This window comes from Trachypithecus francoisi, unplaced genomic scaffold (genome assembly GCF_009764315.1).
Source record: "Trachypithecus francoisi isolate TF-2019V2 unplaced genomic scaffold, Tfra_2.0 Lachesis_group13, whole genome shotgun sequence".
Taxonomy (NCBI): domain Eukaryota; kingdom Metazoa; phylum Chordata; class Mammalia; order Primates; family Cercopithecidae; genus Trachypithecus; species Trachypithecus francoisi.
Window position 1 is genome coordinate 7902390 of NW_022681458.1, and position 63303 is coordinate 7965692.

Consider the following 63303-nt stretch of genomic DNA (forward strand, 5'->3'; position numbering starts at 1 on the left):
AGCTATAAAATACACGTTTTCTCTTTAGGACTTTATAGACTTTGCTCTACTGACTTCAAGGGTCAATTGAGGCTGTGAAGTGCTTTGAGCCAGGCTGATATTTTCCCGTTAAGAGGTAATTTGATCTCTTGATCTACCTGACCAAAAGATTCTTTCTTTCTGTCTGACGTTCAGTAACTTCACTCAGACGAGGCTCCATATCAATGGTTCTGTAAATATTTCCCTCTAAGACACACTGTTATGATCTTTCAAGTTGAAGAGCCAAGTCTTTCTTTATTTTTAGTAACTGTACTTGGATTACATCTTTATTTTTTATTTTTTGGTCGGAAGGTTGAATTTGTTTATGTTTTAATGATAGATAAAATTTACATATTAACTGTGTATGACATATGGTTGAAGTATGTACACATTGTGGAGTGACTGACTCTGGCTAATGATTCTATGCATTACCTCACATAGTTTTATCATGTTTGTGGTGAGAACACTTGACACTCTCAGCATTTTTCAAGAATACAATATATTGTTAACTACAGTCACCATTGTATATCTAGTGTATAATACAATAGATCTCTTGAACTACTTCTCTAATGAACCAGAATTCTACATCCTTTGAACAACATCTCCCCAATTTCTACCCTTAACCTTCTTAAAATATGCAGTAACATATTTGGTTATCTTCTTTGGAGACATCAATTATGGGTGTGTTTGAACTTCTTTGTCTGTCTTGCTTATTTCTCACTTTCTCTGCAATCCTCTTATGACTCTTGGCTCATATGAATTTTATTTTTCCCATCTTTCTCCATCTTATCATCCATTACCTTTGGCATTTTCGACATCAGCTCTCTGTACTGCTTCCCATCTGGCTTTCCTTCCTATAGTTGCTTTATTTCTCATCTACCCCTTTCAAGACCTCTCCCAATTCATGCTTTATCTCGTTCTCTTATCTGACCATGTCATCCCTGAGCTCCTATCTTTGGGCTCTGGTTTTCTAAAGAATTCTGTTTTTTTTTTTTTATTAAGGCAAGATCTTGATCTGTTGCTCAGAATAGAGTGCAGTGGCGCAGTCACAGCTCACTGCAGCCTTGACCTCCTGGGCTCAAGCGATCCTCCTGCCTCAGCCTCCCAAGTAGCTAGGACTACAGGCACACACCACCACGCCTGCATATTTCTGTATTTGTTGCAGAGATGGGGTTTTGCCATTTTGCCCAGGCTAGTCTTGAACTCCTAGGCTCAAGCAATCTGCCTACCTCAGCCTCCCAAAGTGCTGGGATTACAGGTGTGAGCCACTGTGCCTGACTTATTGTTTATAAAACTCTCTATTTCTTCACTAAGATTTTAGAAAATTCGCAGTGATTGGTTTAATCACAATGTTCATCTGACCCATGGTAACGTTTCTTCTGTGAGGCTTGCCTATCTGCTATATATGTTTCCTGTTTCTTTTCTCATTGTCTATATATTGCTGTTGTATAGATTCTGTGCTGATTCCTTCTTCATTCAGACTCATTGTTAGTAAGCTAAGCTCCTGGACAAACTATAGGGAAAGGCTGCTGGGGCCTATGGACCCGGGCCTTCTCCCAGCCTAAGGGACTTTTTCCTGGTGTCCAGTGAAGTTACCCATGATGCAGGTTTATGTGTGAGATTTTTGTTTTGTTTTAGGTTTAGTTTCCAATTTCCTTAGTCAAGAGAGATCAGCAGTTGCAAAGGAGGTCTCCATTCAGTCTTTGAACACACCTGGACATACACATAGACTGATTTTTACACAGTGCCTATCTGGCCCTCTCTCAGTCCCTTGGTTCCAGACTGGCCTTAGGGAAGATCATGTTGCTTCTCTGCATATTCCTTTCCACATTTCTAAACAGAAGTTTCGGGTTTTGCCTTTTATTGATTTAAGAGCGAAGTGTGGATAGAGTGAGGATAGGAAGGCTATCCTCAAAACAAGAGGTGAAGCCAGGATTGGTGCATTTTCTCTGTGAATGAGTTAGTTCATTTATTATTCTTTTCCCTGAAACTATGAGAACAGTTATACTTGACTGATTTTTTTTTCTTTCTACATTGTAATTCCTTCTTGCTATTCAGAAGAGTTTGCCAGACCCTGATAGGTAGGAAGATGGATGGATAGAGAGATAGATAAATAGATAGATAGATAGATAGATAGATAGATAGATAGATAGATCCTGAAGTTACTGGTTTATTGGGAAAATTCAGGGAAGAGACAGGAAAGTGAAGGGTAGCCTTCTTTCCACCAGAGCTCCAGGAGGAAACTGTCAAGACAGGAAGCAGCGGCCCAGGCCCTGGCTTAGAGAGGCAGGGGAGACCTTGGAAAGTATTTGCTGCCCATCCTTGTCCCAGGAAGGGCAATGAGACTCTTGTTTCTTACTTATATTTTGGTAGATTGAATAATACCTCCCTAGCCCTACACTATGAATGTGTACTTTATATGGCCAAGGGCCCCTGCAGGCGGGATTAACTTAAAGTGGAGGAAGGTAACTCTGGACAGCAACAGAGAGAGTTGATGCTGGGATTGCGTAGACACCAAAATCAAAATCGTGCTATTTATGGAGCACAGTTTTAGAAATTCTCCCATGTGACTCTCTCAAAAACACTATGAAGTAATAAAGGCTCAGAGAAGTCAAATTTTTTGCTCAGAGAAATCCAGCTAAAAAGTAGTGTTGAACTGTAATTGAAATGTATGTCTGACTGTACACAAGGTCTCCCCTAGTAACTCAGCCATTTCACATCAGAGGTGGCTGACAGGAAGCAACCACCTGCAGTACTCTCTTTAATACAAAGGAGTCTCTGTAGTCCAGTGGTTTGGTGTGCGCAGAACTCGCCCGACCTGCTTCTCCCTCCTGGAGTCTGCAGGATGATAAGGACCTGTGCAGGGCATTGGGTACTCCTGCCTCCACCTTTCAACCTCTGTGTGACCTCCTGACACTGATATCTCCAAGTCTATGGTCCCATTCTCTCTTCTCACCCCATCCCTTGACAAGTCATGGAAAACTCCAAAGTGCAATAAACTTGGTGCCAAAAGAACCTCTTACTCTTTCCCCTACCTCCACTAAACCTTTCAAAACTTCAGAAGAAATTTGAGCTTACTCCTTCTCAGAATGGAAGGAATATTAGAAGGAAACAATAAGAATGGAAAGGGGATGGAAAAACCAGCCTTGAAGAAGGGAGAAGAGGAAGCCAACATTCGCTGAACATATCACATGTCATGGTTGGCGTGTGTTCATTGTTAATCCTCCCAACCCACTATGGTAGGTAGTAACATCCCACCCTACAGGTAGGCAACCTGAGGTTCAGTGAAGGTAAATCATACAACTGAAGTCAAAAGACTCTTAAATAGCAAAACCACTTTCAACTCTCAATCTCCTTGGCCCACGCTCTTTGCCCCAGAGCCAGCTAACAAGTGGCCCTGTCGGTGAATCAAGCAGAAGCCCCTCTCCTCAAAAATATCTCACAGAGAGCCACATCTCTGATTGGGTGTTAACCAGGAGCCAGATTGCTAACAGCCCCCTATGTTGGCCATGCCCACCGTGCCTGCTCCCTGGAGGATAAAAGGGAAGAGACTTTGAACAAGACTGTGTGTATGTGTGTGTGTGTCTGCCTTTCTCTCTTCCTCTGTCTCCCTCTTTCCCTCTGTCTCTTTCTGTCTCTGTTCCTTTCTCTTTCTGTCTGCCTGTCCCTCTGTCTCTGTCTCTGTCTCTCTGTCTCTCAGCACCCTCCCTCTACCCACAGACCACAAAGGTTTTCCCCTCCACTTTACCACGGGCAGAAGCATTCACGGGGTCTCTACCATACATCCATGGAGAAGTAGGAAGTCAATTTTGGACTTCGAATCATACTATAGTTTCTAATCCATCAGTCACAAAGCAGTTTTTATCCATACTTGATACTTAGGTTTCTAAATGACACAATTTAGAACTCTGAGAACAAGGGATTTAATTATTTATCCCTTTAAATCTTAACCACAAAACATGTCTTGTTATCTGCCTTATCTCCAGTGCCAAGCATAGTCCTTGGCATATAGAGCAGGCTCAATATATACGTAAAATGGTAGATATGTATATTAACACGCATGTTCCAGAAAAGTAATTGAATATGTAAATACAAGTATTGGGCACAAAATTTTATGTTAAATGTCAGCTGTGCTGCTGTTGCTTTTGCTTTCACCTACAGTCCCAGCATTTCAGAGGACTGAGATCTTACCACAGATTTCCCTAAAGTATCACAAAAGGAAATGATAAGAAGCCTTCATTTCTTCAATTGTCAATCTGTCTTATTTTGACATGGTCAAAAATATTACATTTCCAAAAATATATGAACCACAGAAAAGATAACAGAACATGGAGTCTTAGTTTAAGCAACAGTTTACCTACATTAAATATACTCTGCTCTTTTGTCCCTACAGATTTTTCTTTTTTTGAGACAGAGTCTCACTCTGTCACTCAGGCTGGAGTGCAGTGGTCCAGTCTTGCCTCACTGCAGCCTCTGCCTCCCAGGTTCAAGCAATTCTCCCTGCCTGAGTCTTCTGAGTACCTGGGATTACAGACACCCACCTCCATGCCCAGCTAATTTTTGTGTTTTTAGTAGAGATGGGGTTTCACCACGTTGGCCAGGCTGATCTCGAACTCCTGACCTCAGGTGATCTGCCCACCTCGTCCTCCCAAAGTTCTTGAATTACGGACGTGAGCCTCTATGCCCAGCCGTCCCTGCAGATTTTAACCTATTAGATTAAGATAAGCTATCCTTTCTCTTAGTATCTGAAGATAGATGAGCCTCTATTGCTGACTTTAAGAGCCTACCCAAGGGTCCCCTCTGTCACCTGCACACTAACTACAACTGGGACTAGACCCCACCACCAGTTTATAATAAACTGTACCCCAATTGAGCCTTCAGATGAGACACCAGCCCTGGCGAACACTTTGACTGTAGCCTATGTGAGACTTTGAAAGAGAAGATGGAAAGTTATGCTCAGGTTCCTTACCTATAGAAATTGTGAAATGGATGTTGTTTTAAGTGACTAAGTTTGTAGTGATTTGTTATATAGCAATAGATAGCTAAATACAGCACCATTTGGAAAACCTCCTTTTCTCAAACTTCTTCTATACTGTATTAGTCTCACAGAGCTTCTATAACAAAGTATCCGCAGCCCTCTATTTCTGTGGGCTCTGTATCTATGGACCTGACCAACTATGGATCAAAAATATTTGAAAGAAAAGAATGAATGCCTGCATCTGTGCTGAAGCATATACATAGTTTTTTCTTGTCATTATTCCCTGGGAAATACAGTAGAACAACTCTTTACACAGCATTTTCATTGTATTAGGTACTATTACAAGTAACCTGGAGATGATTTAAAGTATATGAGAAGATGTACCTAGGTCATATGCAAATTATACATTACTTTATATAAAAGACTTGAACATGTGTGGATGTGGGTATCCACGTGGGGTCCTGGAACCAATCCTCCAGGGATACTAAGGAATGACTCTGCCACAAACTAGGTGGCTTAAAACAACAGAGATTTATTGCTTCACAGTTTTGGAAGCTAGAAATCTGAAATGAATGTGTTGGCAGGACTGTGATTCCTCTGAAACCTGTAGAGAATACTTCCTTTTCTGTGGTTGCTTCAGTCCTCGACATCTCTTGGCTTACAGTTGCATTAACTCTAATCTTGCCCCTGTTGTCACATGGTTTTTCCCTGTGCAGCTCTGTCTTCACAGACCCTCTTTCCACAAAGACACCAGTCATATTGGATTAGGGGCCCACCTTAGTCCAGAATGACCTCATCTCAATTTAACCAGTCACATCTGCAGTGACCCTATTTCCAAACAAAATGACATTCTGAAGTACTAAAGGTTAGAAACTTACATATCTCTTTTTTTAGTGGGGCAGTGGGAGGCAGTGAAAATTGAATTCATAGCCTCTACCAAGGATGTTTTTTACTAGCATGCTACCGTAGCCTGAGTTAAACAAGCTTAATCTGTTTTGACTACAATGTTTTCACAGGGAGTAAAGGTTTGTGTTTTTCCTGATCCATGTGAGACTGATTAAATAAAAAACGAAAAGTGAGAAGTGGCAGGGACATCCATCACTTAAAATATTTAGCCAGCACTCTCAAAACCCAATGGTGCACAACTGCAGAGTCAACGCTTCACCGGATGACCTTTCTAATATTGCCGGTCGACATGGTTATTGCTCAGTGGAGGAAGGTGACAGAGCATGAAAAATATGGCATTTTGTTTTTCTCTCTAATGTGAGTAATAGAAGAGCTGGGAAGTTTATGGAGGTGGACGAGGACCAGTAGTTGAAGAAGAAATATAATGTTTTATATAGTTTCCAGATGAGTGTTTTATTAATGGTGACAAGACCTTACATTTAGATAATGCTCCACAATTTACACTGATATTTCCTCCCTAGCAATGTGCCTTTTACATAGTGGTTGCCCAACACGTGTTGGAAAACTGATCACCACAATGAGGTTGGGGTGTAGAGCAGCTCAGGTGAGAAATGTGTTGGGCAGATGTTGTTATTTTCATATTCAGATGTGTGAGTAGAACCTGGAGATATTAAGTTACTCTGTTCAAAGTCATTTCCAGATGTTATAGCAGGTTGTCTGATTTGCCATCTAGTAACCTTTGTTTTCAGTATATTGCCTGGAACAACAACAACAATAAAAGGTGTGTTAATGAGGGAAGGAGTCCGGGGAAGAATAATGTAACCACGAAGAGGAGAGAGATAAAAGTGGATTCACCCACTCTGAAAAATGTCCCAGCCTGTGGGAGGAAGGGATGTCCACCGGCTTCCCTGGTCCTCTCCTTTCCCTGAGGAGGCACAGGCTAGAGCAGGCATGTGAGGAAGATGTCCTCAGGAGGTCAAGGCCCTTTCTGAGCGTTTCAACAGCAATGGGCAGGAACATTCCAATCCAAAAGCAAGAACTAATTGGAGAACCAGACTCTCAATTAGCATGCCTGCCCCTATCAAAACGCTAAAATGTTATTGGCCAGGCACAGGCAGGCACCTTGGTGCTTCTGCAAGCCTCAAGAAAGGTGTCAGTTTGGGCGAGGGGGCTCAAGCCTGTAATCCGAGTGCTTTGGGAGGCAAAGGACGGAGGATCACTTGAGGTCAGGAGTTTGAGACCAGCCTGGGTAACATAGCAAGACCCTATCTCTACAAAAAATTTTAAAAAGTGGGTGGGCATGGTGGCAGGCACTGTAATTCCATCTACCCTGAGGCTGAGGTGGGAGGATCGTTTGAACCTAGGAGTTCCAGGCTGCGGTGAACTATGATCATGCCACAGCACCCTGGCACCCTGTCTCAAACAACAACAACAACAACAACAAACAAACAAACAAACAAAATAAAACAAATAAAAAACAGAAAAACCTCAATAAGTTGGGTTATGAAGATATCATGTCCCAAACAAATGCTGCTTCCCTGACTTTACCCATTTTCCCTGAACATTAAAGATGTCTCCGAGAAGCCTGTTTATCCACCAAAGCGTTTAGAAAGGTGTGTGGAAGACCTACTCCAGCTCGTAAGGACTGTGGACGGTGAGATGGAAAGAACTGTAGACTGTTATCAGGAGACGGGGTCCTGGTTTCCGATCTTGCTCTAAACAGCCAGTGATCTTGGACAAGTCCTTCAACTTTGGCCTGTTGGACTCTGGTTTCTTGCATAAAATGAAATGTATTGAACATGATAGTATATCATACTTATGACCCTTTTGCAATAACAGGCAGCCCAAAATGACATGCGTTGGCTCTAGAAGTGCAGGATGGGTTTGAGGCTCAGTTGAACCCTGTGGCTCTGGCTCCATGTCTCTGATTCTCTCAGCTCTGCCCTCTGCCAGGCGGCAACTTCATATTCAGCTTTGTAGAGGAAGGAGAGACCCGTAAAGCAGGAAAATGTATCCAACAGGCTCCAGCAAACTCACTCTTGCTCAACCTGGGCCTGCATGATGGACTCCTGGGCCCATTTCTGAACCAGTCACTGGAAGGAGCTGGTGTTCCCAGTGCTGGCTGAGATCCCACCACTGGCTGTGACCACATTGGCCCAGACTGTGAAAGAGACAGAAAGGATGTTGGAACAGACTTTGAGCATCTGCTGTCGAAGGTCTCTAAAGTTTCATCTAACTAAAGAGTCAACAAGTTTTGTGAAACAATTTAAAAAATTAAAACTTAGAAAAATCAAGGAAACCAAACTAGAGGCATACTATTAAAGAAACCTAATTCCAAATAATTTAGCTAAATTGTCCCAGGCCTTCTCATGATATTGTGTGCAATTTAAGGATCAACGTCTTTTAGTTTTTCATGTACTTCAAAAGGGATGTTATATCATCCTAGCCATGACGATTTTACTAAGACAGCCTCTCTTCATGCTATATGGTGGTGGTATCTCTTCCTAAAGAAGAGACACTGGGAAGAAGATGCTAGAAAGAGGAAGGCGAAGAGTTACGGTGCATCTGCTTTGTCCTTTTAGTGTGTGTGCACGTGTGCATGTGTTCATGTGCATGTGTGTGTACATGTGTGTATGAATGGGTGCGTGTGTGCTTGTGTTTCTTTCTTAGAATCAAGGAGTGTTATTTAATAGTTATTGGCCAAAGTAAGAATGATTTTCTTTTTTTTTTTTTTTTTTTCATTTTGAGAGCAGGTATGTTTATTAAGCTGAGAGACTCGAAAAATAATCATGGTAGACACCTTAGTTCATTCTTCTAATAAGCCTGTTGATCTGGTCCTCCCTGTTGCCAGCATCTCCACCTTCTACAAAATGGGTGGTCTTTTTCTTCATTCCACTCGTGGACAAGATAATTTGAAGGGCCACAGGAAGTTTTGCCTCTTTGAAGCGTTTTCCAACAGTATAGATCTCATGAATCAGATCCTCCATGCAGATGATGCCATATTTACCAGGAGATTGAGCAATCAAAGCGTTATCTGTCAAAGCAATTGGCTTTTATGATTTTGCCATAACCACGCTTGTAGATTAGCTATTTACTGATTCAGATGGGGTACCCCCATGCAATATATGGTTCTACAATCAGCAGTTATCGAAGCCTTGTTGAGCTTACAAAGGTTCCATTGAAGATTTGACGGAGGCGAAGAAGCTGCAATACCTTTCGGACCTTGGGCTCACGCCATTGAACCTGATCCTGATGACAAACGCCAATTTGGGTTCAGCAGGTACATAGAAGTTGCAAGTTTTCTTGCCATCCTCGCCATTCGAATTTCAGTTCTGTACATCTGCTATATTCCTTGTGATAGTGCTTCGCTTTTTCAAGATAAGCTTCCTCCTTGCCTTTCGAAGCTCTTTGGGCAAATTCTTTCTCAGGCGCTTGACCTTCAGCTCTGCGAAATTCCTCGCTTTTCTTAAGGGTTTCTGGCACAGCAGGAACCTTCTTCTTCTTCTCTTTGCACCCTCCATGGTTCACCGGAAAAAAGAGGTAAGAAGATTTTCTTATTTGATTGTACTAATCAACTTCTTTCTAGAAAATTTTTTTTTTTTTTTTTTTGAGATGGAGTTTCGCTCTTGTTGCCCAGGCTGGAGTGCAGTGGCACAATCTCGGCTCACTGCAACCTCGCCTTCCAGGTTCAAGCGATTCTCCTGCCTCAGCCTCCTGAGTAGCTGGGTACAGGCATGCACCACCATGCCCAGCTACTTTTGTATTTTCAGTAGAGACGGAGTTTCTCCATGTTGGTGAGGTTGGTCGCGTAACTCCCAACCTCACATGATCCGCGCGGCTCGGCCTCCCAAAGTGCTGGTATTACAGGCATGAAACACCGCGCCCGGCCTCTAGACTGAATTTTTAATGTCATTTTAAAAGTCTGTGTAATTTTGACCCTGAGTTAAAATTACACAGACTTTTTCTTTTATATAAGCTTATAAGAGATCACAGGGTGCCTATAAACTTGCAATTAGTATTTGTGCCTCAGCACAATAGCTAGTTAGGTAATAATTTTGTGATTTATTATGTTGTTTCTAATTATAACCTTGAGTATCAAGATACTTGTTTATATAACAATCAAATGTTTTATTCAACTGAGAAAAGCAACGAGCTCAGCTCCTGGTACAATTGCATCTGTTTAATGTAATTATGACCTTTATGATGGTTATTTTAGCAAGGGCTTAACTTATAAATACTGTCTTTGAGCACAGCACATGGAATGACTTGCCCAGGTGATGTGGTTCAGACACATTTGCCTCAGTACTTGGGAATGGAGGTGCAAGTGGCCTTCACATGGGCCATTTAAACGTTAGCAGGAGGATCAAATCCTGGAAGTCTTAGAGTTTACTTAGCCCACTGTCCTTGCCCAGAATATGTCACCAAGTTTAAGTGACTCGCAAACACTCCCAAGAAAAAAATAATTAAAAGTTAGCAAAATACAAGTGGAATCCCAGATCCCTTGACTTTGGATGGACACAGTTTTCAGTAGCTTTTCTAGGCCAACTTCTTCAAAACAAAGATGCTCAAAGCCTTCTTGAGCTAACTTTACTGCCGCAGCTGGTGGATTTATTTTATTAGGCATTAAAGAATAAGGACGGAGCTGACCCAAACCACTTTTGTTCGTGGTACTTAAGAATAGTTTGCTCTATTTCAGAATTTGCTTTTAGAGTTGAGACCAATAAAAGAAAAGCCACAAATAAGCACATTTTTAAATACATATCTGACACCAAATTTAAGGGATGTGAGCTAATTGTGACTAAAATATATTAAATGGGTAACCCAGACAGCCTAAGTACTGGGTTGTGCCTGGTTTTCAGATGGTCATTTTTCATGCTCACAAGGACTCATTTGAAATCATTGTTATATAAATGAATCATAGTTATTACATGTCTTGTACCAACTAGTAGAAAATAATATTTATGGAAATTATAGGCTTTGAGCAATAGGCTTCAGGCAAGAGAGGCACGTATGGTGCAAATGCAGAGGGTGTATCCCTTGACCCAGTAATTCCATCTCCAGGAAAATTTCCTAAGGAAATTGTCAGATACTCAAAATGTATGTTCAAGTGTAGTTAATTTCTTATTAGTTACTGTAGTTCAATTTTCAAATATTAAACATTTTATGATAAAGAATAGATTGGCTTCCTCATACCACAGAATAATGTTCTGCCATTAGGAAAAATGTTTGTATATTTTTTGGTGGTATTAGTTTTCTGTGACTGCCATAACAAAGTACTATGAACTGGATGGCTTAAAACAACAGACATGTATTCTCTCACAATTACGAAGGCCAGAAGTCCAAAATCAAGGTGTTGATAGGGACATGCTCCCTCCCGAGACTCTAGGAAAGGATGCTCCATGTCTTCCCCACCTTCCGGTGGCTCCAGGTGTTCCTTGGCTTGTGGTAGTATCACTGCTACCTTTGCTTTTGTGATCACGTTGCCTTCTTCTCTCTGTGTCTCTGTGCCTTCCTCTCTTATAAAGACACCTGTCTCCCAGTTAGGGCTTATCCTAAACCCAGGATGATCTCATCTCAAGATCCTTGACTGAATTATATCTGCAACGACCCTTTTCCCATCTGAGGTCACATTCACAGACTCTGTTTGAACATGTTTTTGGGGGAAGGGGAATGAAGGGACCACAAGCCAACCCACTACAATGAGTCAGAAAGGCAGTAGAAATAGATAGATATATATATATATATATATATATACACACCATATATTACTATACACGGTCCACCTCTGCTCTGGTCCCTCCATCTCCTGGTGGCAGTTGGATCCCAGGCCTCTGTCCGTTTTCTCCATCTCAGTTTTGGATTGAACACCAATATAGTATACATTACTATACACGGTCCTCCCTCCACGGCGGAAGAACATAGAAATGTAACAGGATGCTAAGATGGGCCTGGAGAACCAAAATCACCAAAAACACCCTGCTGCTAAGCCCATATGCAGATTTTTCAAAGGGAATGGAGGAGAACTTGTGGCCCATGGCATGGAGCTCTTGGCAGGACCACAGATTTGCCAAGCGGTCAAAGGGAGGGAGGCTTTGGATAACAGGCTGTGAAGAGATCTCTGGAGAGAATAGTTTCCTTGCTGTGGAAGCCCACCCTTGGGAAAAAGGAAGGGGATGCTAGTGCTAAGCCATAGCCTTGGAGGGAGCTTCAAGGGGACCATTTGAAGTTAGTGATACCTGGCGTCCAATCCAAAACTGAGATGGAGAAAATGGACAGAGGCCTGGGATCCAACTGGCACCAGGAGGTGAAGGGACCAGAGCACAGCTGTACAAGGGCTTTGGAGGAAGGGCCAGGAGAGGACTGTGCTTGGAGGACCAGCCTGGCCTCCAGGGTTTATGAGGACACACGATGCATGGGTGCTTCCTGGGACTACATGTGGGCAAGTGGGGAGCAAGCCAGTGTATTCTCTTCCGGGGGCTGCCATAACACATTATCTCAAATGCAGGCGTTTATACCAACACGTATTAATTTTTTCACAGTGCTGGAGGTCGAAAGTCTGAAATCTGGTTGCTGGCAGGGTTGCTTCCTTTGGAAGTTCTTCAGGGCAATCTCTTCCATGCCTCCCTCCTAGCTCTCGGTGGCTCCAACACCCCTCGGCATTTTCTGGCTTGTGGGCGTGCACCCCCAATCCTGCCTCCATCATCACATGGCCTTCTTTCCTCTGCCTCGGCATCTCTGTTTTCTCTTCTTATAAGGACACCCATTATTGGATTAGAAACCACTCTAATCTAGTATGATTTCATCTTAAACAAATTTAACTAATTTAAACTTCATTAATTTCATTTACAAAGACCCTATTACCAAATAATGTCACCTTCTGGGGTTCTGCATGCACATGAATTTTGGGGTGACACTATTTAACCTAGGATGAGATGGGGTCACCCTGAGTCAGTTCACATGAGGTGTGGAGGGGTAAGAGACCCAGGGAAGGAGGGCAGGTGTGTTGCAGGTTGGCCTGGGGCTGAGCGAGGAGCTGCAGGTAATATTTGGAATGGAGCTGGGTCCACTCTGAGCCCAGGGGAAAAAAACTCCAGGGAGAAGGGAACACAGAGCATTTCTTAGGAGCCCTGAGTGGAAGGACCAGATTACCAATTGCCAGGGCCAGGGCACCAAGCTACCCAGTCCCCTGCAAACTGTCCAGTCCCCAGCCTGTGCTTGCAGGGTGAGGGTGGATAACAGAACCACCTCCTTTTCCCCTTCGCAGGTTCAGCTGCAACTGCAACTGAAAGGAAGAGGCAAGAAATGTGGCAGTTGGCTTAGAATGTTGGCTGTATCGAAGACATATGCTAATACATTTGTACTGATACGCACTATGCCCATGTATCCTGCAACATGGCATCATCCTAATTAAAGACGTGGGTCTATTTTAGCACTGGAATTGACCACAGAGCTTTTAATTATCTGAGAGTAGCCACAGTCAGCCAGCATTCCCATTCTTGGTCAGGGGAGGATTTCTCCAACAGATTTTAAAGGGAGCACAAAAGACACAAAATGTATGTGGTGAGATTCTTGGTGAATTGATTTTTGTTGTTGTTGTTGTTTTTTGAATCTGAAGGATCCTTTTACAATGCAATGCATTTTCTTGGAAATCTGAGTTTTGCCCCCACAGAAGCAAACCAGTGAAGAGATGAAAATGAAATGTTCCTAATACCAGGTGTGGTTTGGAATGGAAAACAGTGACCTCACCCATCCTCTGAGACACCAGGGTGGTAGACTGGGTGATGTCCCAGCAGGCCCCAGTCCGAGCGAGGGGAAGCAGGCGAGGGGAGATGGCACGTCAGGAAGAAAGGAGAGGAAGAGCAGGTTGAGAGACGCAGGAAAACGTCAGCAGCTGCAGCAGCCTGGAGAGCTCTATTTTGGAAGAAGCTGCGGCAGCTCCTGCAATTCTGTCCACAGAAGGACATGCATGTTCCAATTTAACCGTGATAATTGACTGGAACCTGGAGAAAATACCAAGCCTTGCTCTGGTGGTCACAAGCCTGGGGCCCTGGGAGCCCACGGAGCCACGGTGCTTAGCAAACTCTGCCACCGAGTGCCCTCTAGCTCAAAACGCCCGGAGCAGCTGGGGAACCAACCTTGGAAACCCAGCTTTGTTTCTCTCTCCCTCCTCCTCCAGTTTATTCACAGAGCCATTAACTCCCCCGTATCCTACTTCAGAGAAAAATAAGTCTCAGATTTCCTGTCTGTTCATTAATTTTGTTTTCCCTTTTGAGGTAGGTTTTATTTGGCTTTTCAGGATGCCAATTTTCTGTTGAGTGGAAGCCAAGGGAGTGTCTGTTTGAATGTCAAAAGAAAGAATGCCAGGGTCACGGGCAAAGGGAAACTTGGAATGAACCCCAGCTCCTTGTCTAATTTCATGAGCTGAAAACTTCACGCCTTCGGTCTAGGATTTAGGCAAAAGTGTGAGTGTTTAACAGGGTCCTTTAGGGTAAAATAATTCCACGCTCGCATCTGCACAGTTTTTGTAGCTGCATCAGACTCAGAGAACCAAGTTCTCTGGATTTCCTTATGAAGCCACTCAATGCACATTTTTCAGAAAGGCAGGCAAGACGGCAAGGGGAGCTTGCAAGCGCTGTGTAAGAAGCAAACACTGGCAGCATCTGATAGACAGAGAGGTACGTCAGGCCTGCAGTGTGGCTGTCATCCCCTTTGCTTCATATCTATCCAGAGAACTGCAATTCCAATGTTTTTTTTTTCTTTTAATAGAAGGGAGAAGACAGAAACCAGAGAGCTCAAATGGAAGTCTTGCTTTTGCCTCTTACTAGCAATGCAACAAGTTTTCTCTAAGCTATCTTTTCCTTATTGGTAAAATTGGGATAGTGATGGTAGCTACCCAGTAGGGTTGTTTTAAGAATTAAATACTATAATACATGTAAGGTTCCTGCCTGGCCTGCAACATTCAACACGTGGCAGCCCTTTGGATGGTTTGTGGTGGTTGTGGTAGATTGAAAAATGCCCTCCCCACCCACAAAGATGTTCACATCCCCATCCCCAGAATCTGTGAATATGTTACTTCCGTTTTGTTTGGGCTGCCATAACCAAATACCACCGGCTGGGTGACTTAAACGGTAGAAAATTATTTTCTTACAGTTCTGGAGGCTGGAAGTCTGAGATCAAAGTGTCATCAAGTTTGGATTGTCCTGAGGCCTGTCTCCCTGGCTTGTCTCTGGCTGTCTTCTCTCTGTATCTTTGCATCATGTTTCCTCTGTGTGTCTGTGTCCTAATCTCATCTTCTTATAAGGACACTGCTTACGTTGACCCACCTCTGTGAACTCGTTTTATGTTAATTTCCTCTTTAAAGGCCTTCTCTCCAAATACAGCCACATTCTGAGAAACCAGAGATTAGGACTTAAACATACGGGTTTTGGGAGACACAATTCAGTCCATAACAGTTCCGTTAACATGGTAAAAGGGAAAGGTGTTATTAGGTTAAGGATCTTGAGATGAGGAGATTATTCTGGATTACCCAGGTGGACCCAATGTAACCACAAGAGCTCTTCTAAAAAGGAGAGAAGAGAGTCAGAGTCTGAGAGAAAGCTGGCCATATGATGATGGAAACCAAGGCTGGAGTTTCACATGGGGAAGACAGAGGAAGAGACCATGAGCCAAGGAATGCAGGTGGCCTCTAGAAGCTGGAAAGAATGTGGAAACATTCTCCCCTGGAGCCCCTGCAGGAACCAACCCTGCCAACACCTTGATTTTAGCCCAATGAGACCCATTGCAGATGTCTGTCTTCCAGGACTGTAAGGTAATACATTTGAATTGTGTTAATCTACTAAGTTTGTGGCAATTTGTTTAGCAGCAATAGGAAACCAATACAAGTATAACTACCAAACCCCCAACCCCAAATGTGTCACATGAATCATGACATTGGGTCAGGCTCCTTCTTTGAAAATTAATAAACTTTAATTTTCAGAGAAGTTTTAGGTTCACGGTCAAACTGAGTAGAAAGGACAGAGTTCCCGTATACTCCCTGCTACCACACATGCTCAGCCTCTCTCATGATCAACATCCCACACCACAGTGCTGCATTTGTTACAACTGATGAACATGCATTGACACATCATCACCCCAAATCTATAGTTTCATTAGGATTTACTCTTAATATTGTGCATTTTGTGGGTTTGGACAAATGTATAATGACATTTTCCCACCAATATAGTATCATACAGAATAGTTTCACTGCCCTAAAAATTCCCAGTGCTCCAACTATCCATCCCTTCCTATCCCCAACCCTTCACAACCACCAATCTTTCGACTGTCTCCATAGCTTTGCATTTTCCAAAATGTCATATAGTTGGAATTGTACAGTGTGTAGTCTTTTCAGATTAGCTTCTTTCGCTTAGTAACATACATTTAAGTTTTTTTCCATGTCTTCATGACTTAATAGTCCATTTCTTTTCAGCACTGAATAATACTCCATTGTCTGGATATGCCACAGTTTATCCATTTATCTACTGAAGGACATCTTGGTTGCTTCCAGGCTTTGGCAATTATAAATAAAGCTGTTGTAAATATCCAAGTGTACGTTTTCAAATCATTTGGGTAAACACCATGGAACATGATTGCTTGATCTTAGGGTACAAGTATGTTCAGCTTTGTAAGAAACCACCAAACTGTCTTCCAAAGTGGCTGTACCATTTTGCATTCCCACGGTAATGAATGAGTGTTCTTGTTATTACACATCCTCAGGAGCATTTGGAATTGTCTGTGTTTTGGTTTTTGGCCATTCTAGTAGATGTATAGTGGTATCACATTGTTGTTTTAATTTGCAATTCCTTAATGGCATGTGATGTTTAGCATTTTTTTATATGCGTGTTTGCCATTTGTACACCTTTGCCATTTGTATACCTTCTTTGATGAGTTCTACTTACATCTTAAAGTTGAGTAGTATCACTCTTCTGGCTTTCTTGTTGTTCTTGATTTCTGTATTTGGGGTTTTCAGCATCTTTATATACACTTTAGAATCAGTATTGATATCACAAAATACCTTCCTTGGATCTTTATTGGGATGGTTTTGAATAATTCTGATTATACATTATTATATTTGATTTGTTAATATTCTGTTGAGAATTTTTGCATCTATGATCAAGAGCGATATTGGTCTATATATTTTTTATTTTCTTGTAACCTCTTTGTTTGGTTTTGGTTTTAAGTTAATGTTGGCCTCATAGAATTAGGAAGCATTTTCTTTGCTTCTAACTTCTAGAACAGACTGTAGAGAACTGGTATAATTTCTTCCTTAAATGTTTGGTAGAATTCACCGGTGAACCCGTCTGGGCTTTGAGCATTCTCTTTGGAAGGTTATTCATTACTGATTCTATTTCTTTTTTTTTTTTTTTTTGAGGCAGAGTCTCGCTCTGTCGCCCAGGCTGGAGTGCAGTGGCCAGATCTCAGCTCACTGCAAGCTCCGCCTCCCAGGTTTACGCCATTCTCCTGCCTCAGCCTCCCGAGTAGCTGGGACTACAGGCGCCCACCACCTCGCCTGGCTAGTTTTTGTATTTTTAGTAGAGACGGGGTTTCACTGTGTTAGCCAGGATGGTCTCGATCTCCTGACCTCGTGATCCGCCTGTCTCGGCCTCCCAAAGTGCTGGGATTACAGGCTTGAGCCACCGCACCCGGCCTACTGATTCTATTTCTTTAAAGGTATAGGCTTATTCCAATTGTCTATTTTTTAATGTGTAAGTTTTGGCAAATTGTATCCTCTAAGGAATTAGTTTGTTTCATCTAGGTTATCAAATTTGTGGACTTAGATTTATTCATAGCGTTCCTTTATTGTTCTTTTAGTGTCCATGAGATCTGTAGTGATGTTCCTTCTTTTATTGTGATATTAGTAATTTGTGTTACCTCTTTTCTGTTTTTTTTCTTTTCTTTCCTTTCTTTTTTGTTTTCTTTGTTATCCTGGCTAGAGGCTGATAAATTTTATTAATCTTTTCAAAGAACCTGCTTTTGGTTTTATTGACTTTTCTCTGTTGAGTTCCTATCTTCAGTTTCACTGATTTCTGTGCCAATATTTATTATATTTCTTCTGCTTACTTTGGAATTAATTTTCTCTTCTTTTACTAGTTTCCTAAAGTGTAAACTTAGACTATTGATTTCAGATCTTCTTTCCTCTTTTTCATATGCATTCAATGCTAAAAAATTTCCCCTAAGCACTGCTTTTCTAGCACACCACAAATTAAGTTGTATTTTCATTTTAATTCAGTTCAATTTTTTTTTTGTTTCAATGGATCAAAATATGACCCAACATCTTGGATCATGATTTCCCTTAAGATTTTCTTTGACCCATTTGTGACTGAAAAGTATGTTGTTTGATCTCCAAGTATTGGGAAATTTCTCAACTATCTTTCTGTACTAATTTCTAGTTTAATTCCACTGTGGTGTGCAAGCAGACGTTGTATGATTTCTATTCTTTCAAATTTGTTAAGGTGTGTTACGGTTCACAATGTGCTACATCTTGGTGAATATTCCATATGAGCTTGAGAAGAATGTGTAATATGCTGTTGTTAGATGAAGTAGTCTGTAGATGTCAATTACATCCAGTTGATTGATGGTGCTATTGAGTACAACTATGTCCTTCGTGATTTTCTGCCTGCTGCATCTGTCATCTCTGACAGAAGAATGTTAAAATCTCCAACTATAATTGTGGATTCATCTATTTCTCCAAGCAGTATTATTGGTTTTTCTCTCACATATTTTGATGCTCTTTTATTAGGCACATACACATTAATGATTGTTGTTTTCTTGGAGTATTAACTCCTTCATCATTATATAATCATCCTCTTTAACCCTGATAACTTTCCTTGCTCTGAATTCTGCTCTGTCTAAAATGAATACAACTATTCCTCCTTTCTTTTGATTAGTGTTAGTATGATATATCCTTTTCCATAGCTTTACTTTTATGTGTCTTTATATTTAAAGTGGGCTTTTTTAAGACAAGATGTTGGGTCATATTTTGATCCATTGAAACAACCTCTGTCTTTAATCGATGTATTAGGTTGGTGTAAAAGTAATTGCAGTTTTTGCAATTAAAAGTAATAGCAGGCCAGGCGCGGTGGCTCACACCTGTAATCTCAACACTTTGGGAGGCTGAGGTGGTCAGATCACAAGGTCAGGAGATCGAGACCAACCTGGTCAACATGGTGAAACCCCATCTCTACTAAAAATACAAAAATTAGCTGGGCATGGTGGTGCATGCCTATAATCCCAGCTACTCGGGAGGCTGAGGCAGGAGAACTGCTTGAACCCGGGAGTCGGAGGTTGCACTGAGTTGAGATCACGCCACTACACTCCAGCCTGGCGACAGAGCTCAAAAAAAAAATAAGCTCAAAAAAAAAAAAAGTAATAGCAAAACCCACAATTACTTTTGCATCAATCTAATATTTAGGAAATTGATGTTTAAAGTGATTATTGAGATCATTGGACTAATATCTACCAAACTTGTTACTATTTTGTTTGTTGCACTTGTTCTTTACTCTTATTTTTGTCTTCTACACTGTTTCTGCCTTTTATTTCAATTGAGCATTTTATATGATGCTATTTTCTCTTCATTGTTAGTATATTATTTTTTTTCTTTCTGTACTCTTTTTAGTGACTACCTCAGAGTTTCCAACACACATTACAACTAATCCAAGTCCACTTTTAAATAACACTTTGCCATTTCATGGGTAGTGCAAGTACCTTACAATAACAAAATATTCCTAATTTCTCCCTCTTCTTCCTTGTATCATTGTTGCCATTTATTTCATTTATGCATAAACATATTATATATATATATATTAGAACACAATGTAGCTATTGTTATTCTGAACAAACTATTATCTGTTAGATCAAATAAGAATAAGAACAATAACAGTTTTGCTTTATCTTCACTTATTCCTTCTCCAATGCTCTTCATTTCTTAATGTTGATACAAGTTTCTGACCTATAACATTTTCCTTCTCATCAAACAACTTCTCTTAACACTTCTTTCAAAGGCAGGCCTACTGGCAACAAATTCTCTCAATTTTTGTCTAAGAATGTTCTTATTTCTCCTTCAGGTAAGAAGGATAATTACATGCAGAGCAAAGAAGTGGGTTTCTTCTCTCAACATTGCAGATATTTCACTCCACTCCCTCCCTGCTTGCGTGGTTTCTGAGAAAACGTCACATGTCATTGTTATCTTTGCCTCTCTGTAAGTAAGGTGTTTTCTTCTTCTGGCTTCTTTCAGGACATTCTCTTTATCTTTGATTTTTCTGAAGTTTGAATATGATGTGCCTGGCCCAGGTGTATTTCTTTTGGGCGTTTATCCTGCTTGGTGTTTTTTGGGCTTCCTGGATCTGTAGTTTGGGCGTCTGACATTAGTTTGGGGAAACTATCAGTCATTGTTGCTTCACACATTGCTTTGTTTCTTCCCCTCTTTCTTTGTCTTCTAGTATCCCCATTACACATATGTTATGCTTTTTATAGTCATCTCACAGTTTTGGGATATTCTGCTCTGTTATTTGTTTGGTTTTGTTTTTGGTTGGCGATGGGGGGTGGGATTGGTCATTTTTTCTTTGCTTTCCAGTTTTGGAAAATTCTACTGACATATCCTCAAGCTTGGAGATTCTTTCCTTGTCTATGTCCAGTCTACTAACGAGCCCATCAACAGCATTCTTCATTTCTCTTTCAATATTTTTAATCTCTAGCCTTTCTTTTAAATTTTGTCTTAGAATATGTATCTCTCTGCTTACATTATCCATCTGCTCTTGGATATTGTCTATTTTTTTTCATTAAAGCCCTTCGCATATTAATCATAGTTTTGGAGTTCTAAAAATTATTCCTATACTGAAAATTCCAAAATTCCTGCCATATCTGACTCTGGTTCTGATATTTGTTCAGTCTCTTCAAACTGTAAGGTTTTTTCCCTTTTAGTATGTTTTGTAATTTTTTTATTGAAAGGTAAACATGATTCCGGGGGGTATTTTTCTCCAATGTTCACGGTGAGGATGCTAGAACATCTCAGGGTGAAACATAAATGTGTGGAGACTTCCTTTGAGTGCATCCCCTGGAGTTTTTCAAACTCAGACCTGTCCATCCTGAGCCTTCAGCAATTCATCAATTACAGCTCAGCTTTCCCTACCCTGGCGTTGTTTCCCCAGAGGCTTATGCTTGTAGATTTCTGCTCTGGAAAGTTGTGACTCTCTGTATTCACCCGTCTATCTCTCCAACTTTAAGATCAGCAGTTTGTCCTGTGACCTAACTTCTCTGACAAGCCTAAGAATGTAAGAATCTAAAAATCTTGATTTTTCAGTTTGTTCAGCTTTTACTTTCTGTTAAGACAGACTGGAGACTTCTAAGCATCTTATGTGATGGATAAGAAAATTCAAGATTTTTATTTTTATGAAAGGGATTTCCTCCCAGTCAATAGTCCAAGGGTTCGGTCAGGGTGAACCTATTAGCAAGTAAAATATTGATTGAGAAACTGACCGTTAAATATATTAATATAGTCACGTTCAAATAGAATGTAGAAATGAGTAGACAGCATTTGAAATAAAGGTCTGCACAACAAATAGCACAAAACAAAAATGGACAGTGAAGGGAAATATTCAGCTCATTTTATTACTAACTTAAGAAAGTTAAGAAAATAAATGCTTGACACTTTGCATAAATTGGATCATAAAAGAATAATAGCCAAAGCAATCTACTACCAAGGAAGGGAAACATGGGAATCCATCACAGACATTTGGGATCCAAACCACGTCCTACTTTATAAGGGCACAAAAATACCAGGAGGGAGATGTACAGACTTGAGCTGGGCAAGGAAGAGATCAGCTCTGGGGCCCCACTCAGGGGTGGTACAGAATATCCTGGTGTGGTGGAGGGCACAGGTGAAGGTGGAATCGAAAGAGGGAACAAGAACAGTTGTGGTTTGGGGGTACATATGCAGACTCATATATGTGCGTTTGAGAAATCTGCAGGTCTCAGACTGTGGCTTCTGTCACTCACCTATTGCTGTTTCATGGAAATAAATGTGGTTGGAAAATCAATAAGAATGAGCAGGTTGAGGAGGTTTCTCTTTCTCTGCCTGTTGGTACCTCCAGGAAGACTGGTTCTTATCCTGGGGAGTCCTTTGGCAGGGTGATCTTGGGGGGCTGAATTGGGACTGTAGCAACTGTGAGAGTCCAGAGATGCAGCAGACACACTCCTGCTGATCTGGGGAATTGGCTAGCACTGGATCAGGAAAGTGGGGGTGAAGTTGGTCAGCAGCTAAATATGTGACCCCAGCTCTCAGAGCTCCCGTGGTCAGTGGAGTGTGTAACAGCTCTGGTGTGTCTGATGCTCCATGACTGTTATGGACTGAATTTTTGTCTCCCCTTCAAAATTCATATGTTGAAGCTCTAATCCCCGATAGGATGGGGATTATTTGGAGATGAGGTTTAGGTGAAGTCCTGAGGGTGTGGCTCCATGATGGGATTGGCGGGTATCCTTATAAGAAGAGGAAGAGGGGTCAGAGTTCATTCTCTCTCCACTGCGAGTGCACAGTGAGAAGTCAGCCACCAGCCAGAAAGAAGGCACTCACCAGGAACCAAATCTGTTGGCACCTTGGTGCTGGATTTCCTGGTCTCTAGGACTGTGACAGCCATAAATGTCTGTTGTTTAAGCATCCCAGTCTATAGTATCTTGTGATTGCTGCCCAAGCAGACTAAGACCCTGCCATTGTTCCCTTGTCCCTGTCTAATCCTGGACGCTCCCTACAGCTCACCCCAATTAGAGATTTCATGTGTTCCTTGGACCAGCGGCCCCAGCTACTCCCATAGCAACTGTAGCTGGGCCCCTAACTATGCAGTGCCACTCGCAGCCTGTGTTTAGACATCAGGCCTCAGCCTGGTCTGCTAAATATCTGGAAGCGCCACTTTCACTCAAATTCTTCCTCTTGCCAAGCAGTCTGATCTGACAGGGGTCTTGAGCAAGAAAGAAAGATAGAATTTGTCATATTTGCAATACATAACATTCTATAGAGTAATTCATAACTTGCCCCTTTCCCACTTCTCTTACATACATCCTTTTGTGTCTACTAACATTCCAAAATCACTGAAGAAATGAAACAACATATTATGAAATGCAATATAAAATTATTCTCATGATCAAAATTAAATCTCTTGTCGCAACCTGGAAAGAAAAATAACATGGATCAGAATAGCCCTAGGAAGCTGCCTCCAAACTTGAGGAGGGCACCAGCTGACTTTCAGGCTGACACATCACCAAAGGTGACAAGAACTGACTGTCCAGCTTCTCATACACGCGGTAACCTGGGCAAGGGAGGAACAATGTGGTGTACGTGTTGGCAACAAGTCAGGCGACACTGAAACATTCCAAGGATAGAAAACAAGACAGAACATTAAATATTTGAACTCTGGCAATTTTTAATCCCAGCTGTGAAGGGACAGGAGGGTAAACACAGTCCACTTATAAAAGGTGTGCACATTCACAGGGCTCTAAATAATGCAACATTGTTCTGCTCGTCCGTGCTGCTGATAGTTTCATAGTGAAAAAGTCACTCCAGACAAGGTGGCTCCGGTCACACCCGCCTCTGGAGAGAGGCCAAAATTGTTCTGCTGCAAGCCTTGCAGTGGCACCCAGACATTTTAAAAGAGGGGCTTTCCACTGTGTTGTGCCGGGATTTCTACAGAGGTGAGAGCTGAGAGGGAATCCTGGCAGTGACCACATTCTGCAGTCCCACATGTGGGGACAGGTGTGCTCCACTCAAAAAAAGCCACAGTTCTCTTTGTTTAACAGAAAATTCATGACGCACCTGGATTCCAGTCTGAAGGAAGTAGATCGTGTTTGTTTTCAGAAACAGGCTCAGCTGAGTGTGCAGAGTATGTGGGTCCCACAGCCTCCATCTGCATCTTCCATGACGTCTCTGTTGCTGCCGACAGCCGTGTTCCCCACTACGCGTATTTCTATTCCTACTGGTCTGCTAATGCCCGAGGAAAGGCAGTGTTCTGAGAAGGCATACACTGAGCTGGGGCCTGGTAGCCAGGTTAATGATGGAATTGCCTGTCACAATCCCAAAGGACACCTTTCTAAAACACATGAGACAGTTCCGATGCCAGTACCCTTTACACACCCCAGCACTCTCCTGGGCCAATGACTGTGGCTAAGCAAGGATCTAACATTCCATGCCTAGTATTTGTTTGCTACTATCCTCTCTCTCCAGAAGAAAGTGAAATAAAAATGAAGAGTATTTTTGCCAACTTTCCAGAAGAAAGTGGAAGAAAAAGACTTGGGAAAGGTTGCTGAATTCAAAGATTGACAGATTACAAAAATATGTAAATTAATATATATTACTTTATATACAGTTAATATTCTATTCAGACCATAAAGAAAAATCACACCTGCCCTCCGTGGATGTTTAAAGATAAGTCCTTTACTAGACCAGAGTGTTGGAGGTTGTTGGGACAGGAGGCGATGCCATGGAGAGACTATAGAGATGGAAGGGACTTCACAACCCAGACACCAAAACCAAACAAAGACAGCATAGAATAAATTACAGTCGGTTCTCACTTAGGGAGCTTAGTATAAACAACCTGAATGAAACAGCGGCGTATTTACAGAGTGGTAAACCATGACCAAGTGAGGTTGTCTCAAGAAAGCAAAGATGGTTCAATAAAGTGATTTGTTAACAATTCATTCTACTTTTTTTTAATCAAGGAAGAACAAAATGAGATTATTTCAAGACATTTAGTGAAGTTAAATATACATTTATGTTGTAAGCTTTTAATAGTGGAAGAACAGATGCAACTTTAATGTGCTTAAAAATATAGACCCTCTTACACTGAAACGGATGTCAGCATTGTCCATGGTGAAACACTAAAGTGCTTTTTAGAATGCTGTCAAAGTAAGGAACGGGACACAGAGGAGTCTATCATCACTCTGGCATTTAGTCCCGTTGAAATAGACTCATCAAAGAAAATAGGAAAAAGAAAGAAAGAACGTTTAAAAAAATGAAAAGGCAAAATTAATATGATTTGAAAAAGTTATGGCTGTAATACATGGAATATTCAAGAGTGTCAGCTGAAAATCTATTAGTAACAATATGAAAAGTCAGCAGGAAGAGAGGCCAAAATCTTAATATATGTTAGTCAATTTTATATTATGAAATATGATGACAAAAGATCCCATTTATAATAACAATGGAAAGAATTATAGCAATAAATAAATCTTAAGGGAAATATGCAGAACACATATGAGAAAATTCTTAAACTCCAGAGGGGCATAAAGGAAGTCTTTAGTACATGGAAACATATATTTTAGTCTTATGGAGCAAAACTAAAAAATCCAAAGATGTCATGTTTTTCTAACTTAATTTGTAAATTTGATGTAATTAATTTGATTTGAAATGCTATCAGAGTTTTCTTCATCACCTGACAAGTTGATCCTACAGTTGAAATAAAATAAGCATATGAAAATATTCAGGAAAGTTCTGGAAAAATTATAGAAGAATTGGGGTGAGATAGGGACTAGCCTTATCAGACATTTAAAAGCTGTAATAAGTAAAGCAGTTTGCTATGGAGCAGAATTAAATAGCCACATCTACACCCAGGCACAAATGACTGAGAATGACTTAGTGTATCATGCATCCAGGAAATAGTTTTCAAGGGTTCATGATGTTTTCAAGGGTTCAGCCACTGCCCTGGTAATGCACGTGGGCTTCAGTCCTAGCAGGAGACTGTGATTGGTTTGGGGGACTCTCACATCCTCAAATTCTTTCACTGCTCAATCAGCCCCAAAGCAGGCCTAGCTCCAGGAACGGAACCAATTTGGAGCACATTTCTAAGTAAGTGGCTTGGAGAACAAAAGCCCCAGTCCTCTGGACCTCTTCCTGGCAATACCTGCTTTGATAGAAAGCTCGCTTTGCTATTGATTCCCTAGACCGAGAAACCTGGAGGAAAAGAAGCAACAAGGGTATTTTCATGGGGACAATGATGACTGTGATACCTCTTATTCCTAAGGCACCAGATAATTCTTTTATTAATAAACTTTATTTTTTAGACCAGAGTTAGGTTTCTTAAAAAGTTGAACAGAAAACACAGTGAGTTCTCAGATACCCCCTTTCCCCACCCTAAACCTCACCCCACAGAATTTCCTCTACCATCAACATCTGGCATGAGTGTGGCGCATTAGGGTGTGCACTCTGCATTGCACATCCTCCGGGTTTCCACAGTGCATAATGTCATGCATCTCCCATTTCAGTATCATACAGAGCAGTTTCACTGTCCTGAAAGTCCCCCAAGCTCCATAGATGATTTTTCAAAATTAAAATCAGACACAGGCCGGGCGCGGTGGCTCACGCCTGTAATCCCAGCACTTTGGGAGGCCGAGGCGAGCAGATCACGAGGTCAGGAGATCGAGACCATCCTGGCTAACACGGTGAAATCCCATGTCTACTAAAAATACAAAAAAATTAGCCAGGCGCAGTGGCAGGCACCTGTAGTCCCATCTACTCGAGAGGCTGAGGCGGGAGAATGGCGTGAACCCGGGAGGCGGAGCTTGCCGTGAGCCGAGATCGCATCACTGCACTCCAGCCTGGGCGACAGAGCGAGACTCCATTTAAAAAAAAAAAAAAAAAAAATCAAACATAAAGAGAAAGACAGAACTCTTCTGACACTGAGCTGCTTGCCTTTCTAATAACAAGAAATTTACAACCATTGTAAATTGACCTAAAATACACCAGTCACTTCGAGAGTCCTCAACTCCTAAAATCCTTAGCTAATACCAATCTTATTAGTTTCTTTTATTTATCAAGGAAGAACAAAATGAGATAATTCCAAGACATTTAGTAAAGTTCAATATACATTTATGTTGTAAACATAAATCGAAATTGGCTGCCACAACCCCAAAGGACACATTTCTAAAACACAAGAGACAGTTCCGATGCCAGTACCCCTTACACACCCCAGCACTCTCCTGGGCCAATGACCGTGGCTAAGCAAGGATCTAATATTCCAGGCCTAGTATTTGTTTGCTACTATCCTCTCTCTCCGGAAGAGAGTCCCATCTCTTCGATGGGAAGAGAAAAATTTCATAGTTAATGTTACCTTAAAAAAAAAAAAAAAACAACCAGGCAATGAAAGACAAAGTCTTACCAGAAAAATAAAGCATTTATTACAGATTGAAAATGATCAGAAGAAAAATCACAGAATTCACAAAATCATTCTTTGTTGGAACTTCTCTTCCTTCCAGTGCATTTTGCTGTTAAGAGAAAAGGAGCGTGAGGGCCAGAGCACCACGGCATGCATTCACATTCCAGCTGTGGGTCCCGGGACCCAGGACTCCTGGGCATTACTCAAAGCCAGATCCGATGATACGAGACACTAGAGCAGCTATGCGAAGCAGCAGCTTCTTGAACAAACCAAAAGGGCGAGAGACACCTACAGGAGGAAGAACAGGTAACTGGGTCTGGGGAGCAGACACACAGCCCCAGAAAGCAAGCTCAAATCTCATAAAGGGAAGAATCGAAGAGACCCCAAGCAGAGGCTGCAGCCAGGTGTTGGGCCCCAGGCTGGTCTGTGAAGGTGTTTGTGGCGTGAGGTCAGAAAGGAAGGAACCAAGCAAAAGCAAAAGAGTAGGCTGTCCACAGCTGCCATCGTGAGCAGGTGTGGGGCTGGAGATCAGGATACTCCCTCCAGCCATTCATCCATTTATCAATTCATCTGTTCCATATACACGTATGCACTGAGCATTTGCTGGGGGTTACAAAGATCAATGAGGCATAGTTTTGACCTCAAAAACCTCCCACAACCTAGTGAAGGGGGTGGAAGTAGTCAGAGTACAGCTTGGTAAATGCCAATTCCAGAGACGCCCGTGTGCAGGAAACCCGAGGAAAAGGGTTCCTGGAGAGGAAGCGTAAGCTGAACTCGGAGGATAAGCTGGGGTGGGGATACTGTATCCCAGCAGGGGGGCCTGAGAGTGGAAGTGAGACCCAGACTCGGGCCCCAGGAGAACAGTCAGCTGTGTGAGGCTCTCCCATGTGACTCAGGAGACAGAAGCATCATGCAAGGCTGGGGACAGACAGGCAGCACACTGCCAGGTGTGTGGACGAGGACTGCTGAGGCGCACACTCTGAGGGAACTCATCCCCATCCTCCAGCAGAGCAAGGTCCCTGACTCGTGATAAAACGACTCTGATGACAATGCACAGGTGCCTTTGAGGGGAACAAGACACAGCCACCAGGAAAATGCTGAACATAGCAGGCTGGAGATGCAGCTGGAACTGGAGCCAACAGTGCGGAGAGGACAGAGCTGTGAAACATTTCGGAGGAAGGATTAGCAGACCTCAGTGACCAACTGGGTGAAGTGGGGAGGAGGTCTGAGATGCATCTGCTTCAGGCCTGGGGGCCCTCGGAAGATGGGCTGGAGACAGGGGGAAGAGTGACGCTCCGAGGGAAGAATTGCATTTTGAAGGTGGTGTGGAATACCCAGACGGAGGTGTCTGGCAGACTACCGTTGACTCAAGCTTGGAGTCCAGGCTGGAGGGACAGTGTGGAGGAGGGGGGAAGAATCCCCAGACAGCTGGGTGTCAAAGCCCTGGGGGTGCTTGGCGTCACCCAGGAGAGGGAAGGCCATGAACAGAAGGAGAGCCGAGGCTGGAATCCTGGGGAACATCGTGGTTTCAGAGGCAGCAGGAAGAAGCTGGTCTGTGAAGAGCAAGAAGTCTTGGCCTGAGAGGGGACCAAATCTCAGAGGTCAGAGGGTTTCAAGAAAGGAATGGTCATCCACATCCAACGCGGCTGTGAGGTCCAGGAGGAGAAGGGGTGGACGTGAGGATGGGACAGCAGTGAAGTGGCTACGGAGCAGGGCGGTGTCGGTTGCAGGAGGAGAGACTGCATGAGGCCCTGGGGAACTCATGCAGATGGCGTTTTTAAAAAGACAGGATGAGAAGAGATCAAGGGAGAGTAATGAGAAGCTAGGGATAAACGAGGGGCCCGAACCCGCTCTGCAGTCAATTCTCATTGGTCACAGATGCTGTATTTGTGAATTCACCTACTCACTACTAACTAATAGTTATTTGAAACCCCAAAATCAGTACTCATGGTGCTATCTCATTCATTCTCAGACAGGCACGGAGCAGCAAAAAATTGGAGTCATCCTACCCACACCTTCCCAGCTGAGGTCAAGCAAGGCAATGCTCTGCCTCCATGTCTCAGCTCTCCTGCTGTCAACAAGTGTCCTTTTCACAGTCTATTTAATGCCCCAATTTTTGCATTTTTGTGCTTTTTGTTGATGATGTCACTGTTTAAAATAGCCCTCAAGTATAGTGCTGTCAAGTGTTTCTAAGTGTAAAAAGGCTGTGATGTGCCTTACAGAGAAAATATATGTGTGTTAGAGAAGCTTCACTCAGGCGTGAATTACAGCACTATTGGCCATGAGTTCATTGTTAATGAGTCAACAGTATCTATTAAATATGGCATCTAAACAGAAACACACACGAAACAAGGTTATATACTAATCGGTTGAGGAAAACATTGGGAACGGAGGCTCAGAGAACTCTAACCCTGGATTGCCTATATGAGCGATAGTTTAGTACTCACTAATTCAATGTTCGAAGCAACTTTATAGATGATAGCTGTGTCAGATAATAAGAAGCAACTCTACTTGGTGCAGCAATTAATTGAGTGTGCTGTGAATGCGAATCAGAGAAAGTGTAAATGAATACAACTGCACATCACCATGTCTCTGCCTCTGGAGTCTCGGCTGGGTCTTTTCTGCCTTCTGTGGGGCATCTGGCTCTCTTCAATGGGGGACTGTCACAGGAGACCGTGACGAGAAGTTGTCACGAATGAATCTGATACCTGAATGTGGAAATCACTCAGAAAGCTGGCAGAGGTGGTGCGGGTTTTAGGGACCGGTCCTCCCACATAGTTGACGATAAGCAGGTATGTTTCTAACACTTTTGATCAATTAAAGTGTTTGCCATCTAGTTGGTGACTACGTTTCTAGTAAAAAAACAAATAAGCCTTGAAGTTTTGCCCTCTCATCCTATTTTTTTAAAATATGGAGATATGAGAAAAACAGGAAGGAAGAGGGAAGAGGCTTTGGAAACAGACAGACATCAAGAGTTCAATCTCAATCCCAACACTATCTCTAAGGGCAGGGGCCTCTAAATGCCTCTGCTTCCTCCTCTATGAAACAGAGAGAATGATGAGAATAAAACTTCATTTGATTGTTCCAACGTTTATGCAAGGGAATGTATGAATGGGTCCAAACACAGGCCCAGGCATACTTGAGAGCTGTGATATTCATGGGCACAGAGGCCAGGCACAGAGTGGCATTTAATGAACATCTGTTGAATAAATGGATAAAATTATGAGAATGATTCTTTTTACTATGCCCTTATTGACAAAAGGCCTCAATAAAAACTGCGCCGTCTGCTGCTCTTGGGCATAGTTTAGGAACTCCACACTAACAATCAAGATTGTGACAAAGAAAAATGCATCACTCACACTGCTATGGTTTGGGTGCTGAGGGTCTTCTGGCCACTACATAATTGAAAAGTCAGAACTATTCCAGCTACAAAGATAAGAAAGTCTAAGATTCTCAAAGAGATTTTTTTCAACATGGGAGTTGGGACCTGATTTTCTACATTTCCTACCTTAGAGCAATAAATGAGAAAAAAATTCAGAGTATTTTATTTAAATATTACATTTCACTATCTACTCATATATCAAATCATTTTCTGGCAACATGAAAGAATCCTAGAACAGTGTTGAGGGCTCTGGGGATTTCATAACAAATAGCCAAAGTCTCTACCTTTAAAGAGCTCCCCAGCTGAAAAATGTCACTCACAATTTGAAAAGAGTAATTTTGTTTCTGGTCATGCATTCATTCATTCTTTCCTCCCAGTCTGATTGATTGAATTCTATACACTGTTGTTAGCACTATGAAATTGATGAAGGATATTTTTAATAATTTCATATAGACATATCATTAATATTATTTTTACTTCTTGTAAAACTGAAATAATTAACAAGGAGAATGCATCCTCAAGAAGTTTATGGTCGGCATGGTGCCTCATGCCTGTAATCCCAGCACTTTGGAAAGCCAAAGTGGCTGGATCACTTGAGGTCAGGAGTTTGAGACCAGCCTGGCCAACATGGTGAAACCCCATCTCTACTAAAAATAGAAAAATTAGCTGGGCATGGTGGTGCGTACCTGCAATCCCAGCTACTCGGGAGGCTGAGGCAGGAGAATCGCTTGAACCTGGGGGGCGGAGGTTTCAGTGAACAGAGATTGTGCCACTGCACTCCAGTCTGGGCAACAGAGCAAGACTCTGTCTCAGAATAAAAAGGAAGCTTATGGTCTAGTATAGACCAAAAAAAAAAAAAAAAAACCAAAATGTAATAATAAACCCTTGAAGGAATTGCATCCTGAGAGGTTAAGGAACTGGATCACCATCGCAGATGGGAGAGCAGGCTCAGAATCAGGCCCATGGATTCCAAATCCTATCAGATTGGCCTCCTCACTAGACCCACTGCGCTGGCCTTACCAGCCTCATTCTGTGATTTCAGGGAACCCAGCACAGTGTAGAAACCTGTCCTGCTAAAGGTCACAGGAGGGCAGAGATATAACTGGGACTTCAGTCAAATCCCATGTTCAGGTCAGGGCTGCAGCTGTCTTTAAAAATAAATGTTTTGAGTGATCAACTTCTTCATAAAAATCAGATGATGAATTTATATTGCAATACACATGTATACACATCCAACGTTATCATGTTACAATAAACAAAATATAGCCAATCCACTGAGAACTCTATCCTCCCTGCCCCCAACCCATGATATTCTGTAAAGAAAAAGAAAGATATCATTTACATTTATAAAAAAGGAATATGATGTGTCTGTTTCTTCATAATGAGTAGATTCTTGATCTCAGTATGGAGCTGGTTTTTATATTTAGAGTTGTACCATACATTCAAAAGAAAACCTACCATTTGTATCTTTCATCCAAGAAGGCCTCCCTGGTGAATTTCCCTTCTATTTTAGTAAAATGTCAGTTGACTTCTTTCAAATCTCAATATGGTTAAAAATTAATTATACTGTGCTTAACTTATGTTTTTGGTTTAAAAGAATTTCAAGAACCCAAAGTGAAGGATTTCATTCACTTAAAAAATATTTACTGAGTGCTATTTATTGAGTGTGCTAGGCTGTGTGCAGGGCACTGAGGGACAGTGGCAGTTGAAGTTCCTTGAGACCTCCTCTTGGGGAGTCTGGTGGTCAGATGGGTGACAGGAAACAACCAATTGCAGTGCCCTGTGATGAGGACACTACAGTGGCCCAAAAAGGGGCATCATCTCTGATTCAGTGGTGGTGGCTTGGGTTGTCACCGTAGACCTCCAAAGGGAAGCGACGACTGAGGTGGGACCTGAACGGTGAGGCAGAGCCAGTCAGGTGGGTGGTCCCAGTAGAGGCAGAAGCTGGAGGAACTGCAGGTACCTCAGGGCCTCAGGAGCTGAGCAGCCAGGTAGGCTAGAGACGTGGGCAGACCGAGGTCATGAAGGCCACTGTGAGCTACACTGGGAGTCTGGACTTTATCCTGAAAGCATGCAGTGTTACGAAGACTGTAAAGCCCGTGAACACTCCAGCTTCATGATTAACTCGTGTGTGCACATGTGCGCATGTAAAATACCGATGCATGGAATTGGTGTCTATAATTCCTTCTTGACATTCCTCTTACGTATGTCCTCCATGATAGCTACATTTGCTCCAATCCTGTCCCTAGTAACTGGGAATTTATACACATGTGAAACTCTATGAAGCTCAGTGCCAGTGTGATAAACCAGGACTCCATCTCTAGCTTTCTATAGAACTGGGGCAGATAGGCTGTTCCTCCTTTTGGCCCAGTGTCTGGCTGTTGCCCACCTCTGCTCAGTCCCACAAGTGAAGCAAGCATTAGTTTATATGGGGCACGGATCAGAGTCTCCTCCATGTTTCATGATAAACCTGAAGACAGTAAGCAAGGTAGACAGTGTGGGATCAGAACCTGAGGCAAGAATACAATCAATAGTTCATTGGTGATGGTAGTGAAGTAATGGACCAACGCCAGAGAAATGTGTGGGGGAAGTAAATAAGACCAGACCCCAATGTACGTTCTAAGAAGATGAAGGATGAATGGGAGTCAGTGATGCCCTCAAGATTTTTAGCTTGAGCAAATTAGGTGGATGGCAATGCCATCAATTAGGAAAGGGAGCTTGAGGAAGCTAGTTGAGTTTCAGGGACACCCAGGATACACAATGGCAATGCCACATAGGCAGTTGATATAAAGGCCTAGATCCGGACATAGAGTGTGGTAAGAGACAAGTGTTTGGAAATAATTATGCATCATTGATAGTTAAAGTCAAGCAAAAAGAAGAGATAAAAGAGTAATCTACAGAATAGGGGAAGAATTAAACTAAGGAGATCATACAAATGCTCACCAGTATTTAAAGTATACATCAGCCAGGTGCAGTGGCTCACACCTGTAATCCTAGCACTTTGGGAGGCTGAGGCAGGCGGATCACCTGAGCTCAGGAGTTTGAGACCAGCCTGGCTAACATGGTGAAACCCTATCTCTACTAAAAATACAAAAATTAGCTGAGCGTGGTGGCAGGAGCCTGTAATCCCAGCTACTAGAGAGGCTGAGGTGGGAGAATCGCTTGAACCCAAGAGGCAGAGGTTGCAGTGAGCCAATATCATGCCATTGCATTTCAGCATGGACAACAAGAGCGAAACTCCCTCTCAAAAAATAAATTAATAAATAATAAATAAAGTACACATCAAGAAAAGGAAGCTAGATGATATTTCATAGATGTGAGGTGAGGAGGTTGAGGAAGAAACCAGAGACCAGAGTTGTGTCAAAAAGTTTAGCAGGGAACGAAGGATGGAGGGAAGGTAATTGCTTAGATGGATGAGATGGGCCAAAAGAAGGGGCTGTGCCCTTGTTGTTTGTTTGCTCCTCAAATGGATAGACTTGATCACATCAGTGGCAACAGATACAAATGTCATGGGAAAAAGATTGAGGGTGCATGAGATTGAAGAGGCAATTGAGGAGAAGTCTTGGGAAGGAGGTCATAGAAGCCAAAAGGCAAAGATTTGAATAGCACATTGTAGATATTTGGAGGCTGGCAGTTTTAAGGCATTCACTCCACATAGCTTCTATTTCTAAATACACTTGTGTGCACCTGCATTTTCTTACCTCAAGGCTGTTACTCAAAGTCAGCATTTATTCTTGCTCTGTGCTGGTGGTTTGGGTATCTTCTGTTTCCAGGAGGCAAAACCCTTCTCATGATCTCTAAAGATAGAAAAGGGAAGCATAGGCTCTCTCAGTCACATCAAGAGCTGAGACAGTGTGGACAATGTTACTACAAATTAATGAGAAGGATTCTGACAAGCATAACCTGAACTTATCTGCCATGAGAATACCTGAGGGCGTGATAACTTCATCTTCCTTATTCCACTCTCTCTCCTTCTCCCCTGTGTTGTGTTACAGCTGGGTCCAGTGCTCATTTCTCCCCACTCTGTATTACTACATGTGATGTCTCAGCCACCATGGATGCCCTCGAGGGCAGGAACTGCCACCTTTATCTTTCAGTCCTCCATGGGATCTACCCAGTGTTTGGCACACACATTTGTTGAATTAAATTAAATCATCATGTTCAAAGCAGTCTCCAAGACAGCTGCACTTCTGTGTCAATGATGCTCCTCCAGGCCCAATGTGTTTTTAGATTTCGGCTTAGAAATCTCTTCCAAGATATATAAAAGAATTGGTCACATTAATTTATATCCATATAACATTTTTAGTCCCAAATGGCATTTGTCCAATGCAGTAATCAGTTTCCAAGATGGCTTCCTGGTATTCACACTCCTGGGCAGTCCCTTCCCACATTGGGGCAGGATTGGCCTGTGTGTTTAATAATAAACTATACAGGAGTGAAGTCATATCACTTCCAAGATTAGTTTATAAAAGACTGTGTCTTCTGCCTTTGGTGCTCTTGCTTGCTCATTCTCTCCTCTCTCTCTCTCTCTCTCTCTATCAAATCATCATCTCTGGCGGGATCCAGCTGTCATGATTTGAGGACATTCAGAAGTCCTATGGAAAGGTTACATGGTGAGAAACTGAAGCCCTTGGTCCACCAGCCTGTGAAGAACTGAGGCTTCCTAACAACATGTGAGTGGGCTTAGAGGTGGCTCCTTCAACCCCAGTCAAGCTTCAGATGAGATCACAGCCCAGTTAACATCTTGTCTGAAACCTTTTGATAGACTCTGAGCCAGAAACACCCAGCTAAGTTTCTCCTGGGTCTTTGACCCTCAGAAACTGTGAGGTAATAAATGTGTGTTGTTTTAAGCTGCCAAATTTTGTGGTAATTTGATACATAGCAATAGATAACCAACACAACCAAGTTGATTATTAATCTGATTAATCAGATTTATTTCCAAATATCTTTTGAATATTCCCAACATCAAATCCAAGGGCAAATGTTTGCCACCAGGACAGAGATTTAAAAAAAAAAAAAAAAGCCATGTATTCTGAAGACAATTCCAAAAGAAAAGCTCATAAAAACATTTCAGCAGTGATCATGCTGTTATAATAACTGTATATTCTCCCAAAGTGACAACTTGGATGAAATATAAAACTGGCATTTAAAAAAAAACAAGCATCAGGTTATAAGCTCTAGCACTTCAAATAAACTGGAGTATGCCTAATGAAGGTCAGACTTTGAGCTCACTGAAATGTTAATATCTGTGTTACTCATTTTAATGGGGAACGCTGAACATCAGGTGGATTTCACAGCTCTTCTGGGAGGCAGCATGAAACAGGCACAGGTTTTAAATTCTGACAAATCTGATTAAAGTCCTGCATTGGCAATGTAGCCACAAGCAAATTAGGGAAACTCACTAAGCCTCAGTTAGCTCACCCACAAAATGGGAAAGAACACAGTGCTACCTCACAGAATGGTTGTGACACTGAAGAAAATTGTGTTAAGCAATTAGTACAGGGTAGGCAATTTGCATATGCCAATTAATGCCATGAGTTCTTACTGCTTTCTTCATCTATATAAGCAGGTAACACACCTGGTTGACAGGGCTATCATGAGGACCAAATGAGAAAACTGATCTGTACAGGAGAGGGACAAAATAACTTTGTTTCATCCATTTGGTGAGAAGTTTGGTTGAGTATGGCAAAAAGAAGATCATTAGACACGTTTTATGCCTGCATCAAAATATCTCATGTATGCCATAAATATATATACCTCCTATGTACCCATAAAAATTAAAATTTTCAAATTTAAAAATAGAAGATTATTAGAGTTCATGCTACTTTTTAAATGCTCCAGAGAGTGTCAGAAAAAAATGGTGAATTCTTATTTCCTGAGCCAGATTTGATATTTTGATTCTTGGTAACTTTTAAGTCAGTTAGTGCCTTAAGGCTACCTTTTTAATGATTTGCAAAGCAAGTTTATACATTACTATTCTTTTCATTTTTACTTAAAATATTTTGTCTTTCAGAGATTTAACTCGTATGAAACAGGAAACAGCTATGAAATAGGATTTCTCAGGAGTCCAGATTGATCAGAAAAGGGTCTGGTGGCACAGCAGGAAAGAAACCACTTACCAAGTGACCGATCATAAACTTGTTCACTTGTGGACTCATCTGAAAGGAGACCTGTAACACAGTAATAATCACAAGACAAGACTCCTCTCACTACTCCAGAATGTTCTGTGACTTCATTATTAATGCCACAAATATGCTTCTTAAGCAAAGACACAGTAAGAGATCACCACTGAGTTTTATTGCTATCAGCACTAATAGGAAAAATGCCTCCTAAATCATAGAACACTAACCCAACCCACTTTGTATTAAAAGCCACACAGGAAAAGAAAGAAGGAGAGCCCTTCCTCCCTGAACCAAGACATTCAAAGAGATGATCAGATCTAGTTGTATGGCTGAAAGACGATAGAAATCAGCCTGTTTACTCCTGATCCTCCCAGTTACACATTCTTAAGGGGAAAACCAACACTGGCTCTGTTTACTTGGCAGAGATGTTGGGGCCATCAAATGGAATTATGTATGGAAAAGCTCTGTTGTGAATACAAAGGAATATCTAAGTGAATAGTTGTATCATTACTACCTAGTGATAAAAAATAAGCAAAAGCAAAACAAAATGTTAATTTTCTATGACTGTAATTGTTGCAAGATTATATACTATGTATTTCTAGTTTTAAATGACTCACTAGAAAACAACTGCAATATGAAGTTATTTTAAGAAAAAAATTAAAAAGAACAAATCTTAACTTACCAAATAGATAACTGTTTCTCCATTTACGAGATCCCAACATGTCCCCAAATATCATCTAAAGAAATTCAGACATCAGGATGTTTCAACACATGAAAGAAAGAAAAAGAAAAGACACTGAAAAATGTAAATGTCATCTGGAAGACTCTGATATCTGTTATATAATCCATTTTAATGAAATAGGCAATATATTATATTAAATAACTTTATATGGTATCAAACATGTAAGTCTAAGAAAGCACATGGGGAAGAGCAACCTACGTGAAGTTTAAATTGCCCACAGGGCTGGGCGTGGTGGCTCAAGCCTGTAATCCCAGCACTTTGGGAGGCCGAGACAGGTGGATCACGAGGTCAGGAGATCGAGACCATCCTGGCTAACACAGTGAAACCCCGTCTCTACTGAAAAAATACAAAAAACTAGCCAGGTGCGGTGGCGGGCGCCTGTAGTTCCAGCTACTCAGGAGGCTGAGGCAGGAGAATGGCGTGAATCCCGGGAGGCGGAGCTTGCAGTGAGTGGATATCATGCCACTGCACTCCAGCACTCCAGCCTGGGTGACAGCGTGAGACTCCGTCTCAAAAAAAAAAAAAAATTAAATTGCCCACAGATCTTTCCCCTAGACTGAGAATGTACTCCCAAACATAGTCGACCTCCAGAAAAGCAAAACCCTGTTACATAGACTTGCACATAGGCTAAGTTTAGGTCAAATTTTAGAGTTTTCTCTCTACAAAGTCACCGTAATATGTTCAGTAGGAAAAGGTGTCCACAAGAAGTTTTCATGAAACCACTAAAAGTCCACACAATCATCACAAAGGAAAGTGGTTGCTTGGCTCACAGTCTTTCTACCAAGAGTCTTGGTAGGCTGTCCTCCCCGTCCTGAACAGTCACAGGTAGTCTCTTGGCCTCCATCACAGTAATAGGACCAGGAAGGGACACATACCAAGACAATTTAAGAGAGAAAGAGCATTCTTTTCAACAGATAGTGCTGATACTACCAGATATGCACATGCAAAAGAATCAGGTCGAACCCCTTCCTCACATCATATGCAAAAATCAAATCAACGTGGAGCATAGACCTAATGTAAGACTACAGAAACAACAAAACAAAAAATTAATAAACTGGACTTCATCAAAATTTAGTTTTGCTCTTCAAAGGGCACCATCAAGAAAGTAAAAGATAATCCACAGAGGGGGAGAAAATGTTTCAAAACAACTCAATAAAAAGACAAATAGTGCAATTAAATCATAGGCAAGGATTTGAGCAGACATTTCTTCAAAGAAGATGTATAATGGCCAATCATTAGTCATTAGAAAAATGTAAATTAAAACCACAATGAGAGCTGGGCACAGTGGCTCATGCCTGTAATCCCAGCACTTTGGGAGGCAAGGCAGGCAGAACAGCTGAGGCCAGCAGATGGAGACCAGCCAGGCCAACATGGTGAAAACTTGTCTCTACTAAAAATACAAAAAGTAGCCATGCATGGTGGCACACACATGTAGTCCCAGCTTCTTGGGAGGCTGAGGCACTACAATTGCTTGAACCCGGGAGACAAAGGTTATAGTGAGCCGAGATTATGCCACTGCACTCCAGACTGAGTGACAGAGTGAGACTCTGTCAACAACAACAAAAAAAACTACAATGAGGTACCATGTCACACCACTAGAATGGCTAAAATAAAGACAGGTACCAACAAGTATTGACAAAAATGTATAGAAACTGAAATCCTCATACAGTACTGGTGGGAATGTAAAATGGTACAGCTGCTATGGAAATAATTGGCAGTTCCTCAAAAAGTTAAACATAAAGTCACTATATGGTCATTAAACATCGAGTTACTCTATGATCCAGGAATTCCGTTCCCAAGAGAATTAAATATATGTGTACACAAAAACTTGCCCATGAATGCTTCTAGCATCATTATCTATGATAGCCAAAAAGGGAGAAATAAACCAAATGTTGATCAACGAATGAATGGATCAATCAAATGTGGCTCTGTAAAATGGAACAAGAAAAACGAATGAAGCACTGATGCATGCTACAACATGGATCAACCTCCAGAACATTATGCTAAGTGAAACAAGCCAGTCACAAAAAACACAGGCTGTACGATTCCATTTGTATGAAATGATCAGAATGAGCAAATCCATAGACACACAAAGTAGATTAGTGGTCGCCAGGTCTTGGGAGGAATGAGGAATAGAGAACAACTGTTATTGGGGTCTCTCTTCCACGTGATGAAAGTGCTCTGGATTTAAATGGTGGTGGCAGTTGTGAATATACTAAAAAGCACTGAACTGTACACATAAAAAGGGTGAATTCTATGGTATGTAAATTACATCTCCACCAAAATGTATTTTAGAAGGGGAGTATCAAAACATCACATTGTACACAGTAAATATATAAAATTTAAAATAAATTAATAATAAAGTTATATGTATAAAAGAACAAAAAAAGGGGACACGTAATCCAGGCCAACAGGGGGAATGCTGAGAGGTTTCTCTAACCGGCAGCAGAGAGAAATGCCTCCTTTCCCTCCTAAGTACAGAGGACATAGTCTGGAGTAGATTGAGGCTTTACTTCCTGCTGCAAGGAGAAAGCCTCTCTGCAGTAAGGGTGGGCGTGGAGTGCGGGGGGCACAGTGACAGAGAGAGAGAGAGAGAGAGAGGAAGGAGGAGAAGATGGAGGAGGCAGAGAAGGAAGGAGAAGGAGAGGGAGAGGGAGGGGGAAAGGGAGGAAGAGAGAGAGAGAGAGAAAGGGGAATGAGGGGAAGGAGGAACAGGGAGGGGCATAGGGGAGAGGAGGCCGGGAGGGAAGGAGAAGGAGAAAAATGTGGCACATACAGGACTGAAGGACCCTAAGTCGAGTTGTCCCTCAAGCCAACTTCTCTCCTTCCTTTCTGGGAATGTGATCCAGGGAATTACCTCTTTTTGGCTTAGACTACTTCTAGTTGAATATCTATCTCTTGAAATGAAAGGCAGTAAGTAAAGTAAATGCCTGTCACCCCTCTCCTGAGCTCAGAATTCCTGTCATTATTCTTCCTCAGTTTCTCTCTCTTGGACTATTTTGGGTCTCGTGTCGGAAACCCTAGCTGACTTCATCATATCCACTCCAAATCAGAAGGATTTGTCTAAAGTCAAGCTCACTTATTAGAAACTGAAGAAAAAAAAAGAGAGCGCCAACCTACAACTGTACTACATTGTACCCTTTCAGCATTGTACTCCTGATGGCGCCTGCACCAGTATAAGACTGAGTGAGTGCTTATGCACCATATGGAAAGCTTTTCTCCTCTACACATTTCTCTTTCAGGATTGAAAAAGAAATAAAAACTACAGTAATTCACATATCTATTTAGTCAAGGATAAGAGAATAATTGCAAATTTAGAAAATTATTTTCTCAATTTTTTATTGTTACTATACTTTTAAAAATTATGTCATGGAAAGTCCAAAGATTTTATATTCAGGTCTCTCATTATGTCCTTATCAGACTTACTCTAAGTCCTTATTAGTCATAATTTGGATTTTGGGGTTTAATTGCCATGGCTTCCATTTTTCTTTATCTTAAATTCTTTACTCTGGAAATTCTTCTACATTCTCTATGTGTTTTTCAAGTGATCTTTATTTTTATTACTCCGGGAGTTTTTTTCAGTTTTGTTTCTTCTATTTCTTCCTTCCGACAATAATTTGTTTGTTCTATGACTAAATTTATCCTAATCTAATGTCTTTCATATTTATAATATCACCTTTTTTTTCATGGAAAATGATTACCAGTTGTTCTCTCATTTCTTCTCTGTTTCATGCAAGAAATTCATTTCAGAGTTTCCAGGAACTACTCAAGTCTCTATCTGCTTTCTTCTTTTCTTTCAAATTGTAGAATTTTTTAATTTGAGAATTTTAAAAAATAAATTTGCTCAAAAATGTTTATGATCACCTAAGCTTTAAGAACAAGCAACCTGGGAGTTTATTTTAAGATCTAATTTTTTACAAGGGCTAACTTAATATCTGAGTCTTCTTAGAAAACTTGAAATTGGAAGAAAAGAGAGTGGTCTTCACTATGCAATTAGAAAGCTGCAACAGATTTGTGGGCTTTGCAAACAACCAGAACTCTTTTTCCCAATGAGGGGTGGAAGAGGCGTTAACTTAGCTGGCCATTTACTAAATTCATTTTGTGTTAAAGGTCATAAAATGAACCAGAATCCATTTCTCTCAACATTCACTACTAAGCCCTAGACCCAGTTAGCATTCTCTCTCACCTCTTATTTACTTCATATTTACTCCATATTTATTCTTACCTAGTTCCAATCTGTTCATCATCTGATTCGGTTACCCTCTTCCACTCCCAACACACACACATTTAAAACGCTTTCATAACCCCCATGTCTTCAGGATAGAGCCGTACATCTCGACAGGACCCTCAAAGTCCATCTTGACTGCTAGTGTTCCTCCAGCTCCACCTTGTGCCTCTCTCCCCACGTTTTTCTCATTCCTGTTGTAATAGAGTTCTGTCCATTTCAACCTACCAGTTTTCCTGGCAATTCAGGGTACTCCACATGATTTCCCCTATGCTTGAAATACCCTTCCCCCGGGACACTCTGCCCTGTTTGTTCTAACGTATACCTGCCTTCCGGATCTTGGCTGGAAGGTCAGTTCCTGGGGAAACCTGTCTGCTCCCCACGTGACCTGAATTCCTCTCACTATGTGGCCCCCAGTGCCTGCCTGACAGGGTAATTCCTGCTTAGTGGACACCTTTCCCCCAGACATGTCTATAAACTCCACAAAGGTTAGCACTGTGCTTGTCTTCCTCCCCATCATCTTTTTGCTCATATGAACCACAGATCAAGAATAACAAAAGACTTGTGAAGTGGTAAGCATGGTCCTTGTCATTTCTGTGTTAGCTGGGCCACAGTGTATAAGTGTGTTACAACAGAATGTATTTGACTTCCTAAATATTTCAATAGGATCTAAGGAAGGAGGCCCATGGTACTTGCCCCAGCACTAAGAAACAAAGATTCTTCAACTATGGCTCCAGGACAAGTTCAGAGATCAGCTGGGAGATGACCTTCAGAAGTTGCCAGTGTGAATGGGATCAATCAATAAGGCCATGCTCAACTGAACTTTTTGTGGAGAAAGTCCTTATAAACTGTGTTAAGTTCTCTTTGTACCAATAAGGCCATCCTCTGTGATAGGAGTGTCTCAGTCATTAGTTTCATTACTTTCTAATTCTGAAATGTATTCCCAGACAAAATAGTTAAGATGTGAGTATGTTAATTATATGGGAAAATTAACTTTTATGTGTAATTCTTGAAGTAGAAATTTTATAATATTTTAATGTAATTTTCACTAGAGTTACATCTTGAAAAACTGAACAAAAATATAAAACAGAAAGAATATGTTTGACAGAATCATCCATATAATGTTGGAAATATTTTTAAAATATCTGTCAATAATATTATCCTATTACACATGAACAAATATGTCATGTTTTTATCCCTAAAGTGAAGAGATGGCCTCTTCTTATCATATTCTTGTCCATTTCTTCCCCAGTTTTCTTGCATTTGTACAACAAGTATTTAGAAAGCTGTGTCAAACATTGTGCTGCATCAAACATCGTCCTGGGCTGACAAAAACAAACATTCCCTGCCCTCATGAGACATACAGTCTAGTAAGGAAAGCAGCCAATAATTGAACACATATATAATATAATTTCAAGGAAAAAATGTATATATTATTAATATTACAGTATTATTGCAAATCACTTTCAATGCGATTGAGGAAAAATAAGGTCCTGCCATCCATTGAGTATCCCAGTGCCAGGCCAGATCCTTCATGTCCATCAACTTATCGGATTTTCTCAACAGCCTATAAGGTGGTCTTTATGACTGCTAGCATTTAACAGATGAAGAAGCCGTGGATCATGAGGGTTAAATGAAAGTCAAATATCCTGACCTGGACTGCAGAGCTGGGAAATAGTTTTGAACACTGATTCAACAAAAATGTCCTTCTTGATTGCACTAAACCACAGTGCCAGCGAGCCACACACTTAGATCTGAAACTTCAAAGGTTTGCTAATTGTTACTTTAAGGCCATTTCTCAGTCCCAGGGAAATCAAGTGTGTGTGTGTGTGTGTGTGTGTGTGTGTGTGAGAGAGAGAGAGAGAGAGAGTACAAGAGTGAAAGAATAGGCTGGGAGAAGCAGGGGATGTGGACAATGAGGCTGTAGGTGTCCAAGAGAGAATGCCACTGTGTCAGCAGAGTTCTGCGTCCCCAAGCCCAGGCGACGACCCGACTACCCAGCAAACCACTCTGTTTATCAGAAACCCACACAGACCCTAAGAGGTGCGGTCTGAACGAAGACAAGGCCCCGGTCATACCTCTTCGCTGCTGTAAGACTCAGACGTGGAGGAGGACCAGCTGCAGCGAGCATGCACGCTCTGTACCTGCTGGGCAGATACCTTCACGGTGCTTCTGCAAACAGCTGTGGGCTGGAAAAGACAAAGTGGTGAGTTCTTTGTCAATCAGGAAATAATGTCAGGTTTGGCGAAATGACAAAGAAAGAAAATCTTCACAGAGGCATTTTATTTTTTCAAAATGAAAATTCCTCAAGACCGAAGCAGAAACAAATGGAATATTTAAATATCTCTTTGCTATTTGACAAGTCTCTAGAAAAAGCAAACATGTCCCCCATGAGTACTGAGTGGGCTACCCTGAGTCAATTTTCATTCAGACAAAAAGAAATGATGAAGAACCCCACAGGACTTCACCCTCTTCTTCTTGGACCTCAGATTTCATTAGAAATAGAAGCTTCTGACACTTTGGTATGAGTCCTTTGTAAAACAGAGTCACAGCGAGTAGTTTCATTAAACAAATAACAAATCAAACAATCCTCTTTTAAGTAACAAAACACACGAGCTTGAACCTCGGAAAGCAAACACTTTGGAAAGCAAATTTTGGACTGCTGGAGTTGCCCTGTTCAGATGGGATTACTGCCCATGGATGTTGACTGAGTGTCTGTGGAGACCAAAGCTATTCCACCTTGGATGCCAATCTGCCATGTTGACTTCTGATTAACCCATTTCTGGGAATCCCTCTAAGATTTCCACTTCCACGTACATACTGTAAATCCTGGCCTTAGGTCAAATTCCCTACAGTATGTAAGCCCTGGATCTGGGAGGTAATGGCACAGGGATCCACTGTCTCACCTCCACCTAAGATACAGGTTCTGTTTGTAAGCCTCTATGAAGTGTTTTGTTTTGTTTTTTTTCTGGTAAACTGGATTTGGGAGCCTCTTTCTTCAGCCTCTCAGCTCCCTTGGCCTTTGGGGTTAGGTTTGCATGGACCTGCTCACCATGGAACAGTGCTGTACGTGTTCTGGTCATGAGAGACACGAAAACGAACATGCTGTGTTCCTGATCTCACTAAGCCTGAAATAGTAGCGAAGACAGGTGTCATTCAACAGTCAACGGCAAAAGAACATGACATGTGCCAGGAACAGTCAGTGTTTCATAATCCTTTGTAAGAGAAATTTAAGTGTGTCTGGGATTTGTCTCTGGTGTTGTATTCACTTTACCTGATACAAATACATCCTCATGTTAAAAAGCAGGAAACTGAGGCACCAGGGATTAAGTAATTTGTCAGGCTCACTCAGAATCTCAGACTCCACAGCTCAATGATCAGCCACGAAGTAACACGTCCCCCACCAGGGGACACCGTGTTCACACTGTTAGCAGTAAGGCCAGATGCTAGCCAGGCAGCGGCCAAGTTCTTTGTGTGACTCCAGGTCATGGAAGAAGTGAGGCTCTTCCTTTTGTTCATTTCTGGAAGAGGTCTTCTCCCACTTACCACATAGTAGTCCCTCTGGAAGGCACATGTAGCAGGATCTTCTCCAGAATCCCTCCTGCATGTAGTCTCCCGGATGCTGAACTCTAAATTCATGACCAAGCTGTTCTCATCTAGGACCTCAACCTTCACAAAAATAAAGTATCAGAGTGTGATCAATGCATTTCTGAAGTTTACGATGCTATAAACCATTCTTTCTGCCCCCTGAGAAAAAAATTACGGAATCATCCACCATGAAAGCAATACATTATCTTAGCAATCACCTAATTCCATGCCTTTCTTCTCCAGACCAGAGAGGAAAAGTGACTTACCAAAGTCCTACAATAGTTTAGTGACAAAAATGGAACCAGAATGTAGGTGTTCTAACTCCAAGGCCAGTATTGCTTCTAACACTTTACAGTGACAATTGATACTCACTATTTGTGGATTCCGTATTGGCGAACTCACCTACTCACTAAAATTTATTTGTAACCCCAAAATCAATACTAGTAGCACTTACTTTGGCAATCATCTATGGACAAATGCCGAACGACAAAAATCTTGAGTCACCCAACGTGCATGTTACCAACAGAAGCCAAACAAGGAGACATTCTGCCTTCTTGTTTCAACTCTCATATTGAAAACAGGTGTGCTTTTTATGGTCTCTTTAGTGGCTTTTTTTTTTTTTTTGTATTTTTGTGCTTTTTGTTGGTAGCTTTAGTGTTTAAGATGGCCCCCAAGCCTGGTGTGGAAGGCCCCACTAGTGTTCCCAAGCACAAGGCTGTGATGCACCTGACACGGAAAATATGTGAGTGAGGTAAGCTTTGTTCAGGGAGGAGTCACAGTGCTATTGGTCATGAGTTCAATATTAATGAATCAACAATATATATTAATTTAAGCATCTTCAAGCAGGAATTCACAAAAACAAGGTTAGTATTGATGGGTTGACGAAAATGTTATGACCTGAGGCTCACAGGAACTGCACCTTCTATTTCCCCTAGGAGCAATGATTCTGTGTTTGCTAATTCGGTGTTCATGGTGATTTTATACAATATAACTACTACAAGTAAGAAGAATCCACTGTACATATTTCTAAGTGTCATTTTCCTAAAAGATTGCTCCATAATTTTTTAAATAATTCCTGAAATAATTAAGCAACAAGTGCATCTCTGCAGTACAGACTATTCTGCAGCCCTAGCTTCCTGCTTGAGCAGTTCTGATCTGTGAATGAGTTTAAATGATTTTATTCTCCTTTCCACAAAGGAAAATCATCTAAACTCTATGACAAATCTGGGGAGTTCTGATGTCACAAAGTCCTGTGACTTCTTGAGTACTCACTGTGTGTTCAGTACCAGAGGCAGAGCAGGAAGATGCCACGTGGCTTAAATTCCAGAGGAAGTGCTACACAGTGGACACATCAAAGAAAACCATACAAGATCCTCCCAGATAGTTATGGGGCTATCAAGAAAAACAACAACATGGCAATGGGGGTGAGGGAAGGAAGCAGCTGTTTTAGAGAAAATGCCAGAAAAATCCTCCCAAGGAAGGCAAATTTAAACCGAGCCTTGAAGGATGGAAAGAAGCTCTTCCTGTGAATAGGAAGCAAAGCCAATGCCCTGGGGCAGGGACAAGTCCGGCTCTTGTGGCTGGAGCAACCTGACCAAGGCATGAACCATACACTACAACTTTGGAGAGATGGCGCATGTCAGACAAGGTATGGTCTTGGAGCTCACGGGAAGGTGTTTAGATTTCATTGTCACTGCAGCGAGATGCTATCACAGGGTTTTAAGAGCTGCACCTGAATCACTGTGGGTGCTGCAAGGTAAACAGTTTAGGGCAGGAACGAGGCGGCAGCAGGAAGTCAGTGGAGAGCCCACCATGGTCCAGTACCTGACAACACCCCCAGGATCCAAGTCACTTCTTCCCTCTTAGTTTCTGAACCTACCTTGCAGCAAATTGAAGTCAGCAACACATTGAACATACTACCCAGGAAGGAGAGAGATGGAGGTAGCGCTCTTTCTGTGAGAGCGAGAGCTATTTTTTTAATTAATTTACATTTATTTTTAATTAATTGATTAATATTAATTAACACAGAATTCATAAATAATTCAAAGTGATAGCTGTCTGCTCATTACTTATGCTTTTTTGTTTATCTTTTTTTATTATATTTTAAGTTCTAGGGTACATGTGCATAACGTGCAGGTTTGTTACATATGTATACTTGTGCCATGTTGGTGTGCTGCACCCATCAACTCGTCAGCACCCATCAATTCGTCATTTATATCAGGTATAATTCCCAATGCAATCCCTCCCCCGTCCCCCCACCCCATGATAGGCCCTGATGTGTGATGTTCCCCTTCCCGGGTCCAAGTGATGTCATTGTTCAGTTCCCACCTATGAGTGAGAACATGCGGTGTTTGGTTTTCTGTTCTTGTGATAGTTTGCTAAGAATGATGGCTTCCAGCTGCATCCATGTCCCTACAAAGGATGCAAACTCATTCTTTTTTATGGCTGCATAATATTCCATGGTGTATATGTGCCACATTTTCTTAATCCAGTCAGTCACAGATGGACATTTAGGTTGATTCCAAGTCTTTGCTATTGTGAATAGTGCCGCAATAAACATGCGTGTGCATGTGTCTTTATAGCAGCATGATTTATAATCCTTTGGGTATATACCCAGTAGTGGGATGGCTGGGTCATATGGTACATCTAGTTCTAGATCCTTGAGGAATCGCCATACTGTTTTCCATAATGGTTGAACTAGTTTACAATCCCACCAACAGTGTCAAAGTGTTCCTATTTCTCCACATCCTCTCCAGCACCTGTTGTTTCCTGACTTTTGAATGATTGCCATTCTAACTGGTGTGAGATGGTATCTCATTGTGGTTTTGATTTGCATCTCTCTGATGGCCAGTGATGATGAGCATTTTTTCATGTGTCTGTTGGCTGTATGAATGTCTTCTCTTGCTTCAAAGAGAATAAAATACCTAGGAATCCAACTTACAAGGGATGTAAAGGACCTCTTCAAGGAGAACTACAAACCACTGCTCAGTGAAATAAAAGAGGACATTAACAAATGGAAGAACATACCATGCTCATGGATACGAAGAATCAATATCGTGAAAATGGCCATACTGCCCAAGGTTATTTATAGATTCAATGCCATCCCCATCAAGCTACCAATGAGTTTCTTCACAGAATTGGGAAAAAACTGCTTTAAAGTTCATATGGAACCAAAAAAGAGCCCACATTGCCAAGACAATCCTAAGTCATAAGAACAAAGCTGGAGGCATCACGCTACCTGACTTCAAACTATACTACAAGCCTACAGTAACCAAAACAGCATGGTACTGGTACCAAAACAGAGATATAGACCAATGGAACAGAACAGAGTCCTCAGAAATGATACCACACATCTACAGCCATCTGATCTTTGACAAACCTGAGAGAAACAAGAAATGGGGAAAGGATTTCCTATTTAATAAGTGGTGCTGGGAAAATTGGCTAGCCATAAGTAGAAAGCTGAAACTGGATCCTTTCCTTACTCCTTATACGAAAATTAATTCAAGATGGATTAGAGACTTAAATGTTAGACCTAATACCATAAAAACCCTAGAAGAAAGCCTAGGTAGTACCATTCAGGACATAGGCATGGGCAAGGACTTCATGTCTAAAACACCAAAAGCGACGGCAACAAAAGCCAAAATTGACAAATGGGATCTAATTAAACTAAAGAGCTTCTGCACAGCCAAAGAAACTAGCATCAGAGTGAACAGGCAACCTACAGAATGGGAGAAAATTTTTGCAATCTACTCATCTGACAAAGGGCTAATATCCAGAATCTACAAAGAACTCAAACAAATTTACAAGAAAAAAACAAACAACCCCATCAAAAAGTGGGCAAAGGATATGAACAGACATTTCTCAAAAGAGCGAGAGCTATTTACAAGTAGGGAATAATAGGCACATGCAGAACATTTTGTTTTGGAAAAAAAGTAGCAAAACTCCAAGCTTAGGATGAGGATCTTTATGTCTTCTAACATAGGACACATAATGAGTGCTGATAAAAGTAGAATTTTCTGAAAACAAGTAGAAATAAAAACTCAACCTCGCTGTGAATTACTGCCTCAAATATTTATAATTTTAATATATTGAATGTTAAATCTGAGTCTCATTAAAAAATTAAAAAATAAACACCTCTCCCATCAACTGAAGTCCATTGTTTGGGGCCCTCCACTGCAGAGCATGCTTCAGCAATTCACCGGAAAGCAATTTCATGGGAGCAAACTGGCTACACGAAAGCTTAGCTGAAAAGATGAAAATGCAGGTTTTTGGGGGGTACAGATCATTTATTGAGCTGTGGGATAATTTTGCAACCTCTTTTGCATCTTGAAGGGGTCTTTCAAGAATAGGGAGAAACACCTAACATTTTTGCTGTTTCCTTTGAACTCACTTTCTGCCAGTAAATTTCTATTCTGTGTAATTCAAAAAATGTGGGACAGCCTAAATGCTCAACAATAAGGAATCAACTGGAGAAAATTAAAAACCCAGCATTACTGCTGAAATAAACTATGGTAATTTACAATCAGTATTACAATACGGTCCTATTTTTCTTTAAAAATGCATTTTATACCTTCGTATGAATTAAAAAACCTCAAAAGGATATCCTCTCATGGGTTTACAGTGAGTGTTTCTCACAGAAATGGATAATGAATGTTATTTTTCATTTTCCCTTCCTTGTATTTTCTGACTTTTTGTAATAATTACATTTTGGTTTTTATTTTTGAAAGAAATACAAATATATAAAAATAATAGATCCATAGCAATTCCATTTGACAATTGTGACGGTTAATTTTATAGTGTCAACTTGACTGAACCATGGTGCCCAGATATTTGGTCAACATTATTCTGAATGTTTCTGTGAAGTTATTCTTTGAATGGGATGAATAGTTACATTAGTGGACTTTGAGTAAAGCAGATGACCCTCCATTATGTGGGTGGGCCTCATCCAATCAGTTGAAGGCCTTAATAGAATAAAGTCAGAAATCTTCCCATCAGAAAGGAACTCTGCCAGCAGACTGCCTTTGGATTCAAACTATAAGTTGTCCCTGAATCTCCAGCCTGCTGGCCTACCTCATCAGATTTTGTTTTTTCCTTTTGGACTTGCCCGCCTTTGAAATTGTATGAGGCAATTCCTTATAAAAAATCCCTCTCTCTCTCTCTTTCTCTCTCTTTCTCTCTCTCCCCCCCCATATATTCATATGCTTGCATTTATATATGCATACATGTCATATTGGTTCTGTTTCTCTGGAGAACCCTCACTAATAGGGCATCACTGGTCACTTAGGTTATTCAAATGAATCCCTTATTAATGGACAAAAAGGAAAGATCAGAAATGACTAGCTGAGAATAATTTAGAAAGCCAAAAACCAAAAAATGCAAAGAGGTTGAAAGGTAAAATGGACACACACAAAAAGGGCATGGAGACCTCAAGGATTCCAAACCTCCATGGCTTTGCCTCCAAACGTATCTCAAATTTATCTGCTCCCCACATCCTCCCTGCCCTGACTTGAGGCCCCACACCAGTATCTCACCATGCTCAGTTTCTCCCCCACCCCGCACTCCACACGGCAGCTAGAGAGATTGCAATGGACTGTTTGTCCCCCACCCCAATCCATATATTGAAACTCTAATCCCTGATGTGGTATTTGGAGGTTGGGATTTTGGGAGGTTATTAGGTCTTCAAGATAGAGCTCTTGTAAGTGGGCTTAGCATCCTTATAAGAAGAGGCTGGAGTTAGCTAGCTCTCTTTCTGCCATGTGAGGATATAACAGGAAATCAGCAGTCTGCAGCCCAGAAGAGGGCCCTCACCAGAATCGGACCGTGCTGGCACCCTTACCCCGGATCTCAGCCTCCTGAACTCTGAGAAATAAGTTGGTGCTGTTTATGCATCACCTAGTCCATGGTTTGTTATGTGTTCTTGGTACTTTGTTACTGTGGCCCAAGCTAAGCAGAGATGGTTTGCAAATGCAGATGTCCCCAGGGGTTACCCATTGCCCTTAAAACAGACCCCAATCTCCTCAAAATCATGACCTAGCCATGTCCTACTCATGCCCACCTCTCTGACCTCTCTCCACTCCCACCTTTCTCTTCCAGGCTCACTTGGCTCTAGCCAGCCTCCCTCTCAAGGCCTTTTGTCCTTCAGGGCTCTCCCACTGACTCTGCCAGCTCACCCCAATATTTCCTCAAAAGGTCTTTCCATGGTGGGAATTTCCTGTCACTGGAGCGAGTCTTAGCTCAAATATGCAGCCTCAGAGGACACCTTTGCCCCATCTGACTGCTGCCCCAGACCGGGCCTGTCATGTGAACCTGCTTACCCTCCTCTATGGTACTCTCCACTGTTGGAAATGAATTTGGTTTTTGAACTGTGTCCTCTTCCTCTTCCCCTTTCTTCCCCTTCCCTTCCCTCCCCATCTCCCTTCCCTCTCTTTCCCTGGTAGAAACTGCTCCCTATGAAACCACAGCCTCACTTGTCCTCTTTGCTTCCCCCTCCCCAGCACAGGGCCGGTGCCCACCTTCTTTTCTCTGCTTGTGTCCACTGAGGGAACAGTCCAAGTGAGCCTAATGTCAAGGTTGGAGCAAGAAAACCATCAATGCTAAAGTCATGTGGTTTTATCTTTTCTCATCCTTTTTCAAATTTGGAGCCCAGGAGGTGAGTAACTTGAAATCAATTACAAGAATATTTGATCCAGGTTTGTTGTTAATACCCAGTGGTTCTTCACTCAGACCACACATTAGAATGAGCAGGAGAACATTGAAGAATATGAGCCCTGCCCTCAGAGACTGGGGTTTAAGGAGTCAACCATGCCTCCTGGACATCAGAAATATTTAAATATTTAAACATCATCCCACGCGATGATGATGTGCAGTCTGAGTAGAGAATCAGTGGGCTTGGTAAGCAAATGTGGGGGCAAAGCAGAAGGGCCAACCCTTCTCCCTACAACCATTGAACCGTACCCCCAAATACTCATGGCTAAACCACTTACTTGCTTTGAACGTATTCTTAGAAGTGAAACTATGCAATTGAAAGTTTTAAATATTTACTAATTTTAATGTTTAACATGCTAGTGAATATGTTTAACACATATTTCCAACTTGCTTTTCAAATATAATTTTACAAAATTACAAACTCTCAAGCAGTAGTTGTGTTTTTTTCACCCTGTTATTCTTTTACTTTGTTATTCTTCTTTTTCACATTGCTATTTTAATTCTGCACTTTTCTTCTGTTAGAGAGGTTGAATACTTTTCCAAATCTTTCTTAGTCTTTTGTATTTCGTCTTTTGTGAATTGTTTGTAGCCCCAGTGCTAGTGATCTATTCACTCAACTCTCTCCTGAGGGCTTTGCCTCTTAGTGTATCTCTCGTGTCTGCTAGCGTAGAGAGAATTGGTATGCTTGGAGCCATCTATAGGGTGTTTATAGAAGATGTGGTTAATACACACAACATAAATCAAAATATGAAACACTCCCAATAGGAAAAAATATCACCAGGAGAGATGAAAGGAAGAGAATCTCCTTTCCAGTGGGAGAAGAAATAGAGTTCTCAACAAGAGGGCACGGTGACTGTAGCTTGACCAATGAATTTGAATAATCAGAAAAGGGTAGAGAGAGGCAAGAACAGGCAGACTTCCAGGTAAAGGAGCAGCGTACTTGAGGTGGAGAGGCAACATTTTTCGTGTGCTCATCAAGAGTCACACACATCACATATAAGTGTGTCTATTTTTAGGTGCATGTGTGTCTGGGCTCAAGTCTGGGTGACCATACCAAGATGGTGCATGAGCCAGAACACGCTCTGGTGGCTGTACCTTACAATAGCTCATCCCCACAGGCCAGATTTCCATGGTGTAAGTAATTGGTTCTCTTGGAATCTGTCTTCATGCTCTTATTCATCTAATACACTGCTAACTTTCTTCTGTAGTGAGCAACAGCTAAATCAAAAGTAAATTTAAACTGTTCATCTGCCAGGTTGGCAACAAGATCCCGATTCCACACCACCACAAGTGGATTTCATTAAGTGCCCATGGAAACTGGCATTTGAAAGACAATACAAGCAAGGAAGAAGGTTCTGTATTCTGATCCAGGAGCAACTCAGCCTTTGGTGTGGCAGCTGACCAGTGCCTTCACACAACATCTCTGGATATTGCAAGTGACCCCCACTCTGGCCATGATTCTGGAATGGCACCTAAAAAAAACACAGCTCATAGTCTTCATGAACTATAACCAAACTAGAAAAGAAAACTGGGTCCATTTGATTCACTTCCTTGAAATTTGGAAAAGAGAAACTGGGAGCCAGGCTCTGAAGAAGATCAAGCTGAATATGTTGTATTTGGAGACTAGAACTAGGAAACCATGAGCCATGTGCTCTACAGAGTAGCAGAGGGAACAAGCTAAGAGGCAGTCCAGGAGGGATGGGGGAAGGCAGCAGGCAGACAGAGAGAAATCAACGTCCATCTGGTCTCTGCTGCCTGGACCTTCGGTTGTGTCTTCATTCTCATTCCCATGCTGCCTGGCTGCACAGAGCCTTCATTCCTAAGACGTGCAACGTTATAGAACCTCTCTACCTCCCGCCTTAACCTAAATTTGCTTGAAAATATGTTCATTCCTACCTCCAAATGAGCTCCATGAAGATGATAATAAGGCCGTGAAATTACCTGGGGAACAGGAAGACGGGAGATGACTTGCTGCTCTTGTTTCTCATTTCCTTTGAAGGATATTTTTACATTTCTTTCCTTGCATATCACAGACTTAGTCACTGGAAGCCCAAGTGATTACTCTTTCTCTAGCTCCCAAGGCTAAGAGGAAACAGAACTGCTGAATTTGAAAGGAGGCTCATTTCCAATAAATGAGAAGTTCTTAATAAAACACCTCAGAAAGAACCACGAGGACTTCAAGTACAAAAGCAAGATGCAGGAAACCAGAAGACAAGGTTAGAGAGGAGAATACATCAGAAGAATCAGTTATCAAAAGTGGCTTGAAGAGCCTCATGACAAAAATTGTAATTAAATCCTTTCTCTGTCAAAGAAAAGAGACAGTATGAAAGACATGACTAGCTACTATCATTTTTAAACTGGAGAACATTTCTTAAAAGTACATCCAATGAACTGACAAAAGGCAGACAGCATTGGAAGGAGGAGTAGGGAAGACTTCATTGTGCACTTACTCTTTTTAATGAGCTTCTGAATGCCCGAAACAGATACGAACTCAGTGACTGGGAATTCACTTTTGCCACAGAGGCACTGAGGGCGTCCCTCAAGGAGGATGGATCGTAGTCGTACACTGGGAAACCTGGACATACAAGCACATGGGGCACAGTGAGACAAGACACAGGCACCAGCGTGGCTCTGCATCATCCAGAGCAGGTGGCCAGGTTGGTGAATACCTTACCTGAGCAAGACCAGTAGTTCATTCCAAGAGCAAACATAATCAATATCTTCATCATCATCATCATCTTCTCCATTCTGGAAATAATGATTGTAATCGAAAGACAGAGAGAGTGTCTCTCTATGTGTTTGGAGATGACAGTTCTTTCTAAGAGGAGCTGTCTTTATCAAACACTGGCTGCTGATTTTGACTGCAGCAATCTGTAACTTAAACAGAAACAATTGATCCTGGGGTCAATATTTTCTGCTGACTTTTCCTATGGAAATGTTCCAGTTGGAGGACACTTTTGAAGTTTGCAACTCACCAGGGAACTTTAGCCCAAAGCAAAAGGCATCAAGAGGCTCAGGATTCCACGTGTGCTGTTTATTTTGCTCTATTTTAATTTCATTCTTTTGGGGGAGGGGATATAATCTTATATTCAACAAAATGGTTAATCTTAAATTGTTGTGTATTGAGATCCCCTCATGGTTCTAAAGATTTTGCAGTTGACTGCTTATGAAAATTGTGTGTGTATAAGATCTTCTTGGAAATTATAACCTTGGAGAAGATAATTTTATATAGGGTTCCTAAATATTCAGAGCAAGTATAAGTGCGGTAAAAAACTGGGACACACCATCCTATTAACCAACCTTCTGTGCTACTGGACACTTTTGCACATCACCTGGATAATAAGGTATTTACATATTGACGATTTCCATGCACTGTAAGATCCTGAGGTAGTTTTTGAATGATTAAAAAGGAGAGCTACTTTATTGGAAGTACAGTTTGTGTTGTATGTAGGTCATTATGTTCTTATTTGTGGATTTCATGCATAAGAAGCTGTGTTTTGGCTCAGAAAGACCTGGACTGAGATCTTGGCTCTACCATGTACCAGGTGTATACCCTTGGGCATGGCACTCAACACCTCTGAACCTCAATTTTCTCATCTATAAAATGGGCGTAAATGGTTAGATGTCAGGTGTGTTATTAGTCAGGGTTCTCCAGAAAGGAGAACCAAAATATACAGCGAGAGAGAGAAAGAGAGATTTTTTTATACATATACTTTAAGTTCTGGGGTACATGTACAGAACCTTCAGGTTTGTTACATAGGTATACATGTGCCATGGTTGTTTTCTGCACCCATTAACCCATCATCTACATTAGGTATTTCTCCTAATGCTATCCCTCCCCCAGTTCCCCACCCCCCAACAGGCCCCAGTGGGTGATGTTCTCCTCCCTGTGTCCATTTGTTCTCATTGTTCAACTCCCACTTACGAGTGAGAACATATGGTGTTTGGTTTTCTTTTCTTGTGTTAGTTTGCTGAGAATGATGGCTTCCAGCTTCATCCATGTCCCTACAAAGGATATGAACTCATTCTTTTTTATGGCTGCATAGTATTCCATGGTGTATATGTGCCACATTTTCTTTATCCAGTCTATCATTGATGGGCATTTGGGTTGGCTTCAAGTCTTTGCTATTGTGAACAGTACTGCCATAAACATACGTGTGCATGTGTCTTTATAGTGAAATGATTTATAATCCTTTGGGTATATATCCAGTAACGGGATGGCTGGGTCAAATGGTATTTGTAGTTCTAGATCCTTGAGGAATCGCCACACTGTCTTCCACAATGGTTGAACTAATTTACACTCCCATCAACAGTGTAAAAGTGTTTCTATTTCTCCACATCCTCTCCAGTATCTGTTGTTTCCTGACTTTTTAAGGATCACCATTCTAACTGGCATGAGATGGTATCTCATTGTGGTTTTGATTTGCATTTATCTAATGACCAGTCATGATGAGCATTTTTTCGTATGTGTGTTGGCTGCATAAATGTCTTCTTTTGAGAAGTGTCTGTTCATATCCCTTGCCCACTTTTTGATGGGGTTGGTTTTTTCTTGTGGCTAGCCATATGCAGAAAGCTGAAACTAGATCCCTTCTTTATACCTTATACAAAAATTAACTCAAGATGGCTTAAAGACTTAAACGTAAAACCTAAAACCATAAAAACCCTAGAAGAAAACCTAGGCAATACCATTCAGTACCTAGGCATGGGCAAAGACTTTGTGACTAAAACACCAAAAACAATGGCAACAAAAGCCAAAATAGACAAATGGGCTGTAATTAAACTAAAGAGCTTCTGCACAGCAAAATAAACTGTCATCAGAGAGAACAAGCAACCTACAGAATGGGAGAAAAGTTTTGCAATCTACTCATCTGACAAAGGGCTAATACCTAGAATCTATAAAGAACTTAAACAAATTTACAAGAAAGAGAGATTTTAAGGAGTTTGCTCACACGATTGTGGAAGCTGGCAAGCCCAAAGTGTGTGGTGTAGGCTGGGAGGCTGGAGCCCCAGTGAAGAGTTGCTGTTTCAGCCAATGGCAATTGACTGGCAGAATGTCTGCCTGCTCAGGTGACATCAGTCTTTTTCAATTCGGGCCTTTGACTGATTGGATGAGGCCCACCCACATAAGGAACGGTAACCTACTTTACATGAAGTCTGTCAATTTAAACGTTAATCTCATTTTTAAAAATACCTTCTCAGAAACGTGTAAAATAGTGTTTGACAAAATGTCTGAGTACCGTGGCCTAACCAAGTTGACACATTGAATTAGTCGTCATAAACAGATTAAATAACAACCTCTCAGAAGAGTACTTGGCAATTAATTGCTCAACAAAAGGTAACCACTAGTAAGAATTCAATTCAATAGATACTTTTAGTATCTGCTATGTGTAAGGCAACAGGTCCAGAGAATATCTGAAATGAACTAATAATCTAGCCTATCCTTCATAAACAGTGCAAATGTGGGTGCCATCACAGGAAGTACAAATCCTTGGAGGAATTCAGAGAGAAGCTGAAGAAAGACTTCTTGGACATGGTGGAAACATTGGCAGTTTGTGTTCTTCTCTCAAGCTAAGTGCCCAGGAGATCATTTGTCTCTTTGACCTTGGCCTTGATGGGTGCAAACTCATTTAACAGGAGAGAAGGAGCCTCAGCCCAGGACAAAAGACCAGAAAAGGGAACAGTGGGAATGAGACAGCAGGCATTTGCCAAGAGATGTGGTGGGGAGCAGGGATGTTCTTTAAAGGCAGGCCAGGCACAGTTACCAACCAGGAGGATGAGGAGACCTAAACACGATAGATGTGCCCTGTAGGAAGGCAGGGATGCAAAGTTTAAATTACTGCTACCGTTATATAAAGCAACTTTATGAATCAAAGTATTGCCTCAGTTTTGCCTGCACTCTTTACCAAGGGACAAAAGTATGCTTCTGATGAGTTTACATACTGACCAGGTCATGATGCTCTCATGAGTATTTACTGCCCTGACCCAAAAGACGTTCTTGCTACAAGTCTTACTCATCAGCACTTTGGCACAAAGGCATGTTTAAAATCCCTGGATACTCTCAGGTTCTAAGTGCTCATTCATCTCACTCACAACTCTGGATCCAACAGGTTCTGGCCGCTCTCCAGCCTTATCTCGAGCCATCCTCCCTTCCCCACTAGGTGTCCTTGAGTTCCTTGGGGACACCAAATGACTTCCATCCCAAGGCCTTTCTACATGCTATTCACTGCATCAGACAATAATGACATTCCTGTTACATGCCCCCAAATCAGCTTCTCTCTACTGCTCAAGTCTCAGCTTAAAGAGCACTTCCTCAGAGAGCTTCCCTTGATCAAGCCCTGACCTAAACCACTCTACCTTCTACTCCTCCATGCCAGTTCCATGCTTCCCTCGTTCCTAGCACTTACTGCAAATGCATAATGATCTTGCTGGTTTGCTTGATGTTGTCTTTCTCCTCTAGTAGACTCTAAGCTCCATGACACAGAAACTATGATTGTCTTATTTATGGTATCCTGAAGCACCCAGATAGGAATACGATTAAATATTTGCTGAATGAATGAGTGAGTGAATGAGCACACTTGGTCTCTCCGAACTTTAATCCAAGTCTTTCTGTTTGAAACCAGCACTAATTTCTGGTATGTAACAGGTACACAGAGCAGTGTGCTATGAAGTGATGACCATTAACATTTGTAATTCTATTACTTTTAACCTGCTTTGAACTCAATTCCATTAGAGTCTTCCAGATTTAACTAATGGCACCATCTGGCACCAAACTCCATGGTCTCATTAAATGAGCAGTAGTAATAAAACTAATTGCAGAAGAGTAGAGGAGATTAAGGAGACAACAATAAAATAATGTTTCCAGCACAGGGCTATTGATTTTGTTTGTAGCTTGCTGGTGAGGAGAGAGATTCTTTCATTTCTCAGATTCTCTTGGCTACAATTAAACGTTGGCACCAGACATGCGGGGCAGGCACTGATTAGTGCTAAAAAGTGATGATCTAAAAATGTCTCTGAAGACTTCTGTCATGTCTAGTAAACCTAGAAGATTAAATACAAGACGTCTATTACATTTCACGCCATAATGATTTATTTTATTCGTCTTTTTCCCATCTGCAGAAATGTGTACAGCATTAATGCCCCCCAGTTTTGTGCTACTCCAACACAAATTATTTAGGTAAGCTATTAAAAATTATGTGGCATTAAGTGAAAAGAGTTGTGTACAACAGCTTTTTTTTTTAGCATAGCCTCTGGAAATTTATATAAAATTTACCTCAGAAAGCTTGACAAGAGCAATTGGCAACCTATCAAATAAAGATGGGTGGGCATGCACATTATAGACTAATAAGTTTCATCACTATCATCTTTATTATTTCTTTTGAGATTGTTTCTTTTCATCTTGGTCATCTCTGTTATTTGAGAAAAATCACTGCATTTAGAGCAAATGTAAACCAAATCTTGATCTAATGCATAAACCATAGTTTTTGGAGCTGCCTTCCAATTTCATGTAATGGCATGATTTCTAAATTCCTGAACTCCACTGTCAAGATTTACCTTGATGGCCTGTAGTTCACAACCCTTCCATGTTCAATGCTATTGTTACATTTATTTGGTAGGAACCACAGGTTTATCTGCTAAGGAAAGTAGTACAGATCAGCAGGTCTCACAGTGTAGGCCCCAGACCAGCAGCTTCAGCACCTCCTAGGAACTTGCAAATTCCCAAGCCTTATCCCAGACCTGCTAAATCAGGAACTCTAGGGAGAAGATCCAGCCATCTATGCATGTACAGGTCTCCCCATTATTCTGACTTACACTCAAGTCTGAGATTCACTGGTACAGAGCAATGGTTCTCAAAAGGGATGATTTTTGCCCATTAGGGACACTTCGCAATGTCTGAAGTCACTACCAATCGCCACAACCAGAGGAGAGGGTTCTACTGACATCTAGTAGGTAGTAGCTGGAGATACTACTGAACATGATTAATATAGTTCATGGGACATATGCCCACGAGAAAGAAATATCTGGTTCAGAATATGAATAGTGCCAAAGTTGAAAAACCCTGGTATAGGAAAGGACAAAGAAGAGTGAGCCCCATCCCTTTAAGGACACTTCCCAAAGCTCACACACATTGATGTTTGCATCTCATTGGCCAGAAATAAGTTACAGAGCTAACCTACTGTGAGGGACAGTAGGAAATGTAATCCACTCACTGAGAGGATAGATGTTGGAATAGTAAGCAAGACTTTGCCAACTTGAGTTGCAGAAACCAGGGAATTTATGCTGCATAGTATAGAGATGAAGGGCATTTCCAGGAAGACAGTTGTGCAAGAGGCTAGAGAGCAATCCTTGGTTGGAAAGTCCTCAAGAAAAGATGAAATTAAGAGAGTCCTTGATAAACAATATTCAGAAGAGATTCATATGTCTGATGGAGGGTTTTAGAGTTTAATTTCTGATAAGTACAGAGAAAATCAAGTTTTTTCAATGAGGTGCTGTTATTTTCAGGAAAAAAATAAACATTTATTCAAGAAATGTTTACCAGTTGGGAATGTCTTGGTTATAGTGTGGTAACAAACATTTCCAAAGTTGCAGTAGCTGGAAACAATAAGGTTTCATTTTTTGCTTATACTACATATCCACCACGGGTTGAATGAGGCGTTTTGTTCATCATAGTCACAAATGGATGCAAGGTAATGAAGCAACTATTTATTATTATGATGATGATAAATAACACATAGCAGAAAATCTGCTCTCTTAACAAACGTTAAGTGTACAATACAATATTGCCAACTACAAGTACAATGTCACAAAGCAGATCCCTTGAACCTTTACATCTTGCACAAATGAAACTACACCCATTGAACAACTCCCTTTCCTCCTTCCCCAAACCCCTATTCTCTAGCAACCACCATTATATTTTCTATTTCTGTGAGTTTGGTTACTTGAGAAACCTCATATAAATGGAATCATGCAGTATTTGTCCTTTTGTGATTGGCTTATTTAACTTAGTGTAATGTCCTAGCACAATGTTCATCCATGACATAGCATATGACAGGCTTATTTTTATAGCTAAATCGTATTCCATTCTATGTACATACCACATTTTCCTTATCCACTCATCCATCAATGAACATTTAGGCTATTTCCACCTCTTGGCCCTTGTGAACAATGCTACAATAACCATGGGAGTGCATATATCTCTTCAAAAACATGATTTCAGTTCTTTTGGATAAATTCCCAGAAGTGGGATTGTGAATCACAAGGTAGTTATTTTTAAGTTTTTGAAGAATCACCATAGAGTTTTCTATAGCAGCTGCACCATTTTGCACTCACGTAAACAGCGTTCAAGACTTCCAACTGCTACACATGTTCACCAACACTTGTTATTTTCTTTCTTTCTTTTTTTTTTTTTTTTTTTTTTTTTGAGACGGAGTCTCGCTCTGCCGCCCAGACCGGAGTGCAGTGGCCGGGTCTCAGCTCACTGCAAGCTCCGCCTCCTGGGTTTACGCCATTCTCCTGCCTCAGCCTCCCAAGCAGCTGGGACTACAGGCGCCCGCCATGTCGCCCGGCTAGGTTTTTGTATTTTTTAGCAGAGACGGGGTTTCACCATGTTAGCTAGGATGGTCTCGATCTCCTGACCTCGTGATCCGCCCTTCTCGGCCTCCCAAAGTGCTGGGATTACAGGCTTGAGCCACCGCGCCTGGCCGATATTTTTCTTTTAGCACTTTGAATATATCATCCCGTTCTGTCCTGGGCTGTAAGGTTTCTACTGAGAAATCCTCTTTTAGTTCAGTGGGGATTCCCTTATATGTGGCCAGACTCCTTTACTGTTTCTACAATTCTCTGTCTTTCACTTTACACAGTTTGATGTAACATGCTGTGGAGACTTTTTGGATTGTATCCATTTGGGGATCCCTGAGTTTCCTGGATCTAGATATCTAAACCTCTTGCTAGACTCAGGAAGTTTTTAGCTACTGTTTTGTTAAGGAAGTTTTCTATGCCTTTGGCCATCTCTTCACCTTCTGGAACACCCAAAATTCATATATTGGGTCTCTTTATGGTGTCCATATGTCACATCTGCTTTATTCATTCTTTTTTCTTTTCTTCTTCTTCCTCTTCTTTTTCTTTTTGGCCTGACTGGGTTATCTTTAAAGACCTGTCTTCAAGTTCTGAGACTCTTCTACTTGCTTTAGTCTACTATTAATGCTCTTGAACAAATATTTTATCTTTTTCATTTAATTATTTAGTTCCAAAATTTCCGGGTTTTTTTTTTTTTTTTGGTTTTGTTTATGATATTTATATCATTGGTGAATTCTTGTTTATATCCTGAATGGTTTTCCTGATTTCTTTGCCTTGTTCATCTGTGTTCTCTTTTATCTCACTAAGCTTTTTTAATGTCATTTTTTTAACACTTTTCCTGGCATTTTATAAATTTTTTTTCATTGGAATATATTGCTAAAGAATTATTGTATTCCTTTAGAGGTTTCACATTTCCATGTTTGTTCTTGTTTCTTATATTTTTAAGTTGATATTTGTGCATCTAGTACAATGGTCACTTCTAATTTTTAAAAATGGCTTTTATAGGGAAAGACCTTCTCCTGAAGATGAATCTACGGTGTTAGTCGGATAGGACATTTTAGCTTTTATTCTGGATGTGTGCAGAAGTATAGTCTTGTATTATTTCTTTGGCTATAACCAGCAATAGTGGTGTCTGATTTCTTCAGTGGCTTGGGCTGCAGTTATTAGTGGAGGCTATTGTGAGGTTTTGCTGGTAGCAGCGACACCAAGTGAACCAGTCTTTGGGCCCCATTGGTGGCAGTGGTTAGCTGGATGGGTCTTTCCTCAGGCCCCCAGGAGAAGTGCACAGAAACTAGAGGTGATGGACAGGGCAGGGTAATTCCAGGGCCCCCGGGGATGTGCTTGGGTACTGGGATGTTGGGGGGTACATGTGCATTGCCAGGCCAGGCAGGTCTGGCCTAAGGGCTCCTGGTGGTGTGCTTGGGTGCTGGCTATGGAAGGCAAAGAGAGCTGATCCCCAGGCCCTCCTCAGCAGAGTGCTTGGCTGCCTACAGCAGTGAGAGCAGTGGTTGCAGGGAGCCTGTCCTAGGGGCATGTGCAAGTGCATTATGACCCTGTTGCTGGAGGAAGCGTGGCTGCTGACAGTGGCTGCAGCTGCAGGTAAGCAGTTCTCAGGCCCCAGGGAACACATGCTGCAGCTCTGCTGCTGAGGAGGCAGGGTTAATGTCAGTGGCATGCACTTCAGCCTCCACGGGCAACAGAAGTGGCTACAACGGATGGTGGCTGAGTCTGTTCTCAGGGTGTATGTACAGCAGCCCTAATGCTAGAGGAGGCTGGAGTTGCTCTCTGTGGTAGCCACCCCATGTAGGCAGTTCTCAGGCTTTAGGAAGCACAAGCTTTGGCTCTCTTTGTCCCATGGGCAGCCTCCATAGTGTCCTCCACTGTCTATTCCCTC

The 63303-nt window shown here is 41.5% G+C and overlaps 1 protein-coding gene across 2 annotated transcripts; it reads right to left on the reverse strand.

The window, feature by feature from the left end:
* Window positions 1-27071: 27071 nt before the first annotated feature.
* Window positions 27072-54697, reverse strand: SPP2 (secreted phosphoprotein 2). 2 transcript variants are annotated; one of them, XM_033229813.1, is made up of 8 exons: window positions 54511-54697; window positions 54287-54411; window positions 45090-45212; window positions 43622-43732; window positions 37259-37313; window positions 36574-36624; window positions 34156-34251; window positions 27072-27181 (listed from the first exon to the last, which is right to left on the reverse strand). In XM_033229813.1, the coding sequence occupies exons 1-7, from the start codon at window positions 54581-54583 to the stop codon at window positions 34166-34168; spliced, it is 624 nt and encodes a 207-aa protein (XP_033085704.1). In that variant the 5' UTR covers window positions 54584-54697; the 3' UTR covers window positions 27072-27181; window positions 34156-34165. The 2 variants fall into 2 exon arrangements, with proteins under 2 accessions (XP_033085704.1, XP_033085705.1); XM_033229814.1 differs by having other exon boundaries at window positions 27072-27360.
* Window positions 54698-63303: the final 8606 nt, after the last annotated feature.

Coding starts and splice junctions, on each gene's coding strand:
- SPP2 (XM_033229813.1), bottom strand. CDS start 54,583: ATGGAGAAGATGATGATGATGATGAAGATATTGATTATGTTTGCTCTT. Junction 54,412..54,510: donor GAACTACTGGTCTTGCTCAG/GTAAGGTATTCA, acceptor TTGTATGTCCAG/GTTTCCCAGTGTACGACTAC. Junction 36,625..37,258: donor GAGAAACAGTTATCTATTTG/GTAAGTTAAGAT, acceptor ACTGTGTTACAG/GTCTCCTTTCAGATGAGTCC.